The sequence below is a fragment of the Poromitra crassiceps genome (genome assembly GCF_964638095.1).
Source record: "Poromitra crassiceps genome assembly, chromosome: 20".
NCBI lineage: Eukaryota > Metazoa > Chordata > Actinopteri > Beryciformes > Melamphaidae > Poromitra > Poromitra crassiceps.
In genome coordinates, this window is record NC_139637.1 from 14016452 (window position 1) to 14088540 (window position 72089).

The 72089-nt window shown below is 44.3% G+C and overlaps 1 protein-coding gene, 1 long non-coding RNA gene and 1 pseudogene across 3 annotated transcripts; 1 reads left to right on the top strand and 2 right to left on the bottom strand.

Moving 5' to 3' along the window:
- Positions 1–5304: 5304 nt before the first annotated feature.
- On the top strand, positions 5305–7014 carry LOC310794883 (kelch-like protein 10 pseudogene; annotated as a pseudogene). The gene has a single exon. The product of its transcript is annotated as a kelch-like protein 10 pseudogene (transcript).
- Positions 7015–10674: 3660 nt separating this feature from the next.
- LOC310794884 (uncharacterized protein) lies at positions 10675–36354 on the bottom strand (the record flags this gene model as incomplete). The annotated part of the gene is made up of 8 exons (XM_083656925.1): positions 10675–15496; positions 17726–17831; positions 18910–19203; positions 20283–20600; positions 22226–22543; positions 24162–24479; positions 35000–35311; positions 36342–36354. The coding sequence occupies 8 exons, from the start codon at positions 36352–36354 to the stop codon at positions 13324–13326; spliced, it is 3852 nt and encodes a 1283-aa protein (XP_083513051.1). The 3' UTR covers positions 10675–13323.
- A 1545-nt stretch (positions 36355–37899) lies between these two features.
- LOC310794631 lies at positions 37900–48877 on the bottom strand. The gene is made up of 3 exons (XR_014553578.1): positions 48840–48877; positions 44599–44680; positions 37900–38198 (listed from the first exon to the last, which is right to left on the bottom strand). It is a non-coding gene; the product is annotated as an uncharacterized lncRNA (long non-coding RNA).
- Positions 48878–72089: the final 23212 nt, after the last annotated feature.

The following is a 72089-nucleotide window of genomic DNA, read 5'->3' on the forward strand; positions in this document are numbered from 1 at the left end:
GTAAAAAAAAAAAAAGCTCAAAAATGAGATTCTGTGTGGACTATAGGCCACTGAACAAAGTGACTAAGAAAGACGCGTACCCGTTGCCCATCATCGATGAGCTGCTAGATGCGGTGGGAGACTCATCCTGGTTCTCCTCACTAGACCTGCGCAGTGGCTACTGGCAGGTGCCCCTCTGCAACGAAGCCAAGCCGAAAACTGCCTTCTGCACTGAGAGAGGGCTGTGGCAGTTTCGAGTCCTCAGTTTCTGGCTGTGCAACGCACCAGCAACGTTTGAAAGACTAACGGAGAAACTGCTGGTGGACATCCCCCAAAGAGAATGTGTCGTGTATCTGGATGACATATTGGCACACGGTAGCTCATTCCAAGCAGCATTGGAGGCGTTACGGAGAGTCCTGAAGAAGATCGCTTTGCAGTGGCTGTGGTCCTTCCGAGAACCAGAGGGGCAGGTGTGTTGCTGGCTGGAAAAGCTGGCGGACTACAACTTCACCGTCGAGCACAGGGCCGGAGCACGCCACATCAACGCAGACGCCCTGTCATGACGCCCCTGCGCTGAAAGGGGGTGTCGGTACTGCGAGAAGAGAGAAGCGAGGGAGAGAGAGCTCCAGGAGGATGCGAGGATATGCCCCAACCACACTGGAAACGGGCCGGTTTGCAGGGAGCTGCAGGTGGCTGAAGCGGCGGATTGGAGAGCCCATCAGGAGCAAGACACGGAGTTGCGGCCGGTCCTGCAGTGGGTGGAGGCCGGCCAGAGGCCGCCCTGTGAAGAGGTGGCAGGGGGCACCGCCACAATAAAAGGGCTGTGGTCAGATTTTGCGGCCCTGCGACTGAGCGACGGGGTGCTGCTGAAGTCCTGGAAGGAGCCAGCGACAGGAGAAAGCAAGTGGCGGAAGGTGGTGCCAAAAACATTGAGAGAGGATGTGTTCAAGAGCTGCCATGGCACCGCGGGGGCTGGACACTTTGGAGTCAATAAAACCCTCCGCTGCCTTCGACAGGGTTTCAACTCAGGGCAAATGTGGAGGGACATAGAGGACTTTTGCCGCCGCTGTGACCTGTGCACGGCATACAAGGGTCCGCTAGACCAGTCTCGCGCCCCGCTCCAACAACTAGCAGCGGGAGCTCCCATGGAGAGGGTGGCGGTGGACGTGATGGGGCCGTTCCCACGCACTGAGAAGGGGAATCGATATGTCCTGGCAGGCATGGACTATTTTACGGAATGGCCAGAAGCATACGCGCTGCCAGATCAGGAGGCTGGAACGGTGGTCGACGCACTGTTGGGGGGCATGTTCAGCAGGTTCGGGGCGCCGGAGACCCTCCATAGTGACCAAGGGAGGAACTTTGAGTCACGTGTGTTCGCCACCATGTGTGAACGACTGAACATCAAAAAGACGCGGACCACGGCGTTACACCCCCAGAGTGATGGCCTTGTAGAGAGATTCAATAGGACCCTGGGGAAACAGTTGGCCATCCTCACCGAAGAACATCACCCTCATCCTCATGGCCTACAGATCTGCTGTTCAAGAGTCCACCTCCTGCACACCAGCTCTGCTCATGTTGGGACGGGAACTGCGGACACCAGCGGAAATGGCGTTTGGCAAACCCCCGGACACACCCGACGCGCCCCCAGGGAGAGAGTACGCCAGGAGACTACAAGACCGGTTGGAGTCCGTTCATAACTTCACTCGAGATCAGTTGAAAAAGGCGGGCATGAGGCAAAAAAGGAACTATGATGTGAGGGCGAAGGGGAACCATTTCCAGGCCGGGGAGCCGGTCTGGGTGTACACACCCCGGAGGAAGAAGGGGCAATGCCCCAAACTGGACTGTCACTGGACGGGACCTTGCCGAGTCCTGGAGAGAATGGGGGAGGTGGTATACAGAGTGCAGATGCCACTTGGTGGCAGGAAGGTACTCCACCGGGACAGGTTGGCCCCGTACAGGGGGGTGGGGGTGCATCCTCCCTCAGGGTCTCAACCGCCCAGCGGTCCCACCCAGACCCGCTGGACGGAGGACTCCTTTCCCGTGGACAGATACGCCCGGCCTTGACCGGACGGCCACCCCCCAGACACTTTCTGTCCCCGAGCCACTGCAGGCGGGCTCAGTCCCGCAGGCAGAATCACAGAGGATTCACATTAACTCTGTGAGAACACGGAGCTCACGCGAGATCTTAAACAGGAAGAAAACGGTGAATGTGAAGGGGAGACTGAATGACTGTGGGGAAAAGAGGACAAATATCATTGTAAAAGGTAACACGTAACAAAACATATAAATATTGCCATCAGTGTGCGTAGATGAGTGTGATTAAGTTATCAGACTAAGGTTGATGAAGGATGATTTTGTATTCCTGCCGATTCATGTAGATTCCGTTAACAAGTGTAAACATGTGTGAGGTCTCCACCACGCTGAGCGCAACTCGGGACAGCAGATCAGCGTGAGTGATAAAGCACTCTTGAGTGATAAAATCGAATCAAGACAGTCTGTGTTTATTTTGTACGCTTTCACCACATTTAGAGGGGAGATTGAAGCTGCTCTATAGTTCCAGTGAAGCTGCTCTATTGAGTTCCAGGTGTGTTTAGGAGCGTGCAGGCTGCACCCTGCAGTGCAAGTGAGTTTGTCATTTGATTCTGAACATTTTATTTGTTACTCATGTTGGAATGAATACAACATAGTGTTGTTTGGGGATAAATAATTTGTTTAATGCATTGTATTGTAATGGTAACAGTGGGTGGTTCAACAAATGTATTTATGTTGTATTTATTTTATTTTATTTATTCAGAACCAGGCCACAGTACTACTGTTGTCTTTTCACTGCTACACATTATAGTATATGGAGTTGAGTTATCTAAGAGCTACAGTGGTGCTCTGAGTAGCTGCTTTGCACCTTAGTCCACTACGTTACAACCAAACAGCTTGGAGCTGAAGCTATTGTTTTGATTTTGTTTATTTGTTTATTTGAAGGTGTTTCAGGACAGCTGAGCATACAGAAGATAACAATCCTGTTTTCTTATTTACTGTAATTTCCAAACAAATTCTCTGAATTATAAAATTAACGCTGCTCTTATTCAGTGCAGACTGGGAATAAAAAGATCCACAAAAAGAGTTTTGCTTTGTGTCTGGTTTCATCATTGTTGACCAGGTCACATATATATATATATATATATATATATATATATATATATATATATATATATATATATATATATATATATATATATATATATATATATATTCAGTGTTTGCTGAATAAATCACAGTAAAGTTACTTCAGTGTGCAGTGGTACTTGTTTTGTTTTTGTGCCTTTGTACCTACAACCTACCAGCACCTGATCATTCCACTGGCTGTGCGTGGGGACTCTCCTTTCTCTTCATATATATATATATATATATATATATATATATATATATATATATATATATATATATATATATATATATATATATATATATATATATATATACATATATATATATATATATATATACATATATATATATGTTATACACAACTAATGTATGTTAATGTTATACACAACTACAACTTCCCTCTCTCATCCCTCGCCCTACTGTAACACCTACAAAAAAACAGCTGAAATGTTGATTCCTCTTGAGGTTTAACAGGAGTAAAACAAAACACAAAAATAACAACCAAACTCATGGAAAACCAGCCCAAATTCAGTCCACAGTAACACCAAGTTGATTTTTCCCTGCACAATGCAACCCAAACCAGTCCAATTGGGCAGAAAACCGCCCAATCTGGCAACACTGTGAATGAGATGTGAAAGTGGGCGTGGGCAGGGCCATGGGGTGTGCCACATGTCTGCAGCGCATGAAAAATGTGCTTCAGTGACATTCAGTACTAGTTTGTTTTGTCATGTTTTCCCCCCAGATTTGTGTAATAGGCTAGATCAGGCGAAGGTGCTCACCACCGGTGGACTCATCTCTTCATGTTCTTGATGATCTTGGAGTAATGTTACATTCTTGTAATGTTACATTCTAGTCCAATTTGAGAGAGATGAGGCCTGTGAGATATTGTTATTGTTGTAAAGATGTGTGTGTGTGTAAACAAGCACAAATCCCGTGCAGGCCGTTTCAGAATTTTAAGTTTCACTTTTGTTTTCATCCCTGAGAGACAGATAATGGGAAGCGCTGCATCTCTTAACCAAAGACGCCCTCTAGAGGCAAAGCAGTCAAAGCATCGACTGTCTGCCTAACCTACTCCTTGATGCCCTTGGCTGCACCGTGTGTGTGTGTGTGTGTGTGTGTGTGTGTGTGTGTGTGTGTGTGTGTGTGTGTGTGTGTGTGTGTGTGTGTGTGTCAAATGGAATATCGTTCCATCAGTACCAATTTTTGTTAGTTTCTAATGGTTTATCTGAACTGTTCATCTGCCAGTTCGCTCCCTCTCTCTCCCCTCTCTTTCTCTTTCTCCCCCTCTCTCACTCTCCCCATCTCTCTTTTCTCTCTCGCCCTCTCTCTTTCTCTCTCTCTCACTCTGTGTCCCTCTGCTTGCCCACTCCGTGAGAAAGAAGCTGCTGTCACAGACGTGTGACGCTGTGGCTTTTAAGGGGGATGGACATGATCTCACACGTGTGAATATTGTTTTGGGCATAAACACGCCTATATGGAGGTTTGCACGAGATGACGCCAAGCGCAGTGGGCCGACACGCCCACAATTAGGGCTTTGCGCGACGCTATTCCGGTGCAAAACGGCCGCTAGCGCAAAATTACCGCCTTTGCGACGATGGAGCCCTTTATATAGAGTTTGGAATCTAGTGGTCAAAATGACCACTTACACTCGTTATTGTAGTAGTTCATTTTGACACATCACTATAATGACCAGAAACAAACAGCAGCTACGTGCCCTCTTCATCTGTACTGCCATGAGAGAGACATGGGAGCAGTGTGGAGTAGCGGTTGCTGGGACCTCACACACACGCACACACATGCACACACGCAGGCACGCAGGCACGTACACACACACACGCACACACGCAGGCACGCACGCACACACATGCACACACACACACACACACACATGTGCCTCAGCAGGATTTATGACATCACTGATGATGTCACAATGTCTATGACATCACTGATGATGTCATAAATCAGTGATGATGTCACAGGTATATGAAAGCGAATGTAGGCATAAAGGATGCCAACTGCCATAAAAGAAGAAGAAACATAAATCCAGAAGGAGGTGGTAATGCAACATAAAGGATGCCAACTGCCAAAGCACAACAGCAGAAGAAGAACTGGTTTATGAATTAGATAGATATAAGGTGAATGAACGAACACAACGAAGGGTCAATGTTGTCAGTCCTTAATGAGCTGCATCTGGAGGGCTCACTGCCTGACATGGTGATCAGAGTGGATGATGTGGAATTCAACGCCCACAAGGCCGTCCTCTGCAATTGCAGCCAATACTTCAACGCTCTCTTCACCCATGGCTGGACGTCCCAGGAGAACATCTACGACATGGCCGGCCCCGTGTCAGCAGACATGATGCGTCTCCTCATAGAGTCCGCCTACACCCGCTCTGTCCCGGTGACCGAGGACAACGTGGAGGAGCTGTTGATAGCAGCAGACTACCTCGGCATCATGGGGGTCGTCCGCTCCTGCTGTGAGTTCCTGGAGGTGCGGCTCTGCCCGGAGAACTGCATCGGCATCTTTAAGTTTGTAGACTTGTACTACTGCCCGGACCTGAGGAGCAAGGCCTTTCTCTTCATCCTGGAGCACTTTGAGCAGATTGCCAAAGCCTCTGAAGAGTTCCTGGAACTCTCTCTGGAGCAGCTGACGGACATCCTGGCAAGAGACGATCTGAACGTGAGACAGGAGAGCACGGTGTTCGAGGCCGTCCTCCGCTGGATCACCCACTCGCCCGAGGAGCGTGAAGGTCACATGTCTGTGCTGCTGCCTAAGATCCGCCTGGGCTTGATGACCACCGACTACTTCATCAACCAGGTGAAGAACAACAGTCTGGTTAAAGACAACGCCGAGTGTGAGGCGATCATCCTCGATGCAGAGAGGGCCATGTATGATGTCACCAGCAACAGACCCTCCAACCCTCTGACTCGCCCGCGCCTGCCTCATGCCATCCTGTTGGTCATTGGAGGCTGGAGTGACAGCGGGCTAACAAATAGCATTGAGGTATACGATCCCCGTGCCGAGCTCTGGGTCAATGTACCAAACGTTGAACTTGAGTCTCACCGGGCTTACCACGGCACCGCTTTCCTAAATGGCGTTGTCTACTGTGTTGGCGGCTACAACAGCATGGGGGACAGGCTCAGCAGCGTGCGGAAGTTTGACCTCTGTACCCGTACTTGGCACGATGTGGCAGCCATGCATAATCGCCGGAGCTGTGTCAGCGTGGCAGTACTGAATGGCAGCATCTATGCCATGGGAGGCTTCAATGGAATCGTCCCTCTCGACAGTGCCGAGTGCTATGATCCTCAGACTGACAAGTGGACTCTGCTCCCACCCATGAATGAGCAGAGGAGCGAGGCCAGCGCCACAGTACTCAACGGCAAGGTGTACATCTGTGGTGGTTACGATGGGAAGAGGAGCCTGAACACAGCTGAGTGCTACAACCCAGAAACCAGCCAGTGGATGAAGATCGCCCCCATGAGCAGCAGGCGCTGCCGCTTGGGCGTCATGGCCTACAGACAGCGCGTCTACGCAGTGGGCGGCCACGACGACACCACTGACCTGCGCAGCGCCGAGGCCTACGAGCCGCTAACCAACACGTGGAGCGCCGTGCCCGACATGCTGAATCCACGCAGCTACTTTGGCATTGAGGTGATGGACGACCAGCTGTTCGTGTGTGGAGGCCTCTCCAATGAGGTGGAGCGCTACGACGAGAGCACCAACGAGTGGCACGAGGCCTGCAGTATGAGGACACCATGCCGAGGGCTCAGCTGCTGTGTGGCACATGGACTGTCCAACATGGCCGAGTACGCCGCGCCTCGCCACGCCCTGCCCCCCGGGGAGCCTGCTGGCATGTCAGGAGGATCCATCTAGTTTAGTTTATATGTTTGACAAGTCAATTTAAAAGGACAACATGGCTGCAACACCAAAGTCGCTGCACAATTAAAAGAACATCAGGTACAAAAACATCACAGGACTTATTTCCATTGTGCTCCTTGTTGTAGTGAGATGTCGTGGAGGTGCGTTCGTACGTACGTGTGTGTGTGTGTGTGTGTGGGACCTCCCCTAATATTTCAGAGAAACAAATAAAAAAAGCTCCATGGAAAAGCGTTCTATTTAATTTCAGTGGGCCAACAGATGATGACTGACTGACTTGACTGCAGAAGCCTAAGTACACTCACACACTCTCACATCCTTCTCATCTGTTCCGATTATTGTTTTTGGTCAATGACAATAAATACATGTTCTTGACAGCCAACAGGTCCCTCTGTATGTTTTCTTTTATTATCGATGATGACTTTGTGTGTTGTGTACGGCTTGGGTTGTGTACCTGTGTTTGTAGGTGTCATTTTGATATGAATTTGGCTAAAACAGTTTGTGTTTGTTAGTTACAATTATGTTGACAGGAGAGCTGAGCAGGTGGTGACATGAAAGAGAATATACTGAATAATGCCATCACAACAGTATAATCCTAATGTTGGTTTAGAATGATATATTCCTCTAAATATGGCTAAAAAAGGTTAAAAAAAACTTTTTTTTATTTAAAATGATATACTCTAAATATGGCTAAAAAAGGGGGGGGGGGAACCCTCAAATAGCTAGCTAGCTAGCTGGCTAGCAATCACCTGTCACTGTGCCACAGTCTGCACTGGAGGAGATGACTTCCCAGCAGTGTGCACACATTCACACAGTTTTCACTCACTGAAATCTGTTTCATACAGTTCATTTATATGTAGTTTATATACCTTTATACATTAAAGGACGGCTTTACCGATAATCAACCCACTTTGTATCATTAATAATGTTGGTAATATAAGCACAAGGGCAGTGTTTACCTCCCCTTTCTGTTTTGCTCACGGAGATCTCCCATTTCCTCCTCTGGCAAGCCCCTCCGTTGTGATGCATTTGACGTCACAACGGAGCTGCAGAAGTTCTGCTTGAGAGGCAGAATCTGCTCCGAGGGCGGCTGTTATTGTTTCTTTTCACCCGGGGTCTATTTAGCTTGTTGTACACACATTCCGAATGCCCCGCCCACGAGGTCTGTGGTTGGTCAATTCATATGTCTGTCACGTATGCTTTTTTTTTGTCTTGGGGGGCGGGCGTTAACACTTTTGAGAGTTGTGCTCCAGACTAGGTAAGCAGAAAGAGAAGGTAAACACTGCCCATGTGCTTAGGTTCTATTACTGAGATTATGATACAAAGTGGGTTGATTATTGATAATCATCATGGGAGATTTTATTTTATTTTGCCAATGATCCCGTACAACCATTAGCTCAAGGTTCCCCAAATAGCCCCCTGTGTGGCCCGTGCTGGAATTGTAAAAATAATAATTATATGTATATATATATATATACCGGTATATATTTACAGTGCACCTGAACGCAACATGCAAGATACGCACTGCTCTCTGTATTGACCTGGCTATGAGCCCCTCCCCCTCTAAACAAACACAGGTGCAGAGCAGTGAGCAGAGTGTCTCATCTATCAGATCGCCTCCTTCTAGTCAATAAATAAGTGTAATGAATAAGTGTCCAAATATTCATGTCATTCTGGCTATCTCCTGCTATTGCTGTGATTGCTGCGCTGCATACTGCACAAAGTAAAATTCTTAATGGATTATGGCTATTAAGTGTGCTTCCATTTCTTCTTCCATTTCCACTAGCCAAAATGTCTTTATTGAAATAAACCAGAATATGAGTGGGTTAATTTCAGCATAAGTATCAGTAAGTGGCCCAGGATTCAATTCAGAGAGCCGCGCATATCTTGCATGTTGCGTTCAGGTGCACTGTAAATATACAGTATATGCACACATGAATACATATTTACACAGAATTTAGAATTTGGAAATGTATGGTATGCAGTATGTGTGCAGTGTGAAGCAACCACACATATACAGGTACGTACAGTACGCACACACCCTACACACACCTGATAAGGTGCATTAAAGGAATGCCATCTTATAGAGGCACAGTTTTAACAGTTTTTTAAAATGTGGACACAGATGTTGACAGTCTGATTTAAGGGTGTATTCACACCTATCTCGTTTGGAGCAGTTGTTCCGAAACAGAGAGCGTTTTCCCCCTTGGTGCGGTTCGTTTGGGGGAGTGTGAATCACACTCGGATGCGCGACAAAACAAGCGGACCAAGATCGCCAAGAAAGGGTGGTCTCGGTCCGCTTTAAACGAACTCTGTTGCGGTTCGTTTGTGGTGAGAACATGATCCGACCTCGATCCGACACAACTGCAGGAAACAGTGCGCATTTTTGGATAAACCAGCTGCTGCAGTCAGCTGTGCTGTGCATAATGGCCTGAAGAACTAGCATTTTTATCGTTTAAAAACAACATCTTCATTCAGATCCTGTTTTGGCGACTTGTAAAAATAGCGTTTGCATGGATAAACTTTGGGGGATTTTTACATCATCACATCAGCAGTTTGAACTCGATCAACTTATCTGGTCTCCATAAATAAATGAAAACAAGTCATGGTAATCAGAGCCAGCCTTCTTTGAGATAAGATTGTCTGGTTCAATCAGACAGGTCAATCATTTACAATTCATTTACAAGGCTTTCTGCATCCCCTAATCTAAAGTGTAAACCAGTCATCACACATAAATGTGTTACATACAAGGGGGTAGCTCTGTCTTAATGAAGCTAATATGGAAGTGCACTTAAACCTGCATTGTTTCGAATGGCCTGTAGGGGGCGACCCCCATTGGTCTTTGGACTTCTGTTTTTTGACGCCTCACGTATGGCATTTTGGCCATTGCCATCTTGGATCTCGACACAAGTCCAGGGGTTTCCCACAGAGCACAGCCTGCTATTGGTCCGTGATCGGCGAGCTGTGTGATCAGTGGACAAGCGACCTGTCAATCACAAAAACATAGTCTGCAACTACAACATAGTCTGAAACTCTAGTGATTGAGACCATAAACGCATTAGGAAAGTGTTTACTGATGAGGCCATACTTGAAGCTTCAAAACAGCAGTCTACAAACCAACGGACCTGCAGGCAAAGAGGACACTTCCGCATTGGCTTCAATTTTGACAAACAGAGCTACCTCCTTGTATGTAACAGATTTATGTGTGATGAATGGCTTACACTTTAGATTAGGGGATGCAGAAAGCCTTGTAAATGAATTGTAAATTATTTACACATCATTTATAACAGGTGAGGAACACTTCATTTACTAAAAGTTTATAGATGACTTACAACACATTTGTATATGTTAACATAACATTTATTAATCATCTACAAATGTATATTCATGTTTTGTAAGTGGTTAGTTCATCATTAACTAAAGGCTTATAAATGACTTAGAAATTAACGTTATAATAAAGTGTTATGAAGCACTACTAGTCCTGTTAATTAAGGGCCATTAATTAATGCTTAATAGGCATTAACCAACCCTTACTTAATGCACATTAGTTAATGTTAATTAAGCATTATTAAGCATAAATTAACCCTTAATTAATGTACCCTTATTGTAAAGTGTTACCAGAATTTCTACATCGATACCGAAAATATTGATACTTGATTCAATTAAATTAATTTATTAAAGAAAGTTTTTCAGAGATAGGTGTGAAATGCACTCTTATTAACAACAAAGATTAAAAATTGACAAAGTGTACATACTGTAGGCTAAAAACTAAGCAAGGATAAACGATTTAACTAAGTAAGTGATTCACATATCAAGCCTCAACATGGAGATGGTGACGGTCAGACAGTTTTCACTTCTTTATCATTATAGAGTCTGACTGCAGTGTGCAGGAAGGACTGCTGGAGGCGCTGTGTCCTCGCAGGCAGCACGGAGAGGGCGGTGCTGTTTCTCATTTGCCTACCAGTACATTGGAGTCTGGTTGGAGGGAGAAGGTCATGTCACCCAGATGCTGGGCTTCCAGTTGCATAGTCTGATCTGATGGACTTTTTTTTTTTTTTTCATTTTCAATACCACGCAGGGGGGTGACAACACATCAAGAAGCATACAAAATAAACAATAATCTAGGCTTGATATAATTCATTAAAAAAGTTGCATTTACACAGCAGATTACACCTGCTCATCAGCTTATCAGAACACTTTGAGCTTGTTGAAGCAACAGATACCCACCAATGGCAGGGAGGGAGAAATCAGTAGTATGTTTGATTTTTCATTAAGAGAAAGCACTGTTGATATTGATACTGTTGCAAATGAGTATTGTATCCATTTCAAATTTTTAGTATTGATTTTTATCGATACTATCGATACTTTTGACAACCCTACTCAATACCTGTATGGGTCATAAATCCTGTAGACACTCAATAATTGAGCCAAGATAGCCTGATATTGCTGTTTGAGATCAGACTACACCAAATACATAAAATAAGGTCGGTCTGAATGCATGTATTTGTTTCTGACTCTGGGAAAGTGGAGGGGAAAAATAGTAAATGATCTCTTTAACCAAATCACACACATTTAGGTTATTCACATTTTTAGCCTGGTTCAGTTCCCTTAACAATCATCAATAAAACCAGGATAACAAAAATCACCAACATCTCAAGTAAAATCTGAATCAAATGCCGGGCCTTTTCATACAGAAGCAATACAGAAAGCAAACCGGATTATAGCAGACATTACTCACCCACAACAGCCAGTGTGAATAGCCAAGACAACAGCAAACAGAAGTTACAACAATACAACACAAAACCACAAAATACAATTACAAGGAATACATGCAAATATACAAATTACACAGTGTACAATCTCAAATAAAACAGCTACAAACTTCAGTTTTTAAAGACTGCAGCAGACTTTTAAGCCCATCCAGAGGCATGAGGCAACCCAGGTTTGCATCTTTCCGGAGATGATTCCAGGACCAAGGAGCATAATAACTAAAAGCAGACTCCCCACATTCTGTGGAAGCGCGAGGAACATTGAAAAGTACTCAAATCTGCACTATTGCTCTGCTAACAATGAAATAAATCATTATTTAGGAATTATAGTAAATGTCTGTACAGTATATATTCAGTGACAGAATGCAATCCTTTGATCTGAAACACTGCAATTTCATATTGCTCAATGACCTTCAGAAAGGCTCAACACAGTGAACAGAATGAAGTGTAAAAACACCTTACTGCGGGTAAGTAAGGTGGTTTTGTGGTTTATATAAGCAAATCATATGACTGACGATTTGGACGACATCTCTCCAGCCACCTTGTTGACCTGTGTTGTCTTCCTTTGTGCATGAACATGAGGGGAGTGGCCACAGCGTATATTTTTTACACCCAATCACAGTTAAAATATATACAAAGGCAAGTAATGATGTCACTGCAGTTGTGGTCTCGGCTGGTCTTGAAATAAAATCCCGAGTCCGGCTTGCCCGAGGCCAGAGACCAAGACCAAGACCAATGGAGGAGGGCGAGTCTAAGACGAGACCGAGACCATCAAAATGTAGTCTAGACCGGTCTCGAGACCAAGACCGGTCTAGAGTACTCCAGTCCAACACTACTCAGCATATACTGCTATGACAGTAATCACCTTTTTAGTTCATCACATGTTACAATGAAACTAGAAAATTGGTAGTTTTCACACTCCTTAGTGATTAGTCAATTAAGTTTGTATGATCCCTATTTTTTGCAACAAGTAGTAGTAATACCATACATAAAATAAAAACAGTACCATATTAACCTGAATCTGGATTTTAACGTTCCTTTAACATATTTTTCATGATCATTTTGAAAAGAAAAAGGTAAAGAGACATAGTTACTGGGCTTTTTCCACAGACAGGGAGTTTGTCTAAGTCTTCTCTCAGGCTAAATTTCTAGGGTGGCGACACTGGAGACAATGTGCCGAGGGCGCAACATGTGGGGTTTATGACATCACTGATGATGTCACTGATGATGTCATGATGTGCGTCACAAATCACTGATGATGTCACTGTTGTAGCACACGCCCCTGATTTCAAGGGTGGAGACTGGAGACGATGGGTCATGTGGGATTTATGACATCACTTTTGTGTCAAACATGAGGAACACCCGCCCGGCCGCAAAATTGTGACTAGCACCGCCCGCCGTACAGCTCAATTTCTAGGGCGGAGGCAACATGTTGTGGGATTTATGACATCACTGATGATGTCACCCATGTACTCCCTTGTCCTATGTGTGTGTATATATTTATAGTTTATATTTATTTATTAGAATGCTATAACAGTTACCTGAGGGGGGTGGAATGTATGATCAGAGGGGCGGAGTTTTTACCTCCATAATTCAGACCGGTACCAAAGAATGGGTAGAGTTTCTCAGTGAAGGTGCAGCCAGTAAAGGAGTAGATAAGAGCTGCAGCATCTACGTCATAAAAGGAGACCAGACCCTCCTCATAATCCACAAACACCCCCACCTTCTGAGGCTTCGTCTTCAGAGAGAGGAGGACAGCAGGGCCTGCAAAAGCTTTGTACTCATTTCCATTTCTCAACACTATCATCCAGAAGCCATTCTTAGGGCTCGCTGTGATTTCTCCCTTCCTGTTGATCGACCCTCTGGCCACTCCTACATCCCACTCAGTCTTCCCTTTAACCTGAACCTCATAGTAAACCCTTCCTGAAGAGAAGCTCTGCTTTCCTAAGACATTGGGAGATTGAGAAAATCTCTCTGGGTTGTCTGGGAGATCCTTCCTTACATCACAATCATATACTTGTTTCCCATCATCAGACAGGATGAGGTCGGTGTGTGCTGTATCAGGATTCAGAGTCACATCTACTTCATACTGCTGGGCCATCTTCATCTCCATCTTTGTCAGAGGGATGAAGTGATGTATGATCAGAGGGGCGGAGTTTTTACCTCCATAATTAGGACAGGGATTGAAGTATGGGTAGAGTTTCTCAGTGAAGGTGCAGCCAGTAAAGGAGTAGATAAGAGCTGCAGCATCTACGTCATAAAAGGAGACCAGACCCTCCTCATAATCCACAAACACCCCCACCTTCTGAGGCTTCGTCTTCAGAGAGAGGAGGACAGAAGGGTTATCAGCAGCTTTGTACTCATTTCCATTCCTCAATATTATACTCCAGAAGCCATCCTGTGGGCCCAGAGTGATCTTTCCCTTCCTGTTGACCAACCCTCTGGCCACTCCTACATCCCATGCAGTCTTCCCTTTAACCTGAACCTCATAGTAAAACCTTCCTGAAGAGAAGCTCTGCTTTCCTAAGACCATGGAATAATAAGAAAATCTATCTGGGTTGTCTGGGAGATCCTTCCTTACATCACCATAATATACTTGTTTCCCATCATGAGACAGGATGAGCCAGGCGTGTGCTGTATCAGGATTCAGAGTCACATCTACTTCATACTGCTGGGCCGTCTTCATCTCCATCTTTGTCAGAGGGATGAAGTGATGTATGATCAGAGGGGCGGAGTTTTTACCTCCATAATTCATACTGGGACCAAAGTATGGGTAGAGTTTCTCAGTGAAGGTGCAGCCAGTAAAGGAGTAGATAAGAGCTGCAGCATCTACGTCATAAAAGGAGACCAGACCCTCCTCATAATCCACAAACACCCCCACCTTCTGAGGCTTCGTCTTCAGAGAGAGGAGGACATCAGGGCCAGCAAGAGCTTTGTACTCATTTCCATTCCTCAACCATATAGTCCAGTAGCCATTCTGTGGGCTCAGAGTGATGTCTCCCTTCCTGTTGATCGACCCTCTGGCCACTCCTACAGCCCAATCAGTCTTCCCTTTAACCTGAACCTCATAGTAAACCCTTCCTGAAGAGAAGCTCTGCTTTCCTAAGACAACGGGACATTGAGAAAATCTCTCTGGGTTGTCTGGGAGATCCTTCCTTACATCACCAGTATATACTTGTTTCCCATCATGAGACAGGATGAGCCTGGCGTTTGCTGTATCAGGATTCAGAGTCACATCTACTTCATACTGCTGGGCCGTCTTCATCTCCATCTTTGTCAGAGGGATGAAGTGATGTATGATGATGGCGATAATCATGATCATGATCATGATTCTTTTTGGGTGGTAGGTGCTGGCTTTCGTTTGAGCTGACTTTCTGAACTGAGCAGTCTCTTTCTTGAGAGGCTCCTTCAGTTTGGTCGATTGGTCTGGACTGCTGCTGGCTTTCATGTGAGCTGACTTTCTGAACGGAGCAGACATCTCAGATATGAAAGTATTGACCTGTAGCTCAGGTCTTCTGTCAAAAATCTTATTGCACATGGGACACTTGCACGGGGCATTAACATCCCAGTGATGTGTGATACAGTTCTTGCAGAAGTTGTGTCCACATGGTATGGTGACTGGATCAGTGAACACATCCAGACAGATGGGGCACAGCAACTGATCTTCAGATAGGAGACAGCTGGCAGCAGACATATCTAGATGCTGAGATCTAAAGTGAAAGTGTAAAATAACAAGACTGTAACACATCATTCTTGAATATTCATATAGAAAATATCAAAGTTAGATTATTGCAATATTGTCAAACATCATTTTGAGGTATGTATAGTTGATCGCACTTCACTTCACAGTCTCAGTGCAAAATTAAAACAGGGAAGCTTCCCATGATCCCATCCACTGTAAAAACTCAGTCAATTTAGTGAAATAATCTAATCTTTATCTATTACACAGTGTACGGTTATGTGTTTGTCGATTTCAACTTAAAAGTCCTTCATGACTTAAAATCATGAGTTCACATCTTGTGACTTAAGATTATGAGTTGAAAAAACAGCTTATAAAGCATTTACTAACACTCATACTGTATAGACTTCACAAAATACATTGAACTCGGTATAACTCTGGAAAATCTTCTTTCTTTTGGTTTGAATGAAGTTACAGATAGAAGCTTGTTATGTATGTATATCTGGTGAATAATCAATTTCTGATCAAATAAAAATAAAAGGATAAAATCTACTATCTATATTATCTAATTTATCTGTGAATTCAAAATCAATAGGCTAAGCTTCCTGATGCAAATGGCAGGTACAATCTAATACAAATAATGTAAGTGTATTGCAGCTGCATGCTATGCTGAACTGTGCATTAAGGTTTGGTTTAGTCATGATTAAATTGAGTGAATTAGTCATGTTCTCACATTCATCATCATTGTAGCTGGCAATCTTTCCTTGCATGAAAAAGGTTTAAAAAAACCTGTGCGTCGTGCGTGCGCGCACGCGCGCACTTCAGTTTTCAACCCAATGTCAGTAAAAGTCTTCAACTGTAAACCTCAATTTATGCTTCGTCTGCCGACACTTTTGAAACGGTCGCCGACAGAAATGAGGACTTGAGTCGACACTTTCAAGTGTCGGCGATCAGTGTCTGCTACCCGGTGAAATGTCTAGTGTCGCCGTCTACGTCATACTGTAGTATCGCACAAGTCTGATTGGCTATATAGACGGCACGCACTTTTCTTTGTTTTGGTTAGGGTCCACCCGCTAGTTTTCGCTCGATTGAAATGAATGAACATGTACCCGCTATTTTTATCAGCCTGTCCTTGATCGTGACCAATTTCCCAGAGAGAGAGGAGGTGAGTTGTGTGTGGTTGTGTGCTGCAGCCAAGTACGTTACATCTTGCCTCCGAAGTAGTTTCACTGTGCATTCCATTCCCTCTCTTCTCTTGGCTGTCTGCTTATAGTGTTCGAGTGTCACGTGACCGTTGAACCAAGGCGAACGTCCTCTGAAGTATAAATGCAACACCATGAGCGACACTTTCTTTTTCGTCTGCGACCATGTGGTGAGCGACACTTTATAATAAGTATAAATTAAGCTTTAGTCCCATTACAAAGGCTGCTGCGCTGCTGCTGTGTTTCATTGTCTCGCTTGCCAGACTATCTCTGTTTAGGTAGCCTGGTATCCAGACCCATATGAATGGCAGTTGTCACACCATGGGTCTGGACCTACGCCCATCCACTGCATTTATTCAGGACAGGTACTGTCCGGGACACCTGATTGGCTGGTCGATGTAGGTGGTAGGACCTTATTAAATAATTAGTGTAATGTGATCTAACGTTAACGATAACACATTGCAGAGTGCTGCTAGCTAGGCTAGCTAGTTGTTAGCACGTTTGTTATGTGGCAGTAAACGCCACTGAATGACCAGTCTGAAATAACTGACAATCAGTTCGAGTCACGCTCTTTCCATAAAGCCCACCAGTTTTGATATCTGTTGGCTAGTTGTTGATATTTATAACAATAATGTGGCTCTAAAACAGTGGTTCCCAACCCTAGGGTCGCGACCCCACTTAGTTTATTTTTATTTTTTATCATTAACTAATAGCTTTTAAATGACTTACTACTGAACGTTGTTATAAAGTGTTACCAAACTTTTGTACGATATAATTATATTTATTGTTGCCTATTATTGTTGTCTTTTTGAAGTTGAATTTGTATTGGGGAATGTGAACCTGTTGGATTCTCCACTAATCAGCAACTTATTATTTAAAGACACACCTGATGGCAATCAAGCACAGAGCAAATCTGATCAAGCAACATGCGAAACACGTAGTTCCATTTTGTAATTAATGTAATCTGTTATTCATTTAAAAAAAAGTGTCAATCCTAGCATCCTGGTGTGCACTGGAATATAGATTTATATTTAAGTACTGTAAGTTTGTTGACATACTTGGTAATGGGTTTTCCACCGTTGCTCTTGGGGGCTTTCCCTTTCAGCTCCATATGTGTCTTGGAGACCTCCTCCACTTTCAGAGCATCCGGAGGTCCAGGAGTAGCTGCAGAGGAGCAGAGCACATGGAAAACATTACAGCACCAGATCTGCCCTTCACTTCACAGCGCTACACGGGTTCCTCATGCAGAGAATGAGAATATGCAGCCACAATCTGAACAATTACTTTCAGGCTATCGGGGATGGATTTAAAGGGAAAGACTAGCGATGACTGTAATTTGACAGATGTTTCTAAAACGGATGAAAAAATATAAAGAAAAGTATGAAATTGATCAGATGGAACAATGGATCTTGGTAGAAAATCATCGGTCTCCCCCTGTCCACACTCGAGGACATCTTTAGGACCCGCTGCCTCCGACGAGCAAACAACATCCTGAAGGATGTGACCTACCCCTCCCACCACATCTTCTCTGTGCTCCTGTCCGGCAGGCGTTACAGGGCCTTCAAAGCCCGCACTTCCAGGCTGAAAAACGGCTTCTTTCCAAGGGCCATCAGAGCTGAACAAACACTCCCCCCCTAGGGCCACCACATCATCTAATTAGATGGACTATACTTTATATATTTTTTATTTTAATATGGTTTTATATTTTTGGTTTTATATTTTTCGATTGGGACTGAAGGACTATGCGTAATCATGCAATAGTCTGACTCTGAGCCACGACGTGTGTGTGTGTGTGTGTGTGTGTGTGTGTGTGTGTGTGTGTGTGTGTGTGTGTGTGTGTGTGTGTGTGTGTGTGTGTGTGTGTACGGCCTTAAACGAGCGCAGAGACGCTAAATTAGCGCTTTTGGGAAGATAGAGCCCGTTGTCTATTCATTTTAAGAATGGCATTTAACTGCATGCTGTATCTCCATCATATAATGTACCAATAACACTGTATTATTTATTCTTTATCAAACTAAATACCCTTTTATTCTTTCAAAATTATAAGAGTTTGTTCTTGAGATAACCGCATTCAAACTTATAATTGCAAGCACGACCATTCTCAGCTACCAGCAGACAGAGTGTGCCCCCCCCCCCCCCCCCCCCCTCAATTGTAGATTTAGGTTTCACACTTTTAGATATTGATATTTTACCAGCTAGAAATCTCCAGTAGGGCCTAATGTAATACCGGTCAATGACTCACCAAAGGAAGACTTGGCGACGATTGGCTCTGCAGGTTCGCTATTGCCGTACTTGTTCCTAGCGCTCACCCTGAAGGCATACTCCTTCAGAGGGGTGAGGTTGTTGGCCGTGTAGGTAGTTTCTTTCACAGTGGCCGACAGAATCACCCACTCCTCTTTGTCCGTCTGTCGCTTCTCCACGATGTAGTTGATGATGGGAGAGCCTCCGTCGTCTCTGGGAGGGTTCCAGGACAGCATGCAGGACTCGTTGGTGATATTGGAGATCTCAAGGTCAGCTGGAGGTCCGGGTTTTTTTCCTGAAGAGGAGCACGTCAAAATTACTCAGTGGGAAGAAGTACTCAGATCTTTTTTCTTAAGTAAAAGTAGAAATACCGCAGTAAAATACTCTGTTGTTACAAGTAAAAGTCATGCATTCAAAATGCAAGTAAAAATACTCATTATGCAGAATGGTCAATTTCAGAATAATACAGTATGATATTATTGGATTATATTGATGGATAAAGGTGGAAAAGATGGGGCTGATTTCCACTCATCTGTATACTGTTGGGTAGCTTTAGCTTACAGTCATCTATAATAATACAGCACTAGTTATTAGTGAATTATATTTTTGCATTAATCTGAATCGGCAAAGTAACTAGTAATTTATTTTATCAAATAAAGGTAGTGCAGTAAAACGTACAATTCAGTATTTCTGAAATGTACTGTAGTGGAGTATAATAATAGAGTCGCGTAAAATTGTAATACTCAAGTAAAGTACAAGTATTTGAGTAAATTTACGTAGTTACTTTCCACCTCTGTAATTGCTGTCTGCAACCCACAAATTCTTTGGGATGTTTCATTTCATCACTTGAACCACTTTCAGCCATTCTAAAATTATTTCCCACCTTTTATGTCACCGTGATCCAAAGGTGTGACCAAGTCCCAAGGTTTCGGAGAGAGATAGAGAGAGGGAGAGAGAGGGGTTAGAATTGATCATATTAACAAAACATTGTCACCTCATAATTTTCACATAAATAACCTAAATAATGTTATTTTTTAATGTGCACCCAAGGGAATATCAAACAGATGTTTATTCATTTTAAGAATGGCATTTAACTGCATGCTGTATCTCCATCGCATCATATACCAATAACACTATTATTTATTCTTTATCAAACTAAATACCCTTTTATCCTTTCAAAATGATAAGAGTTTGTTCTTGAGATAAGCGCATTAAAACTTGTAATTGCAAGCACGACCGTTCTCAGCTACCAGCAGACAGTGTGTGCCCCCCCCCCCTCAATTGTAGATTTAAGGTTTCACACTTTTAGATATTGATATTTTACCAGCTAGAAATCTCCAGTAGGGCCTAATGTAATAACGGTCAATGACTCACCAAAGGAAGACTTGGCGACGATTGGCTCTGCAGGTTCGCTATTGCCGTACTTGTTCCTAGCGCTCACCCTGAAGGCATACTCCTTCAGAGGGGTGAGGTTGTTGGCCGTGTAGGTAGTTTCTTTCACAGTGGCCGACAGAATCACCCACTCCTCTTTGTCCGTCTGTCGCTTCTCCACGATGTAGTTGATGATGGGAGAGCCTCCCTCGTCTCTGGGAGGGTTCCAGGACAGCATGCAGATCTCGTTGGTGATATTGGAGCTCTCAAGGTCAGCTGGAGGTCCGGGCTTTTCTCCACCTCTGGAATTGCTGTCTGCAACTGCATAGGTATGTGAGAAGAGAAGAGGAATTACTCTGTGTGCGCGCATGCGGGAGGTTTCGGAGAGAGATAGAGAGAGAGAGAGAGAGAGAGGGGGCAGAATCGGTCATATTAACAAAACATTTTCACCTCATAATATTCACATAAATCACCCAAATACTGTTATTTTTTAATGTGCACCCAAGGGAATATCAAACAGATGTTGGACCCTATCTGCTGACAGGCGCTATCTCCTAATAGCACTTGCGCACCTGTTTGCGCATGCCTTAAGGCACGGAAGATAGCACTCCACCTTGCGCCGTCCGCCAGGTGTTGTGCCGAGTTTTGCTCCCCCGCCAAGCAGCAAAAAAAAGCATCCCCACATCACGGGAGCATACTTGTAATGATTTATACAGAAATATAACTGTTTAAAAGTGATATAATTGTCTGGTAGACGTGACCTCCCTGATTTCTAGGTTAAAACAACCCCGAAATATGGTTGGGGATCCAATTCTCGGCCGGGATGCGGAAATGTTCACGGCACGTGTCGCAGACGCAAATTAGAGCCGTGCCAAAATCATCTGCGCCCCAAAATGCCTGCGCAAACGGGATTTGGGCGGTCTTAACTACAAGAATTATTCACAGGCGTGGCCAGGCAATGCTGGGCATTACGTCAATCAAAACCAATCAGATTCCCGTCTCGCAATGGCTGTTTGCGCGACGCATGCAATATGCTGTAATTCTCTCCATGTGTAATAGAGTGTACTCACTCATGCGAGGACAGAGAGAGATGGAGAGAGCTTATTGACAGATCGTCTGTGGTGCCAACAACCCTCCGGGTTATGACGGTAAATAGCCTATGTCCATTGTCCAACAAGTTTTCTCAATTAATTTCCCTCTTTGCGATGTGATAAAAGTTTCTCAGTGAGTTATAGTTGATTGCCTTACTGAATTATCTGCTAATACCCAATTTTAGCCGCATAATTTGATGTCCTGGCATGGCAAGGCTGTGCGTAATGATATATCCAAAAGGGATTTTACTTGTACTGCGCTGCGCTGCACGGAGATTATGGTGCGCAACCCAGCGCAGAGAGGTATTTGCGCGTAAGAGGTCCTTTTCAAAGCTCTTAGCGCAAAGTACTTGCGTGCTGCTGACGATAGCATAATGTCATCTATCACCACATTTTAGCGCTGAAACGCCTGCTTTGGCTTGTGGCAGCCAATGCCCAGTACAATTATCACAGGCAGGGCGCTTGTGTCCGCCCCCAATTTGCATTGTGCACGGCCTTAAACGAGCGCAGGCGCTAAATTAGCGCTTTTGGGAAGATAGAGCCCGTTGTCTATTCATTTTAAGAATAGCATTTAACTGCATGCTGTATCTCCATCATATACCAATAACACTGTATTATTTATTCTTTATCAAACTAAATACCCTTTTATTCTTTCAAAATCATAAGAGTTTGTTCTTGAGATAACCGCATTAAAACTTATAATTGCAAGCACGACCGTTCTCAGCTACCAGCAGACAGAGTGTGCCCCCCCCCCCCCCTCAATTGTAGATTTAAGGTTTCACACTTTTAGATATTGATATTTTATCAGCAAGAAATCTCCAGTAGGGCCTAATGTAATAACGGTCAATGACTCACCAAAGGAAGACTTGGCGACGATTGGCTCTGCAGGTTTGCTATTGCCGTACTTGTTCCTAGCGCTCACCCTGAAGGCATACTCCTTCAGAGGGGTGAGGTTGTTGGCCGTGTAGGTAGTTTCTTTCACAGTGGCCGACAGATTCACCCACTCCTCTTTGTCCGTCTGTCGCTTCTCCACGATGTAGTTGATGATGGGAGAGCCTCCCTCGTCTCTGGGAGGGTTCCAGGACAGGATGCAGATCTCGTTGGTGATATTGGAGCTCTCAAGGTCAGCTGGAGGTCCGGGCTTTTCTGCACCTCTGGAATTGCTGTCTGCAACTGCATAGGTATGTGAGAAGAGAAGAGGAATTACTCTGTGTGCGCGCGTGCGTGAGGTTTCGGAGAGAGATAGAGAGGGAGAGAGAGAGAGGGGGCAGAATCAGGCATATTAACAAAACATTTTCACCTCATAATATTCACATAAATCACCCAAATACTGTTATTTTTGAATGTGCACCCAAGGGAATATCAAACAGATGTTGGACCCTATCTTCCGACAGGCGCTATCTCCTAATAGCACTTGCGCACCTGTTTGCGCATGCCTTAAGGCACGGAAGATAGCACTCCCCCTTGCGCCGTCCGCCAGGTGTTGTGCCGAGTTTTGCTCCCCCGCCAAGCAGCAAAAAAAAGCATCCCCACATCACGGGAGCATACTTGTAATGATTTATACAGAAATGTAACTGTTTAAAAGTGATATAATTGTCTGGTAGACGTGACCTCCCTGATTTCTAGGTTAAAACAACCCCGAAATATGGTTGGGGATCCAATTCTCGGCCGGGATGCGGAAATGTTCACGGCACGTGTCGCAGACGCAAATTAGAGCCGTGCCAAAATCATCTGCGCCCCAAAATGCCTGCGCAAACGAGATTTGGCCGGTCTTAACTACCAGAATTATTCACAGGCGTGGCCAGGCAATGCTGGGCATTACGTCAATCAAAACCAATCAGATTCCCGTCTCGCAATGGCTGTTTGTGCGAGGCATGCAATATGCTGTAATTCTCTCCATGTGTAATAGAGTGTACTCACTCATGCGAGGACAGAGACAGCTTATTGACAGATCGTCTGTGGTGCCAAAGACCCTCCAGGTTATGATGGTAAATAGCCTATGTCCATTGTCCAACAAGTTTTCTCAATTAATTTCCCTCTTTGCGATGTGATAAAAGTTTCTCAGTGAGTTATAGTCGATTGCCTCACTGAATTATCTGCTAATACCCAATTTTAGCAGCCTAATTTGATGTCCTGGCATGGCAAGGCTGTGCGTAATGACATATCCAAAAGGGATTTTACTTGCACTGCGCTGCGCTGCACGGAGATTATGATGCGCAACCCAGCGCAGAGAGGTATTTGCGCGTAAGAGGTCCTTTTCAAAGCTCTTAGCGCAAAGTACTTGCGTGCTGCTGACGATAGCATAATGCCATCTATCCACATTTTACCGCTGAAACACCTGCTTTGGCTTGTGGCAGCCAATGCCCAGTACAATTATCACAGGCAGGCGCTTGTGTCCGCCCCCAATTTGCATTGTGCACGGCCTTAAACGAGCGCAGGCGCTAAATTAGCACTTTTGGGAAGATAGAGCCCGTTGTCTATTCATTTTAAGAATGGCATTTAACTGCATGCTGTATCTCCATCATATACCAATAACACTGTATTATTTATTCTTTATCAAACTAAATACCCTTTTATTCTTTCAAAATCATAAGAGTTTGTTCTTGAGATAACCACATTAAAACTTGTAATTGCAAGCACAACCGTTCTCAGCTACCAGCAGACAGAGTGTGCCCCCCCCCCCCCCCCCCCCCCTCAATTGTAGATTTAAGGTTTCACACTTTTAGATATTGATATTTTACCAGCAAGAAATCTCCAGTAGGGCCTAATGTAATAACGGTCAATGACTCACCAAAGGAAGACTTGGCGACGATTGGCTCTGCAGGTTCGCTATTGCCGTACTTGTTCCTAGCGCTCACCCTGAAGGCATACTCCTTCAGAGGGGTGAGGTTGTTGGCCGTGTAGGTAGTTTCTTTCACAGTGGCCGACAGAATCACCCACTCCTCTTTGTCCGTCTGTCGCTTCTCCACGATGTAGTTGATGATGGGAGAGCCTCCCTCGTCTCTGGGAGGGTTCCAGGACAGGATGCAGATCTCGTTGGTGATATTGGAGCTCTCAAGGTCAGCTGGAGGTCCGGGCTTTTCTCCACCTCTGAAATCGATGTCTGCAACTGCATAGGTATGTGAGAAGAGAAGAGGAATTACTTTGTGTGCGCGCGTGCGTGAGGTTTCGGAGAGAGATAGAGAGAGGGAGAGAGAGGGGGCAGAATCGGTCATATTAACAAAACATTTTCACCTCATAATATTCACATAAATCACCCAAATACTGTTATTTTTTAATGTGCACCCAAGTGTTGTGCTCGTTATTTGGGTGAATTTAGCTAGGTAAAATAAAATATTAATAATCCGAAAATTATTAATATTTCATAAAATTATTAAAATATTAATTATGTAATCCTGGATAAGGATTAACCTAGGGGCACCACCTGCAGTGTTGCAGGACCTAATCTGAATCACCTTTAGTCTAATCTGAAATGGGAGAGTTCCTACACCTTAGACAATAGTTCACCACAATTCTCACAAAGTCACTCTGAAACAGTTGAATTCTAATAAAAGTTGACAATATTTATTATATATAAAATAAAAGAGAGGTATTGGCAATACAGTCAATGAATTCAAGTTATAACTAAGTTATATTCTAAACATTTCAATGCATGGTCGATAAGTGTGAGGTAGGGATATTTATCTGCATCGAAAGTGTAAAGCACCGGATGAACACTAGAGGGAGGCAGAGTGTGTGTGTGTGTGTGTGTGTGTGAGTGTGTTCTCGGGCCAAAATGGCGATCGGCCCAAAATGGAGGATAAGGGAGTGTGTTCTCGGGCCAAAATGGCGATCGGCCCAAAATGGAGGATAAGGGAGTGTGTTCTCGGGCCAAAATGGCGATCGGCCCAAAATGGAGGATAAGGGAGTGTGTTCTCGGGCCAAAATGGCGATCGGCCCAAAATGGAGGATAAGGGAGTGTGTTCTCGGGCCAAAATGGCGATCGGCCCAAAATGGAGACTAAGGGAGTGTGTTCTCGGCACAAAATGGAGGTTAGCCGACTAGTAGCTATGTGTGTGTGTGTTTATAGGGGAAAGGTTCGTGCCCGCGCTTACGCACGTGCCCGTGGGGGAGAAAATACGCTGTCTAGATAGAAAAGGACCGCGAGGTACTCGCTTCACCACGGCTAGGGTTAACCGACGTTTAACTGGTGAAAGGAGTTCCCCTCGGCTCATAGACTATGCTAGATCCACTTCAGCGGCTCGGTGAAGAGTTAAATAGCTAGCGTGTAAACACTCAGATTCAGTAATGCAGGTGTATGCAGCACAATTACAGTCAGACACAAACAGTCACAGATTCATTTACAGTATCATATCAGTCTATCATGTATATCTATAGATATATATCATCTAACTCTAAACAATTCTAAGCCCGGACTTGAGTGATCAATTCAGTCTTACTTGGCTTGTTCGCTCAGCTCTGCAAACGCGGAGGCAGTGGTTCGTTACGGTCGGTCTCGCAAGGTTTCTCCAGCAGGGAGGAGGGATGCTCGTGTAGCGGGCGTCCGCTGTCCCGGAGAGGAAGGAGCGGAGGAAGGAGCGGGGGTTGAGAATAGGCAGTCGGACTCAGCTGGCCACGCTGGGTTCTTGCATCTGCTGTCGTCTCAGTGGAGGAAAGGGGGAATCTCACAGCTCGCTTCTTCAGGTTGAGGGCACTCGCCTGGTCTAGGCGATGCGGGTCGGTTTCAGGATATCAAAGCTAGCTTAGCTCTGATGTAGAGGTCGTCAGGCCTGGTTGCGGCCTTTGCTGCTCGGGTTCGAGCAGGGGGGAAGGGCGGTTTGTCTCGAGCTACAAACGCACGTCCTGTCGCGACGATTTGTCACTTAGAACTTCTCAGGTGAGGACCTGTCTGCAGCGAACGCCACATAGGAACTGAAGTTTTCAGGCTTCAAACCTGTATATGTTTTGGGGTGCAGGGCGTGTCTTTGCTGTGGTTTAGGCACACCGATTGGTTCACCTTATCTCGCTGCTGTGGGACAAAGAAGTCGGCTCGGTCCCCTGTGGTTTTTATCACGGGTGTGGTATTCAAATTGGCCAAATGGCTAGGTATGTGGTTGTGTGCTCCCACTGTCTCCACATAGACCAGCCAGTATTCAAACAACATGTCTTTCATTCAATGTCAGTGTTCGTTCAACATGTCTTTCATTTAATATCACTGTTAATTCAATATCAATGTTCCTTCAATATGTCTGGCCCAACATCCCCCCGATGGTTGAAAGGGTGTGTTCTGGCACAGTCTTTAAAGCATCTCCAGGGCCATGCGGCCTGAGGGTGGCAACCCATTGGTTGCCTAGTCCGTGAGGCTGAAAGGAGCAAGTTCGTTAGGTCCTATCTGGGCTCATGTCCGGGCTGATCACCTGTGTCCGGGCAGGACTTTTCTCAAGCTATTCTATCATTCTATATCACACAAACAATACATTCAGATTGTCATCCTATACTACATCACACGAAGCAATACATTCAGATTGTCATACTTCAAGTTTCCTAGGCAGGGCCTGGGCCCGGTTCTCTGTCTTGGTCACTTAGCTCTTCGTTTTTACACGATTTGCATAAGGGGAAGGGAGAGAAGGAGTGTGAGGTAGTGTAATGACCTGGTTACATGTTTGGTGAATGGGGGTCCAGTTGCCTTGGGGCTGAACTAGACTAGTTTGGTCCCTCGGGAGACCGTGTAGAACACCATCTGATTCATAGGCTCAGTTTAGTGACCGTGTCATAGCGGTTGTGTGACAGTGTTTTAGCCTATATGTTCTGTGGTTCAATGATTGGTAGGTTGACAAGGAATCCTATTTCTAGATGCTGTGGATCTATGAAAATTGGGATTGCACTGCCAAGACTATATGCCAAGTGTACCTGAGAGGGCTAGGCCACGGTGGTCGTGGCGGATTTTAAGATTTGTTCAACCAGAGATAGGGAGACTAGGTAGGGGGGTATGTTACCCCCACTCAGACTGGTGACTGAGGAGGATATCTCCCTGTAAGGTCTTGTGTCAAGTCTCTGGTCACGTGCACATAGGTCTTGTCCTCTCGTACTATGCTGGTTAGAGTCTGTAAGGCATGGAGGTTGAGTCTGAGTTACTGGCAGTAGGGCTCTATGTAGCCTAGGTTAGTGGTTAGTGCATACTGGCGGAGTGAGTGGACATGCACCTATCCTGGCTACCCTACTAAGTCTCGTTCACTACCTCTGTGGTGGGGCTTGCCCCCCCCCCTTTGGAGGTGTGTACAAGCTGTTAACTGACACTCCCAGTGGCTGCCGCATCAGCGCTGGGTCAGGTGCATGCGTCGGGTTCTGCACCAGAGTGTTGGTTGAACGATTGTCCAACTTAAAGAAAGGAGTGCCGCGCATCGTCATGTTTTGTTCTCTGTGCCGGGGCAATGGCTGGGAGAATGCCTGCCTGCCGGGCAGTTTCTGTCCCGGGCTGATGGCCAGGCATACGGGAACCTTCGCGGTTCGAGCGGGAACTGACGCGCGGGTTTCGTTTGCGGAGAATGCGGGGAGCAGTCGCTCCTGTTTGCACAGGCGGCGGTACAGCTCGGGGCTAGCGGTGGAAACGTAGCGTGCCGGCAGCGATGTGCCAGCTTCCTTGATGACAGCGACTTGTCTGTCTGTGCTAGGCTGGCGGCCAGGTGACGCCCATGGCTTTGGCGTCTGAACCTGAGCCCAAATGCGATTGCTGGAGCAGTCGATGATTGGGACTAGCCGGTCCAGGAGATCCTGGCCAATGAGGAGCGGTTCGGTATCGAGAGGGCTGATGTGAATGGGGTGGCGTATAGTCATCCCCTGGAAGGTGATGTCCAGCAGAGCACGCTCAGCAATGGGGGTTTGGTCTTGTGTGTAGCTGGTGATGCTAACATCACAAGGCTCAATCCGAAGTGGCCTATTGGTGGCGTGCATGGCTATGCAGACCTTCTCGAAGGTGTTGGCACTCATCAAGCTGATGGAGGCTCCTGTGTCCACTAAGGCGAGGGTGCGAGTGCACCCCCCTACCACCACTGGGGTGTAGATGCGATGGGCGTTGCCCTTGCGGACAAGGTTGCCCATGAAAGTTAGAGTAGGACGGTTTGGTGAAGCCTGAGAAGGAGACTTAGGAAGGGGTCTGGTTCTTCGGGGTCCCCTCCGCCTGTTGACAAAGCGAACTTTGGCAGGTGGCGGAGGTTCCCCCCCAAGTCATGCGACCGGGGTTTTGTCTGGCTCCGGCGGGGAGCCAGCTGGTTTGTCTTTTTCAAAGAGCATTTTTACCGTGTCAGCTAAAGCGTTCAGCAGTCGGGTCGACTGGTCTTCCGCGGTTGTTCGCCTGTCTCTACCGTCGGTGTCGCTCCCTGACTGGTTCTTATGCTGGTTGGGTTTGTGTGATTTCTTACCTGACTGGTCCTGGTTCTGCCAGGGGCGTCCCTGACTGGGGTAGTAAGAGTTCCCTGACTGGTTCTGTACCCAGTCCTGGTTGTACCAGGACCGTCCTTGACTGGGGTGGTAGGAGTTCCCTGGCTGACTTCGTTCCCACTCCTGGTTCTGCCAGGGCCGTCCCTGGTTGGGTCTCCCCCCCTTTCCCTGCTTCCTACCCCTACCTCGATGGCTGGGCTGTCTGTCTTTTAAGTGTGAGGGTGCAGGGCGTCGAGGAGCGGTTGGCTTCCGGACCTGGGGCACCTCGTCGCCCTCTAGGGTGAGACGGTCAGGTACTGGCTTCTCTACGCTGTAAACTGCTCTACGCTGGGCTTCCTCTTCATCAGAGTAGTCTTCCACTGAGTAGGCTTGGGGGCTCTCTAGGTGTTTCCTGGTTGGCTTGGGTCGTGCTTCCCATGCCAACTGTGCGTACTGTCGCGTATAGCTCAGTGTGGACTGGAGGAGCCTACAATGAGTTTCTACACCGGAGCGTATGCTCTCGTGCAGGTTTGACATGTACGTGAGGAGGAAATCCCTATCTCCCTCCCCCCCCCCCGATGGGGGGGCCTCTACCCTGGAAGTAGGCTGCTGACAAGCGCCTGAAGTACTCTCTGGGATCTTCGTCTACTTTCTGTTTGATGGCCTCGGCGGCCCTTCGCGCGATGATCGGGTCAGAGTATGGGCGGTACTCCTGTCGGAGGGCCCGGCAGACGAGTCGGTAGCTCTTTTGAGTCCGACTGGGAAGTACGTCTATGAAATCGCGGACGGTGCTCGTGGTGGTCTTCCAGACCAGCCAGAGTCTCTCACGCGTGGTAGGTCGCTCCAAGTTGGTGAGGTAGCGATTGACGTCTCGTAGGTACCGATCGATGTTGGCGGCACGGTGCGCCGGGTCAAAATGTTCTATGTCCCTGGCGAAGGACTCGATTCGCCGGTCACGGACATCTCTTTCCCGCGCGGTGAACGCTGGCTCGGAGTCGGACGACGATGAGTCGTTGTGGTCGTCCGCCCATAGGCCACGCCCCATGTGACCCGAGAAGAGGAGGGGCGTCTCTTGGTAGTAGCCTTCGCTCCTCTTACTCTCCTGGCCATGCCGATGTCGCTCCTCCCGTGGGTGGGAGTCGGCGTGGCGTTCGTCGCCCCAGCGGTCGTCTGCCCGCCGTCCCGTGGGCGGGAGGCAGTCGTCCGGGCGGTCGGTGCGGCGTTCGTTGCCCCAGCGGTCGTCTGCCCGCCGCCCTGTGGGCGGGGTGCAGTCGTCCAGGCAGTCGGTGTGGCGTTCGTTGCCCCAGCGGTCGTCTGCCCGCCGCCCTGTGGGCGGGGGGCAGTCGTCCGGGCATGAGTGCGGGGAATGGTCGCGCCTGTATCTATTCCCCCCCTCCTCTGGTGGGGGGGAGACTTCGGTCCTACTGTCCTCGAAGTGTGGTTGTCCCCAGGCGGCCTTTTTGTGGCCACTCTCACGGGTTAGCGACCCCCCTTGTTCATGCCTATGCGACGGCCTTACGAGCGTGGACTCGTATGGGGGGTGGGGTCCCCCGACCCCCCTGGGCTGGGACTCGGGCATGGCGGGCGTGTCTATGGTATATAGTGAGGGTTCGACCTCACCACCGGACCCGTCGCGCGATAGCGCTGGTGCAGCAGGCGTCTGGGCAACGTGGGATGAGGATGCCTGTGGAGGCGGGCTTACCTGTGGCCCCTGGTCATGGCCCTGTCGGTGAGGGAACGAACACGCAAGCTGGTTGGCTCCATACCTACCTGTTTTTCTTTTCTCCTCCTCGCTCTCTAGGTCCGCCTTTTGTTTTTCCAACTACGTTGCTCGCTGGTCCAACTCAGCTGCTCGTTCCTGCAGCTGTGCGTTGGTTTTCCTGTCAACTGTTTCTCTGTGGAGAACAAGATAAAGCATATTGGGTCCCCTGGCCTCACTGGGCTGGGACCCGAGTACGACGGGCGTGTCGATGTCGTATGGCGAGGGTTCGGCTCCACTACCGAACCCGTTACGCGGTGCAGCCGGCGTCTGGACGCCGTGCGATGAGGACGCTTGTGGAGGCAGACTTACCTGCCTCTCTTGGTCTTCGTTTGAGACCTCCAGGCACGCATTTTGCCTGTCCAACTCAGTTGCTCGGTTAATGTGGAGAACGAGATAAAGCAGCTCTGACAGCATGGTGCAGTTTACCGTATCTGCACTTTTCATGGCGGCTGCTTTTCCTTCCAACATTTTCTCACATTCTTCTTCTGTGAGCTTCCGCAGATGTTCGATCTGTCCTCTCTCAGGAGGAACCGCGTTCATGAGCGCTTCATGTAACAGCTGGTCGGGCGAGGCCGAGTGCTCTGCAGCAGCACTCTGGCCGTTGTGCTGTGACATCTTACCTGCTAGTCAGTGCACTTCTTAAGCTTAGGTGGAGCTCGTACCTGTAGCTTGAATGTCAAATAACTTGTATTTGAGAGGCAAACGTAAAATAGGCTTGTAGTCAAACTGTGTTTGCGAAAGTCCTATGGTTGAATTTTAAATATAAGCAGGTTTTAATTCAACTGTAGTTGCCTAATGTTAGGAGTTAGTAGCTATGCAAGCTTGAAATAAGGGGTTCTTAAATCAAAACGATTGAACTGTGTTAGATCGTCTGTGTCAGTTTGAATCTGTGTCAGTCTGAGCGGTGGTAGCTCTGTCTGGCTCCGCTCGTTCTGGCTGGAAGCTGTTTTGGGAGGTTATTAGCATTCAGTGCTTAGCATGCGCTTACAGTGCATACACAATGCAATTTAGGTAATTCAGTGTTTCAGTCAAAATTGTGATACTTGTGGTAAACTCTGCCTGAAAGATGCCTCGGGCGGGGCTCCAAATGTTGTGCTCGTTATTTGGGTGAATTTAGCTAGGTAAAATAAAATATTAATAATCCGAAAATTATTAATATTTCATAAAATTATTAAAATATTAATTATGTAATCCTGGATAAGGATTAACCTAGGGGCACCACCTGCAGTGTTGCAGGACCTAATCTGAATCACCTTTAGTCTAATCTGAAATGGGAGAGTTCCTACACCTTAGACAATAGTTCACCACAATTCTCACAAAGTCACTCTGAAACAGTTGAATTCTAATAAAAGTTGACAATATTTATTATATATAAAATAAAAGAGAGGTATTGGCAATACAGTCAATGAATTCAAGTTATAACTAAGTTATATTCTAAACATTTCAATGCATGGTCGATAAGTGTGAGGTAGGGATATTTATCTGCATCGAAAGTGTAAAGCACCGGATGAACACTAGAGGGAGGCAGAGTGTGTGTGTGTGTGTGTGTGAGTGTGTTCTCGGGCCAAAATGGCGATCGGCCCAAAATGGAGGATAAGGGAGTGTGTTCTCGGGCCAAAATGGCGATCGGCCCAAAATGGAGGATAAGGGAGTGTGTTCTCGGGCCAAAATGGCGATCGGCCCAAAATGGAGGATAAGGGAGTGTGTTCTCGGGCCAAAATGGCGATCGGCCCAAAATGGAGGATAAGGGAGTGTGTTCTCGGGCCAAAATGGCGATCGGCCCAAAATGGAGACTAAGGGAGTGTGTTCTCGGCACAAAATGGAGGTTAGCCGACTAGTAGCTATGTGTGTGTGTGTTTATAGGGGAAAGGTTCGTGCCCGCGCTTACGCACGTGCCCGTGGCGGAGAAAATACGCTGTCTAGATAGAAAAGGACCGCGAGGTACTCGCTTCACCACGGCTAGGGTTAACCGACGTTTAACTGGTGAAAGGAGTTCCCCTCGGCTCATAGACTATCCTAGATCCGCTTCAGCGGCTCGGTGAAGAGTTAAATAGCTAGCGTGTAAACACTCAGATTCAGTAATGCAGGTGTATGCAGCACAATTACAGTCAGACACAAACAGTCACAGATTCATTTACAGTATCATATCAGTCTATCATGTATATCTATAGATATATATCATCTAACTCTAAACAATTCTAAGCCTGGACTTGAGTGATCAATTCAGTCTTACTTGGCTTGTTCGCTCAGCTCTGCAAACGCGGAGGCAGTGGTTCGTTACGGTCGGTCTCGCAAGGTTTCTCCAGCAGGGAGGAGGGATGCTCGTGTAGCGGGCGTCCGCTGTCCCGGAGAGGAAGGAGCGGAGGAAGGAGCGGGGGTTGAGAATAGGCAGTCGGACTCAGCTGGCCACGCTGGGTTCTTGCATCTGCTGTCGTCTCAGTGGAGGAAAGGGGGAATCTCACAGCTCGCTTCTTCGGGTTGAGGGCACTCGCCTGGTCTAGGCGATGCGGGTCGGTTTCAGGATATCAAAGCTAGCTTAGCTCTGATGTAGAGGTCGTCAGGCCTGGTTGCGGCCTTTGCTGGTCGGGTTCGAGCAGGGGGGAAGGGCGGTTTGTCTCGAGCTACAAACGCACGTCCTGTCGCGACGATTTGTCACTTAGAACTTCTCAGGTGAGGACCTGTCTGCAGCGAACGCCACATAGGAACTGAAGTTTTCAGGCTTCAAACCTGTATATGTTTTGGGGTGCAGGGCGTGTCTTTGCTGTGGTTTAGGCACACCGATTGGTTCACCTTATCTCGCTGCTGTGGGACAAAGAAGTCGGCTCGGTCCCCTGTGGTTTTTATCACGGGTGTGGTATTCAAATTGGCCAAATGGCTAGGTATGTGGGGGTTGTGTGCTCCCACTGTCTCCACATAGACCAGCCAGTATTCAAACAACATGTCTTTCATTCAATGTCAGTGTTCGTTCAACATGTCTTTCATTTAATATCACTGTTAATTCAATATCAATGTTCCTTCAATATGTCTGGCCCAACACAAGGGAATATCAAACAGATGTTGGGCCCTATCTACCGACAGGCGCTATCTCCTAATAGCACTTGCGCACCTGTTTGCGCATGCCTTAAGGCACGGAAGATAGCACTCCGCCTTGCGCCGTCCGCCAGGTGTTGTGCCGAGTTTTGCTCCCCCGCCAAGCAACAAAAAAAAGCATCCCCACCTCACAGGAGCATACTTGTAATGATTTATACAGAAATGTAACTGTTTAAAAGTGATATAATTGTCTGGTAGACGTGACCTCCCTGATTTCTAAGTTAAAACAGCCCCGAAATATGGTTGGGGATCCAATTCTCGGCCGGGATGCGGAAATGTTCACGGCACGTGTCGCAGATGCAAATTAGAACCATGCCAAAATCATCTGCGCCCCAAAATGCCTGCGCAAGCGAGATTTGGGCAGTCTTAACTACCAGAATTATTCACAGGCGTGGCCAGGCAATGCTGGGCATTACGTCAATCAAAACCAATCAGATTCCCGTCTCGCAATGGCTGTTTGCGCGACGCATGCAATATGCTGTAATTCTCTCCATGTGTAATAGAGTGTACTCACTCATGCGAGGACAGAGACAGCTTATTGACAGATCGTCTGTGGTGCCAAAGACCCTCCAGGTTATGATGGTAAATAGCCTATGTCCATTGTCCAACAAGTTTTCTCAATTCATTTCCCTCTTTGCGATGTGATAAAAGTTTCTCAGTGAGTTATAGTTGATTGCCTCACTGAATTATCTGCTAATACCCAATTTTAGCAGCATAATTTGATGTCCTGGCATGGCAAGGCTGTACATAATGACATATCCAAAAGGGATTTTACTTGCACTGCGCTGCGCTGCACGGAGATTATGGTGCGCAACCCAGCGCAGAGAGGTATTTGCGCGTAAGAGGTCCTTTTCAAAGCTCTTAGCGCAAAGTACTTGCGCGCTGCTGACGATAGCATAATGTCATCTATCACCACATTTTAGCGCTGAAATGCCTGCTTTGGCTTGTGGCAGCCAATGCCCAGTACAATTATCACAGGCATGCGCTTGTGTCCGCCCCCAATTTGCATTGTGCACGGCCTTAAACGAGCGCAGGCGCTAAATTAGCGCTTTTGGGAAGATAGAGCCCGTTGTCTATTCATTTTAAGAATGGCATTTAACTGCATGCTGTATCTCCATCATATACCAATAACACTGTATTATTTATTCTTTATCAAACTAAATACCCTTTTATTCTTTCAAAATCATAAGAGTTTGTTCTTGAGATAACCGCATTCAAACTTATAATTGCAAGCACGACCGTTCTCAGCTACCAGCAGACAGAGTGTGCCCCCCCCTCCCTCCCCTCAATTGTAGATTTAAGGTTTCACACTTTTAGATATTGATATTTTACCAGCAAGAAATCTCCAGTAGGGCCTAATGTAATAACAGTCAATGACTCACCAAAGGAAGACTTGGCGAGGATTGGCTCTGCAGGTTCGCTATTGCCGTACTTGTTCCTAGCGCTCACCCTGAAGGCATACTCCTTCAGAGGGGTGAGGTTGTCGGCCCTGTAGGTAGTTTCTTTCACAGTGGCCGACAGATTCACCCACTCCTCTTTGTCCGTCTGTCGCTTCGCCACGATGTAGTTGATGATGGGAGAGCCTCCCTCGTCTCTGGGAGGGTTCCAGGACAGCATGCAGGACTCGTTGGTGATATTGGAGCTCTCAAGGTCAGCTGGAGGTCCGGGCTTTTCTCCACCTCTGAAATTGCTGTCTGCAACCCACAAATTGTTTCGGATGTTTCATTTCATCACTTGAACCACTTTCAGCCATTTCTAAAATTATTTCCCACCTTTTATGTTGCCGTGATCGAAAGGTGTGACCAAGTCCCAAGTCAGTCTCAATGTACATGTAGATTACAAAGTCAAGTCCATGGGCCCTATCGTCATAAAAGTGGTACGCTAACCCAAATCACCAGTTGATCCACTTCAACTTTTGTCATAGGACATATTGGACTCCTCAGAGAAAACACATGATCAAAGCCTTTCCCAATCCTTTCTGTTCCTTCTGTCAACCGGAACAAGTCGGAACTTTCTTACACATGGTTTGGGAATGTGAACTAGTTCAAGAATTCTGGAATAAAACAACTTCAATAATATCAGACTTAATTGAACACCCACTTCCTCTGGACCCAATACTTTTATTAATTAATGATGACTCTAAGCTAAATTTATCGGGGAAGCAGAGGAAAATTTGGCTGGCTGGCCTAACCGCAGTCAAGAAAATGATAGCCCAAAGATGGCTTCCCCCTCACTCACTTAACATTCACAAATGGCTGGCATACTTTCGTGATATAGTAATGCTTGAACTCTCCACTGCGAGGGTTAATAGAGCGAAGTCCTCAACTCTTGAACTCTGGAGAGATGTAGCATCTCAGATCTCTGACTTAATGACCTCAGTGCATCAGGAACCAGTGCCCCAATAGCGAAGTGTGAGACAGTTACTTTAAACAAGAGACTGCGGGGGGATGGGGGGTGGGGGGTTTGGGGTGGAGAGGGTGCTCTCCTATATTTTATTTCATTTTTATTTCTTTTTGTTTTGTGGTAAATACGAAATCGATGTCACTCAGCACATGTTCTGATGGGTATTGGGGGGGTGATATGAGTGGGCAGGTGGGATGAGGGCTCATGCATCCTGGCTAATGTCTGTCATTGATGTCATAAAAAATTGATCACAAAAAAAAAAAGTGGTACGCTGATTTTAAGCACCAATGTTGGCCTCAAAGACCAAGGGGAGACCCTCACCCTCCAATTCCATTCTACCCGAATCTAGTGAGTCAAAATAGATATGGTGAAATAACTTCATAAACTATCAATGTCAGATTGTTTCTCATCATTGAGCATCCAGAAAGAAGAGTATATCATTTTAAAGTAGGTTACGATATAAATCATTACAATGTGCTCCCACGAGGTGGGGATGCAATTCTCATGCAGAATTCGGCATAACACCGGCCCTCAGATCACCAAGCGGTCACAGCTGGCTCTGTGTTCAAACTGGACTTATTTCAGTTACTACTTCTGATATTTGACCTTAAATTTCACACATAGTTAGGGGGCACCATAAGGTTTATTTTAAGATTGGCAGGGAAGTCAGATTTGACCAAAATTACAAGATGGCCGCCATTCCCCAGCGTCGAATGTGCAAATGTGCTTATAACAATTGTGCACTTCTTCAAAAAATCACGGAATTTCTCACATAGTGAGTGAATACCATAAGGTTTATTGTCAGATGTGGAGGGAAGGCGGATTTGGCCTCAAATCCAAGATGGCTGCCATTCCTCCCTAGTCTTATGTTCAAGTGTCCTCATACCATGATGAAGGTTTCACAAATCTGAAAGTATTCCTTGGTGAAAGTGTAGGGTCCCCTTTGTAACCTAGAACAGATTTGAAAGGTATAAGTATAATGGTCTTTGAACTAGACCTGGTTTAATGTGGTCTACATGGGGCAAAAACACTGAAATCTTCTATTTTTCAATTTTCACATATAGGATAACATTTTCACGAATATCAAAGTGTTTCTTTGTGAGACTATAGGGTCCCCTTGGTAATCTAGCCTAGATTTGAAATGTGTAGGTGTAATGGTCTTTGAACTGGACCTGGTTTTATGCGGTCTAGATGGGGGGAAAACTATGAAATCTCAGTGAAATTATTATTTTAGTTTATTTTAGTTTTCACAAATGGAATAAAGGTTTCACAAATCAGATAGTGAGTGAATACCATAAGGTTTATTTTCAGATGTGGAGGGAAGTCAGATTTGACCTCAAATCCAAGATGGCCGCGATTTTAAATGAGATTTCATTGTTTTTTTTCCGCATCTAGACCGCATAAAACCAGATACAGCTCAAAGACCATTACATTTACACATTTCAAATCTGGGCTAGATCACCAAGGGGACCCTAGACTCTCACCAAGAAACACTTTGAGATTTGTGAAACCTTTATCCTATCTGTGATAATGGAAAAAATGAAGATTTAATTGTTTTTCCCCATCTAGACCGCATAAAACCAGGTCCAGTTCAAAGACCATTACACTTACACATTTCAAATCTGGACTAGATTACCAAGGGGACCCTAGACTCTCACTAAGAAACACTTTGAGATTTGTGAAACTTTTATCCTTTCTGTGAAAATGGAAAACTGAAGATTTCATTGTTTTTCCCCATCTAGACCACATAAAACCAAGTCTAGTTCAAAGATATACCTTTCAAATCTGTTCTAGAGTACCAAGGGGACCCTACACTCTCACCAAGAAATACTTTCAGATTTGTGAAACTTTTATCATGGTATGACCACACTTGAACATTAGACCTGTTCACACTTTTATCTTCCTATGACTTGCCTTCTGACAAACTCTGCGCTAGATCAAGCTTCTTCATCTCCCTCAAAACTTTATTGGTCACTTCCAGAGAGTTGTCAGGGTAGGTCTGGACCATCGCATCAATTGTGTCCGTCCTGTCTGCATTACACAGTCGGCTCTTTGTGATGAGAGGGAAGTCTTCCAAGATGTCAGCCTGTTGCAGGGACCACTTGAACGTCTTGAACTCTTCATTATCCAGATCATCGAAAACCTTTCGCAGCTTGTTGATACCATCCTTGTTGCGCCCTGCAAATCAGAGGTTATTTTTTAACTCAAAGGACAATTATGTCATTTCTTCACTGTGACAATTAAAAATTAAAAATCATCTCAGTCCTGGTGGCTCATTGATTCTCAATCTTTTTGGCTCATGAGCACTTAAAACGGAAGACTGGAGTCATGTGACCTCCATCACAGAACATGATAAACGTGACAAATTTCTATAAAAGACAATTCCCTGTTCCAAAAATAATCTCATGATTAAGGTTAGAGAAAGGACAATGATCTGCTTTTAGTGAAGGATACATAATAAAATGGTTAGAGAAAGGACAATAATCTGCTTTTAGTGAAGGATACATAATAAAATGGTTAGAGAAAGGAAAATAACCTGCTTTTAGTGAAGGATACATAATAAAATGGTTAGAGAAAGGAAAATAACCTGCTTTTAGTGAAGGATACATATTTAAAATGGTTAGAGAAAGGGTAGTCTCGCTGGCCAGCCTCCTCTCCCTTCTGTCCGAGGAGTCTGGCACCGCAGGTCTCCATAGGATTGCGATGGGCGGCGCTTAGCTGCAGTGCCCTTGGAAAATAGTTTCCAACAATCCAATTTGCCGTTTTCAGCGTGTAGCAACGAGCTAATACATCCATGGTTTCTGCCGTTAGCTTGCTAGCTAGTTAGCGTTGTTGTTTTCACTGAGGCGGCAAGGCACTATTTACAGCGACACACAGGGAAGAGGGAGCTCTGATTGACATGGTCGGAGCCAATGACAGAGCTTGTAATAAGCCGGGAGCGGACATCCGGCTGCCACCGAAACAGTCACTCCAATGGGAGAGCAGCTGTAGAGCAGGGGGGGGCTTATCCCTGTTTCCTGTTTCCGTGGCGCCAGACTCCTTGGACGGAAGGGAGACGAGGCTGGCCAGCGAGACTAGAGAAAGGGCAACAATTCACTTTTAGTGAAGGATAATCAGGACAGATCATTTGAGAGAAGACAATAGTCTGCTTTTAGCGAAGGATACATATATAGAGTGGTTAGAGAAAGGACAATAATCTGCTTTTAGTGAAGGATACATATATAAAGTGGATAGAGAAAGGACAATAATCTGCTTTTAGTGAAGGATACATATTTAAAATGGTTAGAAAAAGGACAATAATCTGCTTTTAGTGAAAGATACATATTTAAAATGGTTAGAGAAAGGGCAATAATCTGCTTTTAGTGAAGGATACATATTTCTCACTTCCGGTTGTGGAGAGGACGCTGGCGCGCTTTTGGCTGGCGCGCTTTTGGCTGCCGCTTCTCCCTCCGTCTAGCAAATAGTTTGAATTATAGCTTTAGTTTCTATATTTTCATTTTGATCTGTTTGGACTCATTTCTCAATCTGCCACTGTCATCGGCTGTCCAAAACAGATAACTCGGCCATCGGCCTGAAATAACAATCCATCTCACTCCATCTGGATTACTAGATTTGCGCTTGGCACTCACCTGTGTCCAGCCGGACTTCTATTCCACCACCGCTTGCTGGAAGGTAGACCCCGGACAGGCCTCCACCTGTCTCGGTGCGGTTAGCCCCTGTTGGCTGGGACCGCTGCCTTCCACTACCGCTGAAGAACACCGCCGCGCCCGCGGCTGAAGGCAGATCCCGGGCAGGCCTCCACCTGGCCCGGTGAGAACGCTGCCGTCCACTACAACGGGCCAAGGCCCAGAACACCAAGCCTCTCCATCCACAATGCTGCTGCTTGTTTTCCTTGTCTCTCTACTGCCAACGTGCCTACCGCATCTTTCATTCAACATCTGTTCCAGTACTGCTTCGGCCATGGCACTACGTTACTCAACCACGCAACTCCTCCGGCTAAACCATCAATCGCCTCCTCCTACGCAACTCATCACAGCAATAACAAACTCCGGACTGCTACGACGCCACCGCTACATCCATAGAAGCTCCCGCCGCAAGTTTGTCTATAAATCCACCGCCATAAACTGCATTCCATCTCTCTGGTCCAACTCCGAAAACAGCTCCTGCACTTCCGCCTTCCGTCATCACAACAAAGCACGTCATCAGATCAACCCCCACGTGAATACTTTGAACCTCCGCAAAATAACCACTTCCGCCAATTCAACTTCAAAACAAAAGCGCCTGAAAATCACCCTGTTTAATACAAGATCCCTCAACAATAAAAGTATCATTCTCAACGAGTTCATCACTGACAATAAACTGGATCTGCTCTGTCTCACTGAAACCTGGCAAAAACCCCACGACTATCTCTCACTCAATCAAACCACCCCCGCTGGATACTTATACTTAAACAACCCACGCACTGAGGGACGAGGAGGAGGAACTGCTGTCATCTACCAGCAAGACCTAAACCCCCGACCACTCTCCATCCCTGCTGCACCTTCCTTTGAACACCTGGCTTTCATACTTCCTGGCTCCAAATCCCTACTCATTGCTCTCATCTACCGTCCTCCCAAACCCAACCCCTCCTTCCTATCCGACTTCTCAGAATTCCTCACACAACTGTCCACATATTCACTGTCTGTTTTACTTCTTGGCGACTTCAACTTCCACATTGACTCCCCGGACTGCAAAAGCGCAATAGACTTCCTGGACATACTCAACTGTTTTAACTTCACCCAACATGTCAATTTCCCTAACCACACCCGCGGACACATCCTGGACTTGATTTGCACAACTGGCCTCCACATCAACAGCATCTCTAACACCGACCTCACCATCTCCGACCATCTTGCTATCACACTGGACATCAACATCCCTGTTCCCCACCCCAAACAAGACCGCACAATATTTCTCAAATCCATCTGCCCCATCTCCTTCTCTACCTGTCTATCCAACACCATATCCAACCTCTCCCTCCCTGTTAACCCGGCTCCCATGGACCTTGTCAACTTCTACAACCATACACTGTCCACCTGCCTCAACCAGCTTGCCCCCATAAAAACAAAAACCATCACATTCACTCACTCCGCCCCCTGGTACACCCCTGAACTGCACATCCTCAAAAAACAATGCAGACAAATGGAACGCCTCTACAAAAAAACCGGACTCACTGTACACACACTGGCCTACAAAGAACTCATTCATCAATACAAGTCTGCACTCAACAATGCCCGCTCCACCTTCTACTCTGACATCATACACTCCGGATCCTCCAACCCCCGCACTCTGTTTTCCACCATCAACAAGCTCCTCAAACCACTGGACAATATCTCACCATCATTCACCTCGGACAAATGCAACAACTTCCTCTCCTTCTTCCACTCTAAAATTGAAAACATCCACAACCAGCTAGCCACCACCTCCTCTGCCATCACCCCCGATCTGGACCCTGCACCTTCCCTGCCAACAGCCCACTGCTTTCCAGCCTTCTCCCTCATAACCTCATCTGACCTCTGTGAACAACTCTCTGGCATAAAATCCACCACCTGCCCCCTGGACCCCATCCCCTCCAGCCTCGTCAAAGCCTGTCTCTCTCCTCTTGCCCCACCCATCACCGACATCATCAACTCCTCCCTCACTTCTGGTATCGTCCCCTCCCCGCTCAAGCTCGCTGCCATCACACCCACCCTCAAAAAACCCGGCCTGGATTCCGACAACCCCAACAACTTCAGACCCATCTCCAACCTCCCATTTCTCTCTAAAATACTGGAACGCACCGTCGCAACTCAACTCAAACAATACCTCCACACCAACCAGCTTTATGAAACATTCCAATCTGGCTTCAGATCACACCACAGTACCAAAACAGCACTACTCAAAGTCACCAACGACCTCCTCCTCTCCTCTGATTCTGGCTCCCTCATCATTCTCCTCCTCCTTGACCTCAGTGCAGCCTTCGACACCATCAACCACTCCATCCTCCTCAGTCACTTAAAATCAATTGGCATAACCGGCACAGCACTCTCCTGGCTCACATCCTACCTGTCTGACCGCTTTCACTTCATCTCCATCAACAACTGCAAATCCCACACCACCCCAGTATTACACAGAGTCCCCCAAGGCTCGGTGCTTGGTCCCCTTCTCTTCATCCTCTACATGCTCCCCCTAGGTCACAACATTCACCGTCATGGACTACAATTTCACTGCTACGCTGACGACACCCAGCTCTATATCTCCACCAAAACCATCACCCCTGCCACTCTCACCACCCTCACTGACTGTCTCACTGAAATAAAAACCTGGATGACCAACAACTTCCTCAAACTCAACTGCAATAAATCAGAAATCATGATCTTTGGCCCAAAATCCCTCCTCCCCTCCTCCCAGAACCTCTCACTCTGCATTGATGGGCATACAGTCACCCCCTCCCCTCTGGTCAGAAATCTCTGCGTCATCTTGGATCCCACCCTCTCCTTCAAGTCACACATCAACAACATCACCAAAACATCCTTCTTTCACCTCCGAAACATTGCACGACTCCGCCCCACTCTCTCCCCCTCAGCTGCCGAAATACTCATCCACGCCTTCATCACCTCCAGACTAGATTACTGCAACAGCATCCTCTATGGCCTCCCTTCCACTGTCCTCCGTAAACTGCAATATGTCCAAAACTCAGCTGCCCGATTACTCACCCACTCCCGCTCCAGAGAACACATCACACCCATCCTCCAACATCTCCATTGGCTCCCCATTCAACACCGCATCCACTTCAAAATCCTGCTCATCACCTACAAAGCCCTCAATAATCTGGCTCCCTCTTACCTAACAGATCTCCTCCAGCGCCACTCCCCCATCCGCCGTCTCCGCTCTGCTGATGCCAACCTCCTCACCCCCATCACCAAAACCAAGCACCGCACCACGGGGGACAGAGCCTTTGCCATCGCTGCCCCAACCCTCTGGAACTCTCTGCCCCTCAATATCAGAAACTCCGACTCACTCACCTCCTTCAAAACCCAACTCAAATCCCACCTCTTCAAAACAGCCTACAATATCTGACTTCTACCTCTAACCACCATTCCATCTCTGCAATCTATTCATTTGTATTTGTTTTCGTTCTTGTTATTTAGTTCTGTTTACTGTATTACTTTTCTATGTATTGTAAAGCGTCTTTGAGTTCCCCAGAAAAGCGCTATATAAAACTTATGTATTATTATTATTATTATTATTATTATTATTATTATATTTAAAATGGTTAGAAAAAGGACAATAATCTGCTTTTAGTGAAGGATACATATTTAAAATGGTTAGAGAAAGGGCAATAATCTGCTTTTAGTGAAGGATACATAATATGTATCCTTCACTAAAAGCAGATTATTGTCCTTTTTCTAACCATTTTAAATAATATTTAAAATGGTTAGAAAAAGGACAATAATCTGCTTTTAGTGAAGGATACATATTTAAAATGGTTAGAAAAAGGACAATAATCTGCTTTTAGTGAAGGATAGATATTTAAAAATGGTTTAGAGAAAGGACAATAATCTGCTTTTAGTGAAGGATACACATTTAAAATGGTTAGAAAAAGGACAATAATCTGATTTTAGTGAAAGATACATATTTAAAATGGTTAGAAAAAGGACAATAATCTGTTTTTAGTGAAGGATACATATATAAATGGTTAGAAAAAGGACAATAATCTGCTTTTAGTGAAGGATAGATATTTAAAAATGGTTTAGAGAAAGGACAATAATCTGCTTTTAGTGAAGGATACACATTTAAAATGGTTAGAAAAAGGACAATAATCTGATTTTAGTGAAAGATACATATTTAAAATGGTTAGAAAAAGGACAATAATCTGCTTTTAGTGAAGGATACATATTTAAAATGGTTAGAAAAAGCACAATAATCTGATTTTAGTGAAAGATACATATTTAAAATGGTTAGAAAAAGGACAATAATCTGCTTTTAGTGAAGGATACACATTTAAAATGTTTAGATAAAGGGCAATAATCCGTTTTTAGTGAAGATAATCAGGACAGATCATTTGAGAAAAGACAATAATCTGCTTTAAGTGAAGGTACATATTTAAAAGTGTTAGAGAAAGGACAATAATCTGCTCTTAGTGAAGGATACATGTTTAAAATGTTTAGAGAAAGGACAATAATCTGCTTTTAGTGAAGGATACATATTTACACAGGACCTAACAATCGCTTGTGCTGTAATCTATAGAGTGAGAATACAGATGCCCAATTCAAATGTTACAAGAATATGATGTACAATAATCCACATATTGACAGTAGAGACATCAGGCTACACCAGATCAGACCTACAGGTGCATCAGACTACAGTACATCAATTAGACAAAAATTTAATTGAGAATAGGCTTGTGTAACATGTGTGCTCCTCAGTCCCTCTCTTTTTTATCTAAACAACATTCTGCAAATTATTAGACTCTAGTCTAGACAGAAACCATTTTACAAATTTCTGCTGTGTTTAGCCTATAAAGTGTTGAAAGTTAAGTGAGCTTAAGTAAGCTTACGTGATTTGGCCATTATTTGTCAGTCCACAGGCAACAACAGGAAAAATATGTCTTCAGCTCCTTTTCTTCCTCCCATGCAGTCCTGCAAATATAGGATTTACAAAGGCAAGGGTGAAAAACTGACACTTCTCACTCTTTCTATCAACCACTTCTCACTCGGCGCGCCTTGACCCCGCCCACAACTTCAAGCTTCACGCTTGGAAAATAGGACTGAATCCTGAACGATCGCTTCAGTGCGGCTTGAGCGTGGCTTGAGCAAGGCACGCACGCGACCTCCCCTCAGTCGCCTGTTAACAAGGACGCCGAAATGAAACTTGTGGGTTCAGCGTAGGTTGAGCGTTGCTTTGGCGTATGGTGTGAACGTGGGATAAAATGAGATCAGATTAGATAGATTGAGTAACCATGTTTCACAAACAACTAAGACATTATAGCTTCACTCTGCAATCTCACTCGTTAGCAGCTGCAAAATAAATGTCAGCAGGAGGAGCTGTTTTACAAACTACTGAGGACTTGAATACCCTGAAATAGAGGTCTTCACTCCTCCAAAATTACAGACCCGGACCCATAATGGACCCGGGAAATTTGTGCCCGGACCCGGAGTAGACCCGTCTATTATTATTATTATTATATTATAAATGAAACTTTGTGCATCTTTATTAACTTATATTACATTATTCTCCCCTAGATGTGTTGCCTGACCGTGACGTAATGCATCCATTCATCCTTGCCAAGAAATTTGTAATAAAAAATAAATCTACATTTTCTGTTATTCTTCCTGTTGATTGAAAAGCCATGGCTAACGTTAAAGGCACGGGATACGTCGCCAACATCTTCACTGTGCATGCATTAGAAAGTGCGTTTCACAGTGAACGCTAGTTAGATAGCAGTACAATGCTACCGACATTCACTCACCCAAAAACACACACAACAGTGCTAGAAACACTCACATGTACATGTTGTGACTATAGGCGAATTTTGAACTTTAAGGTTGGGGGTGCAGAAAAAAGAAAATGTATAATTAGGATATCAGCATGTGCATTTTCATATCCAGAGAATGAGAGAATTTACCTTAGAAATACTATGATACTCAAATCAAACAAACCACAAAACAGAATTTAAACACACAGAATTACATGTGTCAGAGGGAGGGAAGGAGACTGGTGAAGGTATGAAGCGCGATACACACCTCTCCACAGCATGGAGAAGTCATTACGCACACGTTTTATCTGCTGTTTACATCAAGGTTATGCCACTAGCTCATAATTAGACCAGAATAACATTGTTTTATAATAAACACTGCAAATAATCACATTCACCTTATTCTACCCTTTATCTAGAGCCAGCGATATGCTATTCACCTTGGTGACAAGAGGATACAATTATGAACCAGAGAGAGTAATATACAGAAGAGGAACTTTTGCAGAGTGAACAGGCAGAAAGAGAGATACGAGGAACTGCCATAATATGCTGCCTAAATGCCGGGTGTCCTGCAGACCTTTTTCACCATTCCCAGGATAAATTGGGGAAAACGTCCCAGACCAGAGAGGCCAGGTGACTTGTTGTCTCTAAAGTAAGTCAGTGTTTTGTCTCTCTTCTTCTAAGCCTTCCTGTTTTGTAAACCGCGGCTCTGTGCTCTGTGCAGGCGTTTAGCGGAGGAATACGGTTGGGAGGAAATAGCTAGGGCTGTTTGACGGTAAAGTAAAGCACTGAAAATTGCCAAAATAGAGTGTGCATGTATACACTGATATTGATTTGTTTAGGTGGGCGTTGTTTTAGGTGGGTAAATTACGTTTTAGTTCTTGACCCCATGTACTAGAGAAACAGAGCTGTGGAGGCTGTTGCTTCAGAGTGCTGGATCTCGATGGACGGTGCACTCAGCGCCCAGAACACTGTACCTATTTCATTAGTGTATGCAACTAGCTGATACGACCCCACTTCAAACAAACCAAACTATCCCTTTAAGACCGCCCAAATCCCGTTTGCGCAGGCATTTTGGGGCGCAGATGATTTTGGCACGGCTCTAATTTGCGTCTGCGACACGTGCCGTGAATATTTCCGCATCCCGGCCGAGAATTGCATCCCCAACATATTTCGGGGCTGTTTTAACTTAGAAATCAGGGAGGTCATGTCTACCAGACAATTATATCACTTTTAAACAGTTACATTTCTGTATAAATCATTGCAAGTATACTCCCGTGAGGTGGGGATGTTTTTTTTTGGTGCTGGGCAGGGGAGCAAAACTCGGCAGAACACCTGGCAGACGGCGCAAAGCGGAATGCTATCTTCCATACCTTAAGGCATGCGCAAACAGGTGCACAAGTGCTATTAGGGGATAGCGCCTGTCGGAAGATAGAGCCCACAGACTTCACAGATGAATAAGAATAATGTTGTAAAAACACTCACCCTGCCTCGTCCTCAGCCTGTTCACTAGACAACTGACTCACAGACTTCACAGTTGAATAAGAATAATGTCGTAAAAACACTCACCCTGCCTCGTCCTCAGCCTGTTCACTAGACAACTAACTCACAGACTTTACAGTTGAATAAGAATAATGTTGTAAAACACTCACGCTGCCTCGTCCTCAGTCTGTTCACTAGACAACTGACTCACAGACTTCACAGTTGAATAAGAATAATGTCGTAAAAACACTCACCCTGCCTCGTCCTCAGTCTGTTCACTAGACAACTAACTCACAGACTTTACAGTTGAATAAGAATAATGTTGTAAAACACTCACGCTGCCTCGTCCTCAGTCTGTTCACTAGACAACTGACTCACAGACTTCACAGTTGAATAAGAATAATGTTGTAAAAACACTCACCCTGCCTCGTCCTCAGCCTGTTCACTAGACAACCGACTCACAGACTTTACAGTTGAATAAGAATAATGTTGTAAAACACTCACCCTGCCTCGTCCTCAGCCTGTTCACTATACAACTGACTCACACACTTCACAGTTGAATAAGAATAATGTTGTAAAAACACTCACCCTGCCTCATCCTCAGCCTGTTCACTAGACAACTGACTCACACACTTCACAGTTGAATAAGAATAATGTTGTAAAACACTCACCCTTCTTCGTCCTCAGCCTGTTCACTAGACAACTGACTCACAGACTTCACAGTTGAATAAGAATAATGTTGTAAAACACTCACCCTGCCTCGTCCTCAGCCTGTTCACTAGACAACCGACTCACAGACTTTACAGTTGAATAAGAATAATGTTGTAAAACACTCACCCTGCCTCGTCCTCAGCCTGTTCACTATACAACTGACTCACACACTTCACAGTTGAATAAGAATAATGTTGTAAAAACACCCCCTGCCTCGTCCTCAGCCTGTTCACTAGACAACTGACTCACACACTTCACAGTTGAATAAGAATAATGTTGTAAAACACTCACCCTTCTTCGTCCTCAGCCTGTTCACTAGACAACTGACTCACAGACTTCACAGTTGAATAAGAATAATGTTGTAAAACACTCACCCTGCCTCGTCCTCAGCCTGTTCACTAGACAACTGACTCACAGACTTCACAGTAGGGATGGGCATCGAATTTCGAATTTTCGAATAATCGTTGTTATTATCAAGGTCGACTTTTATTATTGAAAGTCGAAATTCGGAAAAAAAAAAGTGAAATGTTGCATTGTCTCCCCTGATTCTAAGTATAGTCGAATCGCTTGGTTTGAGCAAGTAAAACAATTTTTATAAGCATTTTAAGCAAGGTTTATGGAAAAATGAATGGCGGATGAAATCCCATGAAGAGGGAGAGAGGGTGACTTTGGCACCCCTTTGGCACTCAGACCTGAGCCTACTAAATATTTAATGAACCACTCATGATTGTCAAAACTGTTTTTTATTTTCGAAAATGTCAATGTCATGTAACATGTTCTTTACTTCAGTGGTGCAATGCTTGTTTGAGCTAGAAATCCACAGCAGAAGCTTTTTCTATTAATTAATAAAGCCTTAGACTTAGAATCAGGGGAGACAATGCAACATTTCACTCACAAAAAAAATAAATATATGTATACATTTTTATTTTATTTTCGAATTTCGATTAAAAGTCGACTTTGGCCAGCGAATTTCGAATAGTGTTTTTGCTAGAAATGCCCATCTCTACTTCACAGTTGAATAAGAATAATGTTGTAAAAACACTCACCCTGCCTCGTCCTCAGCCTGTTCACTAGACAACTGACTCACAGACTTCACAGTTGAATAAGGATAATGTTGTAAAAACACTCACCCTTCCTCATCCCCAGCCTGTCCACTAGCTCACAGACTGGATAACAAACTGATGGCGAGAAGCACTCGTCCAGCGGCTATATACCTTTGTGAGATCTCTAACCAATCATGGTCAAGGGCGGAATTAGGGCTGCACAATATATCGTTTCAGCATCGTCATCGCAATGTGCACATGCGCAATAGTCACATCGCAGAGCGTGCAATGTCAAGTAAGGCAAATTAACTGATAACATCCAGTAATGCACGCCCTCTCTGACGTTCTAAGCTCTTTTCCTACTAACTATTTACTCAGGATCCTGCAACTCACCCTGTCTGTGGTTAAAAACACATTCACTTCCACAACGTCGGGTACTTTGCTAGTCATTTCTATAGTCAAATGTAGAGAATATAAGAATGACTGTTGTGATCATAGTTTCTCTGATATCTCTCTAGCTACAATACAGTCATGGAACTCTGGACAAATTCACATCAGAAATATTCTGATTTTGGTTTGAGAGACAAAATCTCATCAAAGGGGCCCTGATGTGGGATAAATGAGGCGTCCTTGATATGAAAAAGTTTGGGGGAGCAAGATCTTGAACTCTCTCTCTCTCTCTCTAAATAATGATAGGTCTAAATTAAGTAGTCTATAAATATGGCGATATGACCATCTATAGTGTTTTCTATGGTGTTTTTCTGTGCTGTGGCATGGGGAGAAAATAGATCAGATGCCTAAACTGGAGCTTTACAGCTGTGCCCAGCATGAACAACCTGAACCATTAACATGAGTGCCAGGTCTGAACACACGTACACACACACACACACACAGAGACACACACACACACACACACACACACACACACACACACACACACACACCCACACAGACACACACACACAGACACACACACACACACACACACACACACACAGAGACACACGCACACACACACACACACACACACACACACACACACACACACACACACACACACACACACACACACACACACACACACAGAGGGTGAATTGTGAATTATCCTTCCCCTGCAGTTATCTACCTGGTATTTGTGAAACAAAATCACTGAAGTGAAAGTTCTGTCACAAAACTGTATTGTTACTGTAAGTATCCCTGCACATTTTTTAAACTGTCAAATTCCCCCAAACTACTGTATCTCTGTAACCAAAGCACACACGTTTAGGCTATTCTATTTACATTCCTACTTAGAAAACCCCTGGTCTAGATGATAGAAGAGCTCTATTGTTAGGTTTATACTTACCTCTCTGCAGAGATGGACGAAAAGAAATCAACAAGTATTTTGATACAAATTACAAATACTTGCTCAAAAAATGTATGAAAATGCAAATACAAAATACTGGCGTGAAAAATGTATTTGAAATATAAATATGTATTTTGCATTTTGAAAATACATAAAAATGCATTTTATAAAAACTGGTAAAGAGCTACAACGATTAGTCAATTCATCGATTCATTGCCAAATATTAAATTAATTGCATATTTTTAACTATTAATCATTTAGAGCCATTTCTTTAAGGGAAAATGTACTAATTATCTGATTCCAGCTTCTCAAATGAGAAATTATATACTTCTTTGTGTACCCTCAGTTCTTCCATTTCAGTTTTTCTTCAGCACAACTATTTCTTCTTCAGGTCAGCTGTTAATCACCTTCTGTGAGGGCTTTTGACTTACAGGCAGCATTTCTACATGTTAACCTCACGTTTTGGAACTTTGACCATGTTTAGCAGATATCTGACACCATAACAATATATAAATAAATCCAGAAAAAGCATAGTAGGTCCCCTTAAAACAACTTCACATCCACCATGTCAGTAAATTCTCACATAATAGTCTTTATTTAACACGCTGCATGCATAGAAATACAGCAACATTATTTATTCCACCACAAAAGGTTACTTTTCAGGAACGTAACAATGAAGTGCCAGAGTATGGCATTCATGGTGAGTGGAACTTGTTAATCCTGTGGCTAATGTATGGAAACAGGGAGGTTGTCAGCTTTGTAGCAGTGTATTTTATTCACCCATTTTGTAGAGCTGAGCTGGGCAATGAGGTGTTTTTTTATGTAGTATTGTAAGTATGGGACACGCAAAGCCGGTATCGAACCTGGGTCTGTCATTTAGAAGCGCAACACGTTAACCATCAGATCAAAGGGACAATCCTGTTGGTCAAGGACCAACATGGTCACCTTATAAATTTACATCGAGACACCGGATCGTTACAGTATTAGTTGTGTCTCTCTAATAGGATACTGGTTTACATAATAGTGAACAGTTTCACTTGCAGATAGGCCAGTGCTTGATTGAACCATCTTCACATGGTTATAAGTATTAGGCAAAATAGTCATAGTCAATAGTCATCAAAATAGTCACCTTTGTCTCTTGATTATTTTGTAAAGATCAACGGATAAAAAGATTAATAAATCTTTCTTCATCTCCATACATTGTATCATTTTGATCTCACTGTTCACCAGCCTTTTTCACTGAACACTCTGCTCTTTTGACAGCTCTTTTGTTGAACCAAAATATCCACTTCGCTTGGAATTTTTCTAAGTAATAAGATTTTCCACCTTCTCATGTCTCACCTCTTGTGCAGGGAGAGACAAACCCATGAGCTTGAGCTGCTGAGTGAGGTTGAGGGTGAAAAGCCCGTGCCAGCTGAGGTTTCAGTTCAGTTTTAGTTGTTTTTCAGTACCAACATGTTGTGGCCGCTTTCCCCGTTCACTTCCATGTTTCCATCCAAGTTTCCACCTGACGTGCAAGCTGCAAGCCGCCCGCAACCTCCCGCTTCCGCGTTAATCACATTCACTACCATTCAAGATCATTATCGTTCAAGCTGGAAATCATAGTGTCTGCCATTTAAACCGTGAATCAAAACCATCGCAGTCTAAAGAAATAACGAAATCAAACTTTAATTTGATCATTATTATTATGTTACAATTACTATTTGTCTGTATGCCTCAGTTGTCATTTGCTTTTAAATTTTCCATCATGCTTTTGGGGGGGTCAAAGATGGTTGACTTTTATTCAGCTTAGTGATAAAAAAACTCATAACCAAAAAAACTTCCAATTAAGGCACACCGTTTTGCAAAAATTGAAAAGCCTTTAATAGAATGGCTTCACGCCTACGCGTTTCAACATGTAGTCTTCATCAGGGCATAAAAACAAGTGAATCTTATTCACAGAAATACTATGGCTGGTGTCTGCTGCAGCCAATCAGAGTAGTTGAATGATTAACACAGGTGACATTCAAGGAGATAGACATGTAGACATACGTAGTCTATCGCCTTGAATGTCCATGTGGTTATTTCTATATGGGGAGAACAAAGAGAAAACTAAAAGAGAGAATTGCTGAGCACAAATATGCAATTTGCACAGGAAATGAGGATTACCCCATGGCAAAACACTATCAACAGCCCCATGGTTGTAATGTAGACTCGCTTAAAGCTGTAGGTATCAAGGTCATAGAACTGTCTAAAAGGGGTGGAGATACATTAAAGACACTGCTCCAAAGAGACACTTTTCGGATTTTCAAGTTAAGGGCCACGAAAATTCCTGGCTTAAATGAAGAACTGGACTAATTGCCCATATCTTAAAAAATTGCTATGTTGAGTTTCGGTTTATATCTGTAAATATCTGGTTCTGAAGATAAGATCCCTCCTTTCTTAATTGGGGGGAGATCCTGGTTCATCCAACTCTTCAAGCGGACGCTCCAAAAATGTAACCTCCTTAAGCAGCATGGAAAATGCAAACCCGTGCAGTAGCACCATTTCATCGCATTTCGCTGGTGGTGGTCTCCCCAAAATTATAGCGCCAGCAGTAAGTCGCTCGATGCGAGGTGGGGCGAGTCTAAAGTTATATCGCCAGCAGTAGTAATGCTCTGAAGTAAGCCGGTCGAACAAGCGTTCCTCTTCAGTGCCACATGAGCGTAATTGGTTGGATTGGTTGAACACCCAGCGCCCGCTGTATCGCTGAGGCCAAGCCCGTGCGGTGGTTTTCGTAAGTCGCTAAAAGCCGGAAAATTAAGTCTTCCTTTTGGGGGATTCTCTATCCTAGACTGAGCAGATGCCCTCCTCTCTCACCACATGAAGAGGGTCATCTTATCATGGAGTCATTACACCAAAATTAGTCGCAATGTTATTTGTGAATAAAGCTTGCCTGTCAAATTTTACCCACTGGTCTCTCATGATTGAAATTATATTAAACTATTTTGTTGAAAGTACACATTGTTCTGCTGTCACGTTAATGTCTACAGTTTTTACTGTACAGTAGAATTGTTTGCACAGCAATTGAAGAATTTAAAATCGTATTACTGCACTGTTGCAAAAGAAAAAATCGACTATATAAATCTGTAAATCATTAGTAAGAGGTGTGGAATATCTACAGATGATATGTAACACACAGTGGTGTCGTCTAGTTTATTATATGGCGTTTCAGCTTGGAGTGAGATTTGTTTCGGGGGGGGAGGGGTTCAAGAAGTTACTGTTGCTCTGCAATTCAGTACAGAATCCCGGATGAGCTCTAATTTAACAGGTTAAGCCAGGTTAGCCTATCTACATCAATTGGACATGTAGCAGCATATAGGTTTCTAACCGAATAACAAGCTGATGGCGAGAAGCACTCGTGCAGCGGCTGTCTACCTCTGTGAGATCTCCAATAATGGTCAAGCGCTGAATCAGCGTCTGGGCAAGCTTCCTGTTTTTACCCACTTTTGCTGAGGCTATTATCAGTTCTCCATGCGGTTGCTATCGGGGAAGTCTGTCACGGCCTGGCTCTTAGACCATGACAAAAAAGGGGAAACACACTGTTGTAACGGTGTAAACAAAGGTAATTTATTTAGATTAATTAAAGTTGAAAGATAAATCAACCAAAAATAACCATAGGATGTGTAAGTCAGTTGATCAGTGTAAGTGAGTGAATGTGTGAGAAGATATGTATGTGGTGTTGGAATAGAAGGTGCAAAAGAATAACCAAACGGCCAACAAAGGTCTGCTGTCGAGCAGGGGAAAGCCTGCACTGACTGAGGAGCAGTCAGTTAAGAGGCCTCTGGTGCAGTGATCAGGTGCTCAGGTGATCAGGTGCTCCCAGTTGCCCTGATTGCTCCTCCTGCCAGGACCTGAGGGAAGACACACAGGAGGAGACAGACAAACATACAACACAGGCCCAGACACACACACTGTAGAGGGCCGTCACAAGTCTAACTATTGAAATTATAGTCGAAAGTCGTAGTTAATGTCTGTTGTGATCATAGTTTCACTAGGTATAATACAGTGATAGAACTCTCGACAAATTCATATTAGAAAGATTCTGCTTTTGGTTTGAGAGACAAAATCTCATCAAAGGGGCCCTGAGGTGGGCTAAATTAGCGGCCCTTGATCTGAAAAAGGTTGAGAATCACTGGCCTAGGAGACCTAGATCTCTCTCTCTCTCTCTCTCTCTCTTGCTCTCTCTCTCTCTCTCTAAATAATGACATATAGGCCTAAATTAAGTAGCCGATAAATAAACAAACCTAAACATGTGTCCTTCTGTATTTTTGTGGTAATTCAATAGCAGACACAATTAGATTTTGATTTGAGGCAAGTGATATTTAACCACCAGACAGATTGTCATCCTACAATGTGTTGCATGTAAAACAGTGCAGATGGATTCATCAACAGTGAAGACCCTAAGTTGGTCATTTATATCTGTGCTTATTTAGGTTATCACTGTGTTCCAGCAGAAGAGCTGCAACTCATCTATATTACTCTTATTATTCAAAGTTGTGTATTATTTTCTATTGCATTGTATTTACAGGTTTACAGGCAATAACTAGGGCTCGTGCAGTCCATGTGCAATATGCTTAGGTGCACTTTATGCTGAAGTGGTGTAATGCGCTTCTTATCTTTTCTTTTTAAAACATTTACCTTTGCTCTATTGAGTATGGGAATACAGTAACTGCTTCTTCAGTGTAACATGTCACTGAAGAAGCCACACATTTTGTTGTCCACTTGTGTTTATTTGCCTGACTTTTATTTCATTGACATTGTGGCTGTGCAGCACTTCTGCCTAAGTCAACAAATTGGTGTGAGGACAGAAACATCTGGTAGACTCTGTATATTACATTCTAATCTAAATTCATGTTAACACTCCAAAGACCACAGCGGTCATTTTGACCTTTTTGAAATGGTAGGACAGAGTAGGGTGGGTCAATCCCCAACAATACTAGGAAAGAAGAAAGCAGGCCCAAACTGGATTGAGCTGAATACAACATTCTGGCAGGCAAGTCCGGATCGTTACAGTATATTACTTGTGTCTCTCTAATAGGATACTGGTTTACATAATAGTGAACAGTTTCACTTGCAGATAGGCCAGTACTTAATTGAACCATCTTCACATAGTTATAAGTATTAGGCAAAATTGTCATAGTCAATAGTCATCAAAATAGTCACCTTCGTCTTTTGATTCTTTTGTAAAGATGAACGGATAAAAAGATTACATCTTCAACTCCAGACAGTGTATCATTTTGATCTCACTGTTCACCAGCCTTTTTCACTGAACACTCTGCTCTTTTGACAGCTCTTTTGTTGAACCAAAATATCCACTTCTCAAGTCTCACCTATTGATCAGGGAGAGACAAACCCATGAGCTTGAGCTGCTGAGTGAGGTTGAGGGTGAAAAGCCCGTGTCAGCTGAAGTTTCAGTTCAGTTTTAGTTGTTTATCAGTACCAACATGTCGTGGCTTTCCCCGTTCACTTCCATGTTTCCATCTAAGTTTCCACCTGACGTGCAAGCTGCAAGCCACCCGCAACCTCCCGCTTCCACGTTAATCACATTCACTATCATTCAAGATCATTATCGTTCAAGCTGGAAATCATAGTGTCTGCCATTTAAACCGGGAATCAAAATCATCGCAGTCTAAGGAAATAACGAAATCAAACTTGAATTTTATCATTATTATCATCATGAAATGTTACAATTACTATTTGTCTGTATGCCTTTGTTCAGTTGTCATTTGCTTTTAAATTTTCCATCATGGTTTTGGGGGTCAAAGATGGTTGAATTGTATTCAGCTTAGTCATCAAAAAACTCATTACCAAAAAACTTTGAATTAAGGCACACTGTTTTGCAAAAATTAAAAAGCCTTTAATAGAATGGCTTCACGCCTACGCGTTTCAACATGTCATCAGGGCATAAAAACAAGTGAATCTTATTCACAGAAATACTATGGCTGGTGTCTGCTGCAGCCAATCAGAGTAGTTGAATGATTAACACAGGTGACATTCAAGGCGATAGACATGTAATCTATCGCCTTGAATGTCCATGTGGTTATTTCTATGTGGGGAGAACAAAGAGAAAACTAAAAGAGAGAATTGCTGAGCATAAATATGCAATTCGCACAGGAAATTATGATTACCCCATGGCAAAACACTATCAACAGCACCATGGTTGTAATCCAGAATCGCTGTAGGTATCGAGGTCATAGAACTGTCTAAAAGGGGTGGAGATAAATTAAATACACTGCTCCAAAGAGACTTTTCAAGTTAAGGGCCACTAAAAGTCTTGGTTTAAATGAAGAACTGGACTTAGGCCCGTAGCCAGGGTTTGAGAAATGCAGAGGAAATTTTAGCGCGGCGTGGGGGGCCCAAGGGGGGCTATGCCCCCTGGTTCGGAAATGTTGTCAATGCAGTAGCACCATTTCATCGCATTTTGCTGGTGATGGTCTCCCCAAAATTATAGCGCCAGCAGTAAGTTGCTCGATGCTAAAGTTATATCGCCAGCAGTAGTAATGCTCTGAAGTAAGCCGGTCGAACAAGCGTTCCTCTTCAGTGCCGCAGGGGCGGTTTTAGCATCAGAGCACCAAATGCCCCCGGACCCCTAGGGGGGTCCGGGGGCATGCCCCCCCGGTAGAAAATTTTGTACAGTTTCAAGTAAAAATGGATCAAACTGGTGCACTTTGAGATCAAAATGAAGAGACTAGATTTATGAAGAACTACACACATCAATATCTTCTTTACCGTTCTGTGGTTTTCCAGCGATGAAAAAATAATTGTTTCCCTATATATATGTAGCACTTCTTTAACCCCCTTTGTGTTTACAGGGTAGTGCCACCTGAAGTCCCTCTTGTATCGCTACGTTATAAGTATGTGATTATAACCCTTGAGGTTTGGTTTAGTTTGAATGTCAGTAATAATGTATAGTTATTGACCCACAATTCACCCTTGCAGTGAACCTTCACCATCAGCCCTGGTAAGTGCCCTTTAAAATTTAGTCCCACTAGTACACTATATTATCTAAATGTTAATCGATTATCTATACAAATAAATGTACAAATATGATAATATATCTGTCCAATATACTAATCCTATGTACTAATCACTTGTTTTTTCCTTCTCCCTTCTAATGTATGACCCAGGACCTTAAGGTAAGTACCTCTTAACAGGAAATGATGTCACTCATACAAGGTAAGTTTATAGAAAAATATAGTATTTAGTATCTTAAATGAAATAGCAATACATTGGAACAGTATTTCAGGAAATCAAAATAATAAACAATAACTCTTTTAGTTCTTTCAGAAATTCAAATAATAACACAGTATCTCTGTTGGTGTTTTCAGATACTCTCCATCATCAATGCAACCTGTGAAACACACTCAATACTCGGATACAATACCTGCAATGCATTCACTAGAAGATAGCAAACTAGCATGCATAAACAATTAAACAAATAAACCAATAAAGTCCTGTGTGTCTCTAATGTCAGCGATGCTACATCAATGCTACATCGTTAGCATCCACAGTTCCCCAAAACAAATCCCACCCTCGTTGCAGATCTGAGTCGTTGCTTGGGTACGTTGAGGCTTACAAACTTTATAGCCGCTTCGCTCCCGAAGTGAGCTAAAATAAAGAAAGGTACCTGTAGTCCTTGATGTGAAACGAAACGAACACCTGGCAATGGTGTGCGAGTGACTGGCAGGCAGGGCGTTGCTTGAGCAGAGCGGTCCTCCGGCTGGTCGGCTAACGTTGATGGCAGCCTTGGCGTGGAGAGGCGCAGGAACAAATCCCCCGACGTCACCTTTACTCTGCGTTCAAGCCGAACACAGTGCAAACGTCGGCTAAACAGACTTCGGTCAACGTGCGGTACTCACTTATCTGGCAGGCACCAGTTAACACGAAGCTAACCACTGACTGAGCTAGTACAGTGGCCCTACAACACGCAACAACTAGCTTCACTAGCCGAGAAGCTAATGCTATGCGCCTGTAGCATCAAATTGTCCAGTAGACTCCAGGCGTCCTTGATACAGCTCTCACAGGCTGTCCGCCCTGGGATTCCCGTAGCTTTCACCGGAACGTCGGCTAAGTCTATACTGGTCATGAAATGTCTAAATAACAAACAGGTCTCTCTCTTGGTGACTTGCTCTCCGCAGCCGTCTCTGTTGCCATCCGTCTCATTCCTCGTCCTCCGCACCCCTCACTTTCTCGCCCGTTCACCTCCAATCCTGCTCCGTGCTCTGCTCATGTGATCCTCCCAGCCAATCACTCGACGCCAAAACCATGCGGTCGCTAGCACGCCCCCTAGACCAGGAAATGAACTGTCCAATCCCCGTCCAAGGAAACCAAAACAACCAAAGGACCCAGCGGCACTCCCATTGCAGTCAATTAAAGGCACATTTCCACTTTCCTAAACATTTACAGATTATTGCATCTTCACAGGTAATTATTATAACAGGTAAGTATTATCACAGGTAATTATTATAACAGGTAAGTATGACACAGGTAATAGTTATCACAGGTAAGTATGACACACACTCCCAGACACACACACAACTTAAAGAGCCTAAAAACTAGCTTCTTAGTTAAACGAAATATTAAACCCCACTTGAACACCTGGGTTACATAATACTATATATATTCTGCATACAGGTTACTATATGGTAGAATTATGCTTGCATAAATAATACCAAAATCACTTCAGGGGAGTTTCAAGTAAAGTAACATTTTGCTTTGTAGGCAAAACAAAAGTAAAATTAAATCAAAAGGGAACTTCCTAACTTATTGGCTGGAATAATATTCCGACAAGATAATAATATACTGTAAGCACTAAAGCAGGAGTTTGCAGTCAACTAGTTGAAATTAATATGTGGCAGTATTTGTGGGGGTCAAAATTTATGTAGGGTGTACCACCACAAATAGATCAGTGTATGGGAAACACTGACTATTAAATTGTGTGACTAGAAAGACACCAATAAATCTGAGAAAATGTACTTTAATTTTGAACAACAGCACTACAACGGTGGTATTACAAATGGTATTATGAAATTATTGTGGGAAAAAACAAGAATGCCACTTTTTTTCATGAACATTAAGCAGAAAATTTAAAAATTGTTTTAAAGCCAAAATAAATAATAAATAAAGATAATTTTAACATTGGCTCAACCAGCCCATCTTACTGACCACCAGGGGTCCTGGTCCTTAATCCCTTTTTATTACTACCATGCCACTGGTACTGTACACAAACAAGGCTGTTTAAATATCTGCCTTGCAGCCTACGAAACAACGTTACGCGCTAATTTGCATATCAATATGCGTTAATTAAGTAACTACTAGACTCAGCCCTCAGTCTTAATCCGTTTCACTCCTGTAAGACTGAGAATATTACTATTTAAATCTTTGCATAACGTTAGGTGGCGCTGTTGGAAGCCTTGCATCGGAGAACCAATCATGAGTGTTGTGGGCGGGCCTGCTTTCTGGGGGCAGTTCTCATGCAGAACCGGTGTCTCGTAAAACATCGTCGCATTTGCGGAGAAACATATTAATCACGTAGAAACAAACATAACCTGTTAATAGGACGTGTTTCAGCCGGCCCCGGCGGCTAGAGGTCTTTCCCCCAGCGATAAACCCGACTCCCGAGGCTAACGTTACAGAGCCTGCTGATGACTCACAGTAGCAAGCGGACCACTTCCAGGTAGGAAAAATGATTGTAAAATAAACCACAGCTATAAATTTTGTTTGGAGCATATCAGCTTCATGCTCTGTGTTAGGACTATGATAAATGGCATTGCCGCTACCAAATAAAATTCTAATAATAAATGTAGGCGTGTCTGCTGCCGGCGGTCCTCGCCGGGCTCGGACAGACAGTTTCTGACAGTGAAATTCCCAGACGTTTGGTGGCGCAGCTCACCAAACGTCTGGGAGCCGAGACTAAGTAACTACTAACGACTCTGACTGCTCAATGCTCACCTCACAGTTTCATTGATCATGAGTGGGGAGAACGATTGTGTGGACTGTGGAGGACCACTTAGCTGCTGTACTGTATGTGACCTGTGTGAAGTGATGTGGGATTAGGCAGATAGATGGAGGAGGGAGCGCCTGCGCAGCCGCGGTTCTAGAAACTTTTCGGGTTGGCTGAACCCCCCTAAATTTTTGTCTCAGCCCACCCTAAGAACATAGAGGGGGGGGGGGGGGGGGAGACACGCACACAGCGCATTGAGTGTAGTCAGAAACTGCTACTAATGACCACCATGGATTTGGAGGGAAGGGAAAAAAAAGAAAAAAAAAAAAAAGCCGGAAGCCCAGAGTCTCTAAAATGAAGTCTTTCTTTTGGGGGATTCTCTATCCTAGACTGAGCAGATGCCCTCCTCTCTCACCACATGAAGAGGGTCATCTTACCACGGAGTCATTACGCCAAAATTAGTCGCCATGCTATTTGTAAAAAATGCTTGCTTGTCAAATTTTACCCACTGGTCTCTCATCATGATTGAAATTATATTAAACTACTATACTTGTTGAAAGTATACATTGTTCTGCTTTCACGCTAATGTTTACAGTTTTTACCGTACAGTAGAATTGTATTACTGCACTGTTGCAATAGAAAAAATCTACTGTATATGTTCTGCTGTATATGCAAATCATTTGTAACAGGTGTGGAAGATCTACAGATGCTATGTAACACGTGTCGTCTAGTTTACTATACGGCGTTTCAGCTTGAGCCCTTTTCCCACATGCGTACCGGAAAATTACCTGTAAGTCAATATTGGACATTTCCCTGAATTTCCCTTCACACCTCAGCGTTTGCAAGTGAGAATCTAGTCGTCAAATAGCCGGTATGTTGGGGGGTGGGGTGGGGTGCGGCGGAGCGGGTGGGGTGCGGCGGAGCGGGCGGGGGGCGGAGGAGAGTCGCCTGGGGTCTGTGCTGCAGGCCACTGAGGCCAGTCAGGAAAAAACAACAAACACACATGGAGCCGGCGTCCACTCTTTTGATAATATTGCTGACGCGCTTTTTCCTCAAACGTAGACAGCGACGCAGACAAATTAAGGCGAAAATGGAAAGGGATATAAGTGCGAACAGAAACAGATTCATGTTTGCAGTCTTATACCCTATATGAAGATAGACTAAACCGGGGACAGATCATGACAGTGTTATGTACCTCTGCGCTGCTGCGTGAGACTAGAGCCGTCTGGAAGCGAGAGAGACCAGGAGGGAATTTATTTTGGGAAGATGCTCTGAACAATTTTGACGACGTGGAATGGAAGCGTCATTTTCGCATGTCCCGGTACTACGTGCTGAGTCTGGTCCGACCCGCACGCAAGATCACCCGGTGGCGAAAACCACTGGAAGCGCGTTTGCGACTGGCAATAGTCCTTTGGTGGTACGCAACACCAGGGGAATATCGAACAATCAGCTGTATGTATTTGGTGTTGGACTGTCTACTGTGTCTGTGTGCAACCTGGTCCGCGAAGTCACAGCCCACTGATAGCGGAAAATGACTGGACCCCTTTCTCACCTGTCTGTCTATCGCGGCATACCGCTCTTCTGACTAGCTCAAAACTGGTGAAATGGCCGCGACGACGGGGTCGCGCTTATACCGGCACGGCGCCTTTCCCACATGCAGGCATTTGACCACGTTCCGGTCATTTTGCGGTACAAAGCGCATGTGGGAAAAGGGCTTTGGAGTGAGATTTGTTTTGGGGGGGGAGGGGTTCAAGAAGTTACTGTTGCTCGGCAATTCAGTACAGAATCCCGGATCAGCTCTAATTTAACAGGTTAAGCCAGGTCAGCCTATCTACATCAATTGGACATGTAGCAGCATATAGACGGTTTTAACTTGACAACAAAAACATTGTAAATTGAACCCCCGCTCACTTCCTGTTGCAGTGTTTGCTATGGACATAAAAGAAAAAAAAACATTCAAGTGCACGACTGACCATTCCGTGAAAACTGTCTATACAGCTGAGCGGCGAAAACAAAAGTAACGATGTCAAGTGAATATTTCTGCAGTTTGCCTAATGCTGAGAAAAAGGAAGTGCTGTGGGTTTGCGCTCTGCTGAAAACCGTCTATAGGTTTCTAACCGAATAACAAGCTGATGGCGAGAAGCACTCGTGCAGCGGCTGTCTACCTCTGTGAGATCTCTAACCAATAACGGTCAAGCGCTGAATCAGCGTCTGGGCAAGCTTCCTGTTTTTACCCACTTTTGCTGAGGCTATTGCCTTCAGTTCTCCCTGTGGTTGCTACAGAGGAAGTCTCACTTCTGAAATGATAGTCGAAAGTCGTAGATAATGTCTGTTGTGATCATAGTTTCACTTTTAACTCTCTAGCTACAATACAGTCATGGAACTCTCATGACTCAACAAATTCATATCAGAAAGATTCTGATTTTGGTTTGAGAGACAAAATCTCAATAAAGGGGCCCTGAGGTGGGCCCTTGATATGAACCATTTTGAGAATCACTGGCCTAGGAGACCTATATCTCTCTCTCTCTCTCTCTCTGTCTCTCTCTCTCTCTCTCTCTCTCTCTCTCTCTCTAAATAATGACATATAGGCCTAATAGTCTGGGAGCCGTGAGGTTGAACCTCGCTTTGTCGGATAAAGTTTTTTTCTCTGCTGATTCTTGTAGTTTGGGGGTATCTATTCAAAATACAGGAGGGTGCCCAGTGAGTACCCTTGAGCATTTTCAGATATTAACCCCTTAATTGCCAAAATTCCAGAAAATTAGGGATTTATGGGATTTCATGCAAAATACTCAAATCAAATGCATCCAATTTGTTTTCTCCAATGTCAATTCATAAAGGAGGTCATGTACAATGTATCTCATTCCACATTAAATAATATTAACCCTTTTAGGCCGTGCCAGCAAAACCAACTGTTTATGACTAGGGTTGTGCTGGATGAGAACATCCATTGAGCCTTTGCTCATTGGCATGTAGAGATTCAGAGTAGATGATACACATTGGGAGGTGTGAAGGGCACGTTTTGCTGCTGATGGTAGTTAAGCCTATTTGGGTCTTGTGCATCCTACCCTGAAACATGCACAGAACATTGTGCATGGCAAACCAGGCACTCCACAGTTGCACTTATTGGAGTTAAAATGGGTTTGCAGCCACACCTGATCATCTCCAAAATGTAGTCTGGGACAAGTTTGCGCTCTTCCGGTAGAGTGGTTCTGTGGTTGGGCTCAGTGACCTGTTGCATGTGTCTTTTTTCCATCAAAATTCCTCAGTGTTCAATGCTAGTGGCAGATTTACATTGATATTTCAATATATTGCTTGAAAGTGGGCCCTCTTAACATTCTCAATGAATGCTTCATTCGCTGGCGGTAGAGCAGCTAAGTTTGGAGCAGACATGTGTCCTTTCCCTTTCTTTTCCTCCCAGACAAGTAGCCTTGTGTGTGACATGTCTGTGCTCTCCTTTATACCAGAACAGGCTGAGATGAAGGCAGTGGCTTGGTCGGGGACCTGCTGGAACGGTGCATCCAGATTGCTAATGGCAGATAGTTTGTAAAGTTTTGAGGACTTTGATGACAGAGCCTTTTCCCAACCCATAGTAAGACGCTACAGTCTCACATCCCAATATGGCATGGGCTGGTAAAAGGTTCTTCACAATTTGTGAATGCTTGGCCAGTGTTGACTTGATGTCCACTATTGCCCTTTCCTTGTGGGGCGATTCCATGATGTGTGGGACATCCAGACCTTCCTGATGGTAATGGTGAAGGAGTAGGATGAACACATCTGTGTCATCAGAAACCACTGAGATTTGATGGGCTTCTCCAGCACACCTCAGGGCCTTTTGGACAATGATGTGTCAGTTTCTTTGTGTTGATTTTCTATATCATATTGGCTCCTTCTTTCTTCCAACCTGATCTCAATGGGGCATGGCTCCTCCCCTGTCACATGGCTCCTCCCCTGTCACCACCAACTTGTGTTTGCTTGTCCTCTGTAGATGGAAAAGCTGATCCTTCCTGGGTCAGTTCCTCACATAAGAGCTAAGCTGACCCCTGTCTCTGTGACATCTCGGGTGATGGACTTGATACAGTACTGTAATCAGAGTAGCTGCCGAAGATGAGGTACACATCACTGTCTGATAGGTATGAATTCAGCCGTGTCTTATTATTTTTGATGAAATCGGCTATGGTGCCATCAGCTGGCCAGTGGATGTCCAAAGAAGGGCTGATCCATCAATGACACTGGCATTCCTCCTGGAGATTTTGACTTGGAATGACTTCTTCAGTGTAGACTTGGATTTACAAATTTGCATTCCGTCCTCATCCTCCCTAGACAACAGTGTGATTACCCTTGAATCGATGGCATTTAGGTCATAAATTGTGGAGTTGTCAACTTGGATTGATTTGGTTGTTGTCATTGTCTTTACTTTGTTTGAGATGGTGTTGTAAAATCCCTCTGGCCAGGTCTTCTCAAAATCTTCTAACATTGCCTCCCCAATCATTACGGCACTGTCACTGGTGGGGTGATCTTGATGTTCACGATGCTTTTGCCCCTGGATGTTCATTGGGATCCAATGGATGGAGGCAGGTTTCCAGTTTCTGACAAAGTCCAGCCCTGTCCTTGACTTTGGCATCTGCTTAACTCATGGCTTTAGCCTCCTCCTTGTGATAGAGATTAACCTTTGTAGTATCTGTCTCATCATCTTCCATCTCCTTCATGTCTGACTCAATCTTGCAGCATATGTGGTGGCTCAGGGCCCAGATCTTCAGTGCCTCTGGCTTCATGGTTATTCCAATGATCCCTCCATCACTGTGGCCATACCTCATGAAAGTAGTTATGAACTGGTTGATCCACAGGCCATTCCATATTCCACTAATGTGTCACATCACATGCTGCCCCTCCTTTGTGAAGGAAGCTTCTCCATGGAACGAAGATAGTAGAGGCCATACCAGACATGATTGACATGGCCAGCTGCAAAGTAGTAGGTAAGCATCTTCTGGAATGTGGTCAGATGGAGAAGCCAGTCACCCTCACGTTCAGCCCAGATGTATGACATCAGCATCAGCATCATTGGTTTCACCAAGACCTAAACCCAAAGTTTGGCTGTTCTGGTCTGACTCACAATCTGATCCATAAGGCTCTCATCAGGTCATCTGCTTTCTGGAAATGTCTTACCGGAACTCCAGAGAGCCCACTATCAGCCATCAGTGAACATAAAGCCCCAACAAAACTCATCAATGCGTGCATACCCCCAAGACACTTTAACTCATTCATGGCCAGTTTAGGACTGCCAATATTTAGCACAGGCCAAAGATTTTCATAATTGTTGGTCATCTTTCAAGACCCACAGTAAATTATCTATTAGCACCAAAGTGATTTGCAATACCTCAAAATGAAGATGTACGTCTCTGGGTTCACCAGGGGAAAAAAAGTGAGCTTTTAGCATGTTCTGTACTCTACTTATAGCCATTTATATACACCCTGTTTTCACCAAAAAGGTCTCTCTGAGAAGATAAATTGCAGAAAATGGTATTTTTCTAAATCACACAATCTCAGGCAGAACTCGCTCTCAATTCTTTTATTTTGAACTGTATTGACATCAGACATGTAAATATTATTCGTTATGACACAAATGAAAATAAATAAATATATATATATATATATATATATATATATATATATATATATATATATATACATGATGTGCTTTTTTTACATTCAACAATACAGTTTACTCAGTGTGAGTGAGTGTGATCATAGAATAGAATGCAGAGATCAGTGTAGTCTCTCTCACACACACACACACACAAGTCAAGTCAAGTCAAGTCAAGTTTATTTGTATAGCACATTTCATACACAGAGGCAATTCAAAGTGCTTCACATAAAATGGTTGACAGGAAAATAAAATAAAAGAAGAGAGTAAAACGGACATTTAAAAGCATCACAACAAAACTTAAAAAAAAAGAGTATAAAAAGTGTATTACAGGAAAATAAACCAAAAGAAGAAATAAAATGGACATTTAAAAGCATCACAACAAAACTTAAAAAAAAAAGAGTATAAAAAAGTGCAATAGGCAGCAGGCGCAGCAGTTGCAGAAAGAGCTAAAACTTATAGAGGACTCATTGGGTTTGCATAGTAGCTGTCAGCAGTTAAAGGCGACGGTAAACATAAAAGTCTTTAGTCTATTTTTAAAAGTAAGTAAGGTTGGGGCAGATCTGAGGTCTTCAGGCAATTTGTTCCAGCTAGCAGAAGCATAGTGGGTAAATGCAGCCTTCCCGTGATTTGATTTGATCCTAGGGACAGTTAATAAGCTGGACCCTGTTGACCTAAGAGTTCTAGATGGTTCGTAGCGTGGGAGCAATTCAGCTATGTATTTTGGGCCTAGGCCATTGAGTGATTTATAGACTAATAACAGTATTTTAAAATCTATTCTCTGACACACTGGCAACCAATGTAAGGACTTAAGAACTGGAGTGATATGATCAGCTTTCTTAGTCTTCGTTAGTACTCTAGCAGCAGCATTCTGAATGAGTTGAAGTTGCCTAAGTTCTTTTTTGGAGAGACCAGAAAAAAGGCTATTGCAGTAGTCTAACCTACTATAAATGAAGGCATGAATTAGTTTTTCTAGATCCTGTCTGGACATGTATCCCCTAATTCTTGCTATATTTTTAAGATGATAAAAAGCAGATTTTCTAATTGACTTAATGTGGGAGTTAAAGTTGAGATCGGAATCAATAATAACTCCAAGATTTTTGACTTGATCCTTAGGCTTCAGGGATCGAGACTCAAGGCATGCAGTGATTTTAAGCCTTTGTTCTTTGGGGCCAAACACGATGACCTCCGTTTTGTCTTTGTTTAGCTGTAGGAAATTCTGGCACATCCAGTTATTTATTTGATCAATGCACTGGCACAATGATTCTATGGGGGCATAGTCAGCTGAGGAAAGAGTTATATACAACTGAGTGTCGTCTGCATAGTTATGATAGGCTACTTTGTTTTTTTGCATAATTAGGCCTAGAGGGAGCACACACACACACACACACACACACACACACACACACACACACACACACTCCTTACCGCGAGATCATCCGGGTCCTGTCGCATTTGAGTCAGTCCGGTCTTCCTCGCCCTCGACAGGAAAGTGGCCGTGCTGCTTCGCTCTGTGTGAAAGCCATTTCTGTGGCGAGGCTGCTGTTCTCCTCCAACTCACAGTTGTGACTCCGTCTCGTCTCTTTCGGGCTGGCACACAGGAACGGGGTCGAGGGACCAGGATCGATCATGTTGGTCACGGGTTTGACTACCGCGAACGATCGATGTCCGCTGCCCTGCAGCAAGCCGATCAGCTCGTGCAGCGCGCCGAGGGGCGTTTCAATGGCGTTTCTCCTCTCTGCACAACTTCACAAGGAAGCGCGTTTCTCTGTTTTCTGTTTTTGCTCCTGCTCATTTCAAAACAACAGCTGCGGTATGTGTTTGATCGCGTGTTGTCGGCTTGTCTTTGTGGCTAGGGACCTGAAAACATGTCACAGGCTGGGGAAGTGTTTGAACTACGCGCTGTACTAATAAAAACAAAAACACGTCAAACACGTCTTTGGCGTGGATGGCTATTTCTGATAACACGTCAAAGACGTCTTTGGCGGTGAATGAGTTAAGCAGCGCACCCACATCTATAAGTGACATGTGTGTCTGTTTGAGGCGAGATGTATCTGAGCCGAGATGCAGTGTCCCAGCCATTTTGAGTGGGGTGGCCCAGGTGGGGCACAGACTCAAGCAAGGGTGGCACTGATTGCGGCATTTAGGAAGGATGTAGAAAGGTTTTCCCTGGCCAAAATTTAGCCTAACGTCACTCTAGCTTAAAGATTAGCCCGCTACAGCCTCTGAAAGACAGTATTGTTGGCCAGCACCCTCAGGATTTTGGGGTGGCCAAATTAGATTTAAGGGGTGGGCAGTGCCACCCCTGGCCACTCCCTAGAAACTCCCCTGCCAAGATGTGTGCACAGGATTTCAACAGTGCACCTAGAGCCCTCCCCTCGGCTGTACAAGGAATTGAGAGTGGAGACAAAGTGCCGCGGCTCAAAGCCGGTGAAACATGCACATACGCGTACATGCACGCACACACATGCGCACACGCATGCACACGCACAGTGCCAGAGAGAGGGGAGTGTGGGAGAAGGGTCTGACTTGCGCAAACCTGCACTGCTTCAACACCTAGGATTGATTTATCAGACTAAAAGTCCTCTGCTAATTGCATGTTTTTATTGGGGGGGGGGGGAGCATGGGCGGGTGAATCAAATAGGCTACATTATACATGACCTCGTTGCTCCTTTATGAATAAACATTGGAGAAAGCAAATTTGATTTGAGGATTTTGCATGGAATCTCATAAATCCCTATTTTTAAGGGGATTTTGGCACTTAAGGGGTTAATATCTAAAAATGCTCAAGGGTGCTCACCGGGCACCCTCCTGTATTTTGAATAGGTACATCAAAAAAACAGCCTTTGGCTCCCGGACTATAAATTAAGTAGCCGATAAATAAACAAACCTAAACATGTGTCCTTGTGTATTTTTTTGGTAATTCAATAGCAGACACAATTAGATTTTGATTTGAGGCAAGTGATATTTCCAAACCAGACAGATCATCATCCTACAATGTGTTGCATTAAAAACCTGCATCAGTGCAGATGGATTCATCAACACTGAAGACCCTAAGTTGGTCATTTATATCTGTGCTTATTTAGGTTATCACTGTGTTGCAGCAGAGGAGCTGCAACTCATCTATATTACTCTTATTATTCAAGGTTGTGTATTATTTTCTATTGTATTGTATTTACAGGTTTACAGGCAATAACTAGGGCTCGTGCAGTCCATGTGCAATATGCTTAGGTGCACTTTATGCTGAAGTGGTGTAATGCGCTTATTATATTATATTTTTTAAATTGTATTGTTTTTACCTTTGCTCTATTGAGTGTTGGAATAACTGCTTCTTCAGTGTAACATGTCTGGGGCCACACATTATTTGTTATCTATGCCTGACTTTTATTTCATTGTGATTGTGGCTGTGAGCAGCACTTCTGCCTAAGTCAAATTTCCCCTTGGTGACAATAAAGTGTATCTTATCTTATCATATCTTATCTTATCTTATTTTGTGATCTAAGTATATAATGTTTTTTTGTGTGAAATATGTGTGGAACACAATCCCTAACGCAATCTGCTAATTTTTGTGTGGAACACAATCCCTAACGCAATCTGCTAATTCTCTGAATAGTTTTAAAAACCTTCTAAAAAAAGTCATGCTGCGTAAGCTACAGTAATATTCTTGTTTGTTCTTTACTGATGTTTTCATATGTGTAGTATTGTATTGATAAATGATTGATAAAAACTTTGAAAAGTGAATTTCTGACACCCTCTTACATCCAGCTCACATCTAAAGCTATAGCCGTGGTAATCATTCAATGTTCGTTCGGGTGAGATACCTCCTGCATATCAGATAACTTGGTTAATTTCTTAACTCTACATACGTACGTACGTACATACATGCATGCATACATACATACATATACATACATACATACATACATACATACATACATACATACATACATACATACATACAGTATGTCAGGGAAACATATGCTTAAAAAATGTGGTTAATTGCTCATGAGTAGGCCATATCCACCATGGAGTTTATTAGGGTAAATACAGAGCTTGTGCCTTATGAAAGACAATATTCACGTTCAATATCTATCAGTCTTCTTCACCACACTGACATTTGCTGTATAAACAAATAAAATGTGAACATACAACATTCAGGTAATTTTAGTTTACATACTTTCAATATACAGACAATGTGCTAATGTGCATGTCATGACTTAGAAAAAATAAGAGAAGAATCCACAGCGCTAATTCACAATAATGTATCAACTCCAAGACGTTACCCTAATCATGAAGACTGAGGATGTAATGAAGGCAGCTGTAGTGTACTGTACGGTACTGTATTTATATTAAAGAAAATGTTTAATTGAGATTTTTGTAACAAAAATATCTACAATAGACCCTTCTCACGGGGGCCATTTTGTGCCGAAAAGGCAGGGCAAACACAGGTGCAAGCAGAACACTAATGAGGGTTTCCAAATTCCAATCATGGAAGTTGGAAACCCTCATTAGTGTTTTGCTTGCACCTGTGTTTAACCCTCCTTTTCGGCACAAAATGGCCCCCGTGAGAAGGGTCTATTATTAAAAAAGCTGCAGTTCAGTAATGCCCTCATGCTAGAAAGCAAACCGTTTTATACACTTTATTACCAACTGTAGTAAGCATAACAAAGCTAACATGTAATATGAAAGCTAGCAAAACAATTCAAGTATATGCAAATATATTTACTGTAGGTCTACATACCACAAAGTAATTGTCTTTAACACTGACAAGTTGACATGACAAGCATCTAACATCAAATTAACAGCTTACAGTAATCATAATCATAATTATAATCTGACATGTTAACAGGCATGTTGACATTATAATGAAATAAACTTACAGATTATGCTTCTTGAAAAAGAAACAAGCAGATGGAAGAGGAATGGGAGATGCTTCTTGCCATGAGGCGTGATTTCTATTCGCACATAGGTTACGCAATAACCACGCCCTGTGCCCGCCTACGCAGCAGTCAAGCGCCGGGATTGGCCAGAACAGCTGACTGGACTTGGGAAAAATGTAGGCCTAGAAAAAACTGTGGACTGGATTTTTTTTATTGGAGCCTATTTGATTTTTGAGATAAAATGTCTGCTTGTTGAAGCTTGGGACTAAAGCACCTGGGTTTTTTCATCTTTTAAAATCAAGATGTTTAAAAAACTATTGCTTGTTACATTTTCAGTGCTGTACCTTTCCTCTGGGTAAGAATTGAGCTTGAAATTAACGATATGATACATTATATTATGATATGAGCTATGAACGTGAACACAACACCGTTTATATTATTGCATGTTTTTGTAGATTGTGTACATTGTGTAGATTACAATTATTATGCTTATTATTATTACTATGCTAAGGAAGGTAGGTGACCATAATTCATTTCAATGTCCGCTCTCAATGTCCGCTCTCGAAATCGTTGTCCGTTCTTAAGAGCTATTCAGTTGGTTCATGAAATCGCTGGGCTGCGTGCCCTCCAGTGTTTGTGGTGTGGGAGATTCCAGCTGTCAAAAGAAGAAGACAAAAGACTTGCTCCTGGCCAATCCCGGCGCTTGACTGCTGCGTAGGCGGGCACAGGGCGTGGTTATTGCGTAACCTATGTGCGAATAGAAATCAGCTGCCATGAGGTGTCTGACAAAATGGCCGATTCAAACTTATAAAATTTATTGAGAGCCTGAGCTTAACATAAACACAGCCACCAAGTGGCGCTAAACTACATTTACTGAAAGAGAAATAATGTTGTGTATCTAAGTCTATGCAACATTTAGGAGGAGCAGAACAGTCATGATATTGATGTTATTTCAATAAAAGTTAAACTTGTTGGACCATGTTTTGTTGGGGTGGTGGGGCATTTGTCCTTCTCCAAAGGAGTGTTCTTAAGAACTCTACAAACCTAAGCGGTTCATCACCACAAAACAGGGCTGCATACAAACCCGTGAAAACCCCTATCAACATGTGATGGGCATGTGAGACTGCGAAGAAAGCCCCTAAAAATGCCCCCAGTCTTACCGCCAACCTTCCTGCCCATCCATATCTGTCTGCTGCTATCCCTGCTGAAGTCAGAGAAAGATGTGCTCCCATAGCCACTCCCCACAGAGAAAACATTAAAGGCCAAGGGCCCACCACAGGTAAAACCTGCTTCATGGCAGTTAAAATTGATGCCCCAGAAGCGACAGCACTAAAAGTGAGTATATATACATCAACTTTGAATAGCCAATCCGGTGTCACCATATCACAAAAACGATGTAATGATATGGCTAATAAATTGCAAAAGAAAATGATGTCTATGAAAAAGATTGTGATTGAGGATACATGTGACTTTGTTGCCATGGAAAACACACATATTACCAGCATTA